At 45.8% G+C, this 72,089-nt stretch overlaps 1 protein-coding gene across 4 annotated transcripts; it reads left to right on the forward strand.

Annotated features, from left to right (window-relative positions):
• Nucleotides 1–6,986: 6,986 nt before the first annotated feature.
• Nucleotides 6,987–47,115, forward strand: LOC123169648 (chloroplast envelope membrane protein). Of its 4 annotated transcripts, none has more exons than XR_006484908.1 (8): nucleotides 6,987–7,962; nucleotides 8,154–8,239; nucleotides 8,338–8,511; nucleotides 8,678–8,792; nucleotides 16,388–16,485; nucleotides 17,163–17,298; nucleotides 17,833–17,968; nucleotides 46,306–47,115. XR_006484908.1 is itself a non-coding variant. In XM_044587521.1 (8 exons), the coding sequence occupies exons 2-8, from the start codon at nucleotides 7,465–7,467 to the stop codon at nucleotides 17,899–17,901; spliced, it is 1,176 nt and encodes a 391-aa protein (XP_044443456.1). In that variant the 5' UTR covers nucleotides 6,988–7,317; nucleotides 7,395–7,464; the 3' UTR covers nucleotides 17,902–18,124. The 4 variants fall into 4 exon arrangements, 2 of the variants coding, with proteins under 2 accessions (XP_044443455.1, XP_044443456.1); XM_044587521.1 differs by lacking the exon at nucleotides 46,306–47,115 and having other exon boundaries at nucleotides 6,988–7,317; nucleotides 7,395–7,962; nucleotides 17,833–18,124; XR_006484909.1 differs by lacking the exon at nucleotides 46,306–47,115 and having other exon boundaries at nucleotides 17,142–17,298; nucleotides 17,833–18,124.
• Nucleotides 47,116–72,089: the final 24,974 nt, after the last annotated feature.

Consider the following 72,089-nt stretch of genomic DNA (forward strand, 5'->3'; position numbering starts at 1 on the left):
GACAGTTGAGCTAACAGTATTTAAAACCGAGCACTTTTTGTTAGCAATCCAGAACCTGACTACAGATTCAAAGGAAGAGCCAATCTGAATAGAGAAAAAAATTCTCAACAGGGACCTAGAGGTGTTTAGCGACAATACATTCAAAAAAGGGGTGAGAGTAGGATTCTTGCTCCAAACTATAAACACACTCAAGGGGTTTGATGATATGTCTTTTCCTAAGATTATCTCTGGTCATCAATTTATTTTTTGAGAGGAGCTAGAGAAAAACATGAATTTTAGGAGGAACTCTTAATTTCCAGACTGCAGGGATAAACATAGGCTGAACCCCTCTAAAATTGATAATATGATAGAGGGAGCTGGAAGAGTACTGCCCCTTTTTGTCTAGTTGCCAGATCAGGGCATCTGGATCGGCAGTAAAGACAATGCTCTTGGCAATTCCCTCCAGCTGAAACCATTGTTCCATGAGACTGTCATTAAAGTTCCTCCTGAAAGAGAGTTTTAGGCATTGCCCATCTCAAATTTCATTCACACTTTTGTTTTGTTCATTCCAAATAGAGTAGACAGGCCAAAATTGGACTGCTAGGGGGGATGTGCCAAACCAAGTATCTTCCCAAAACCTGGTTCTGCTCCCATCCCCTATGCTCCATCTATAGCCAAATTTCATAGCATGAATAATAGATTTTAAACCTTTCCAGAATCTAGAAGTCTTAAGGTTGGAGAAGGGGGCAAAAATATTAGTTTTATTCGCCAAGTACTTATGATTAATGAGCAACTTCCAGGGTTTCTGGTCTACCTCATAGTATCTCTTGATCCAAGATCCTAGAAGGTAGATGTTAATTTCTTGGAGGTTAGGTATACCTAAGCCTCCAAAGTCTTTTTTCATAGAGACTAGGCCCCAGTTAGCAAGGTGAAGTTTCCTATGGCCTTCAAAATCATTCCACAAGAAGTGAGACATCTGAGAGTTGATGAGGTTCACTGCCCATTTAGGGAATTTGAAGAAGGAAAGGAGGTACACTGGGATGCTAGCCAAACAGGCTTGGATGAGGATCAATCTCCCTCTGTAAGAAAGGAGTTTACCCCTCCACCCTGCAATCCTTTTAATGATTTTATCTAGGACAGGTTGGCTATCCTCTCTTCTCAGCTTATCATAGTGAAGAGGAATGCCTAAGTACTTAATGGGGAAGTTACCTTTACTACAAACTAGAATAGAAAGAAAATCAGCTAGCTCCTGGTCATCCATGTTGATAGGGATGAGCTCACTCTTGGAGTAGTTAATTCTCATTCCTGAGACTTGCTCAAAACAAGTTAGCACGGTTTTCAGGTTGCTAGCATGGGTGGAGTCATTGTCTAGGAAAACGATGGTATCATCTGCATATTGCAGGCAGATGATGCCACCAGGACAAACCTCAGGGCAGAGCCCTGCGATCAAGCTATGATCAGCAGCTTTGCTTAACATTTTAGTGAGGACATCCACTACCAAGTTAAACAAAAGAGGGGATATAGGGTCACCTTGCCTAAGGCCTTTGCTAGCAAGGAAAAAATCACTCTCGCAGCTGTTTAGTTTGACCCCAACAGACCCTCCATGAGTTAGTTGCTGAATCCAGCTAGTCCATTTCCCCCACCCCCCAAACCCCTAAGCTCCAAGAGCTTCATAAGGAAATTGAGGTCTACTTTATCAAAGGCTTTCTCATAGTCCAGTTTAAGCACAAGCCCTTTATCCCCACCTAAATGAACAGAGTGGAGGACTTCATGAGCAGTAACCACACTTTCTAATATATACCTCCCCTTGAGAAATGCAGATTGGTTGCTGGCAATCAACCTTTGCAAAACTTTAGAGAGCCTAGTAGTGAGGACTTTAGAGAAAATCTTAAAACTACAGTTAATCAGGCTGATGGGCCTGAATTTCTTCATAGAAGTGGCCTCAGGCTCTTTAGGAATAAGGGAGAACATAGCAAAATTGAGCATGTATATATCTAACTCTCCTCTATGAAAGGCTTGGAAAAGATCCATGAGATCTTTTTTCACCAAGTCCCAAAAATGCTGGTAAAACAAGAAAGGAATTCTATCAGGGCCAGGGGACCCATCAGGATAGGAGCTGAAAATGGTTTCCTTCACCTCTGCCTCTGAAAAAGGTGCTTCAAGCATCTCATTTTCAGCAAGAGAGACTTTTTCAGAAGCAGAGAAGAAGTTGTTTTGCAGAGAGAAACCAGAAGGGTTTTCTTTCTTAAACAGGTCTTTGTAAAAGTCACTAGCCACTTTCAGCATAGCATCTACCTCAGTAACAGGGCCATTGGGGCCATCTAGGGAGTGAATGAGGGTTTACCTTCTCCTCTGATTAGCAACTGCATGAAAATAAGCAGTGTTCCTATCTCCCTCCTTAATATTCCTATCTCTAGATCTTTGTTTGGCTTTCATTTCTTCCTGGAGCCAGATTTTCTTAAGCTCCCCATGGACAAAGTTCAATCTACTAGTCTCAGCCTCAGAGAGGTCAGAAGTTTCTGCCTTAATATCTAGATAATCAAACTCAAGCAGAAGAATCCTTTTGTATCTCCTAAGATTGGCTTCTTCATTAGAGTTCCAACCTTTAGTAGTTTTCCTAAATCTCCTAATTTTGATCTGCCAGCTTTCCAGAGGGCAGCTGCTCCCAGTGGGTTCATTCCAGATTTTCCTAACTAACTCAGTGAAATCTTCTCTAAGTAGCCACCACTTTTCAAATTTAAAACTATTACTCTTAGGGGTTTGATTAAGACCAGAGTTCCAGAGCTGAGGGGTGTGGTCACTACGACATCTGGGTAGAGCTCTACAACTAGAAAGAGGGAAAAAAAACCATCTAGTTCTGTGTCACAGAAAATTCTGTGAATGGTGGACATAATCAAATCAACTTGATTATTGGCCCAAGTAAATTTCCTAGAAGAGAGCCTAATTTTAAGTAAACTCCAGATCTCAATCCAGGCATTGAAGTTGTCACTCCATTTATGATCGATAGATCCATTACTTTTATCTTCAGCATTCCTAACTAAATTGAAATCACCCCCAATCAGGGTGGGAGTGTGAATATCTAAAAATAAAGTATGAAGCTCAGAAATAAAGGCTTCTTTTCCTTCTTCATAAGGAGAGCCATAAACAATAATCACCCTAAAAGTGTGACCAGTAGATTTCAACTTAACTAGACAACTAATAGAAAAATCTAGGTGGGACCAAGCAACAACATAAAAAATGCTTAAATCTACTCCCATCAGGATGCCTCCAGCAGATCCTTTGGATGGTAGGGTATGCCAGTCAAAATCCCTGTTGCCAGTAAGGGATTTAAGATAAGAAGGAGAGAAATCCTCCTTCTTGGTTTCCTGGAACCCTAGAATGGTGGCATGAGTCTTGTTAATGGTGTCAATGATGAGGGTTTTCCTACCAGGGGCTGCAATACCTCTAATGTTCCAGAACAGAGCATTCATGGAGAAATGTTGTTCCTAGGGTGCTTGCCCCGTTTATGCTTGCAAATAAGAGACCAGAGACCCTCACTAGGCTCAGTAGGGGGATCTACACAATCTAAGCTAGAATTGCTAACTAGGAAAACAACCTCACAAGCAGAACCTCCAGTTCTGTTTTGGAGGGCATGATTAAAAGAAGAGCATTCAATGTCATCATTAAGAGAGGTAATATCTACACCGATCTTAGTAGCAATGGCATTGAAGGAAGGATCATTAAAACTGGAAAAGGAATTGTGTTTCATACCCAGGGGTTTTTGTACTTCCAGATTCTGAACCTCTTTAAGCTGCTTGGCCTTTTCAATAATAGTTCTCTTGTCACCAGCCACCCTAGCACAGGTTCTGGTGGCATGAACTGGGCCTCATTTGGGAGGGCGCAGGTCTTTTGGGAGGGCAGGGAAGTCATTGTTGTATTGAGAGTCCAAGTTATCTAGGAGGTCAGCAACTTGAGTCAGAGTGTCTTGATCCTCTTGGAGATCTACAGAACCTTCTAAATCCATCAGATCATCATCTTCCAGAAGCTCCATTTCTCTGAGGAGGTTAAACCCATCAGCCTCACCATGCACAGAATTCCTGATCTTTTCAAGGTTACTGAACCGGGGGGAGTACGGAGAGTCAGGGAGATGTGTTTTAAGGACTGAAGTAGGGGTAGACTCTCCAAGCATCTGGTTGTGGCCAAAGGACTGTCCTCTATTGGGTGGTGCCCCTGAATTAGCTGCATGACCTTTGTCTGAATCAGCCCGGGAACTCCTGTTGGATTCAGCATCTTTAGATAGGTTATTGCCAGGCTCAACAGCGGAGACAAAAGTCCCAGAGGAAGGGTTGGTGGAGGTGCCAGTCTCAGTGGCAGTCAAGGATTCCACTTCAATTAGCAACCTTTAGATTTTACCACCAACACCAAAAAGCCTTTCAGCAGGGATTTTGGAGGGATCTTTGCAGGAGATTTTGACCATGACAGTTTCATAGAGCGATTTGAAGTTATGCTGCCAATCCACGTCCAGCAAGACCCCTAAAGTGGAAGTGATTTGATCTAGCATAGTCCAGTCACAACATTTTGGGTTCATTTTCCTAATTTTGATCCAAGTTTCTTGGAGATCCTCTTCAGCCTCAATCCTGCCTTTCCAGACTTCAACATTGACTACAACATTGTCTTTCTTGAGGCCAAAGCATGGGTATCCAGCAACTTGAACTACATCTATTTCAGGTGGGAATTTGACCAGAAATGTCCATTCATCCAGGGCATTGATTGGCCAGGGCCAGTTGGTTTTATAGATGTCTGCAAACTCAGTGGCAAGCTCTTGTTTGGTCACTTCACCAGCCTCAACTAGAACAATCCCCACATTCTTTAAGGAACCATGATACTGAGCATTTTCATCGGGTGGGTCTATGTGATAGAACCTAACCCTGGTGCAGCACTTCCCACATATCTAGCAGAGCTATGCGGCTTCCTTCTCACAGGGCAGTTATCAACCTTGTGGGTAACCATTTTGCAGATAAAACAGCTCTTAGGTTTGGTGCACTTATCCAAATGATGCCCTGGTTCCCCACAGTTGTAGCAAATCACATGAGAGTAAGCCATAAGACCTGATGTAGGGACAGGAGCAGGCTTCTGAGTGTCTTGCTTCTTTTTTTGCTAATTTTTGCCTTGAGATTTGCCGCTAGTCTGAGATTCAGATCCTCCAGCAGATTGATCTTGAGCAATGATAGGAGCTTGCCCAGATTGTTGCCCCAGTTGAGGTGGGGGCGGGCCATACCATTGCCCAATCGGACCTCCTCCCCATTGCTGTTGATGAAATTGTGGAGGAAATTGCCCAGGGAAGCCCCAAGGAGGGAGGCCACCCTGAAATCCATAGTCGAAGAACGGCGGGGGAGCACCCATCTGAGGTTGCATGGACTGTTCCTGCCTCCAATTGGTGCCACCATCAGATCTTCCTCCTTTGTTTTTGCCTCTGCCCTGCCCACCCCCATTGTCCGCCATGATTGAGAGCTCTTGGGAGGTGGCGGCGGCGGAGGGAGGGAGGGTGGAGGAATCCTTAGGGTTTTCGGGTGGGGGGGAATTTATAGGAGCCCAGAGTTGGCTGTAGAAACCCTCAGCCAAGTCACCATGGCAGCTAGGCAGCGAGGATGCATCGGTGGCGCCTCTGTCAGCACCTTTATCCCACTTTTACAGCCCTCCGCGCTTTCTGAAGGAATTTGAATCCTCCTCCTTGCTGCAGAACCAACAAGGCAGGACTGGAGACAGAGGTAGGGCCCTCCCTAGTTTTTGATCCGCGGTTCTCCATGGTCTCAGAGCAGCATTGATCACACACACAGGATGATCGCCCGGATCAAACGGGAGAGAAGGCCTCGGAAGAAAAGCTAGCCTTTGCTCCACACCAGAAACATCAGAGTCGCTGAGAACCCGAGTCATACAGCCATACACGCGGTGATAGGGGAATTTCTTAGGAGGTGCCGGTTTCTTTTCATCCATCAACCAGATATTGTCTCTCAGGAAGCAAAAATGACCACCAGAAAGCTCAGCTGACGCAGATTGCAGGCCTAAATTCAATCCTCTGCAGGTTTGGGGGAGAGGTAAGGCAGAGGATCCACCTGCTCCGGCTCCGGTGGCGTGCTGGAGGGCATGAGGCCAGTCAAGCATTCCCATCTCGCAGCACGGTGTGGATCTCCTGATTTCACTTCCCCTTTCGCCCACTGGACAAACGCTATCGGCGGCTCCCGGGGATGAGGCATCCTGCGCTTCTCTGAGAAATCTCTTTCGAAGTAGATCCGCAAGGCCAGATTCAACAATTCCCAATCCACATGATCTTTCCACATCCGAGCATACCTGCGGGAGTACGGATTTGGGCCCCGCTCCGCTTCCTCCCTCACAGCTTCCTCCTCTGCTTCCTTCCACTCGCGGGTGCACTGAGTCCAGGAGAGGGCGTCATCGCGGATCCGCATCGCCCGCTCCCTCCATCGTCTTCCTCGAGTCTCCCTCACCACCGCCGGCGAGACGGAGTTGAGCGGCTGGAGCATCCGCGGGAACGCTTGGTAGACATGTGGGAGATGCATCTTGTACATCTGCATGTCTTCCAGCCATTCCCCCGTAGATCTGGCTGTGGATTCCATGGGACGCGCGAGCGAGCTCGAGGAGGGGTGCGGGCGCGCCCGGCGCCGGGAGGCGGGGGGTGGGCGGGCCTGAGGCGAGGAGGGCGGCGGCGAGATCTACGGCGGCGGTGGAGGTGGAGGTAGGGGGGGGAGGGGATCGCGGGAGCGGTCATGCGGTCGTTTTGCTCGACACGGGGATTGTGTTCAGGTGCTCCAGATTTGCTGCAAACTAATGCTGGTCGGGCTGGGCTAGGCTAATTTCGGGCTGAAAATTGAAGCCCGAGCCCGATCCAAATATGACACCAAGCAGCAAATCAAAGCCCGATCCCGGCCCGGCTGCCCATGCCCAGGTACTGTGCGCTAGAAAAAAAAAGGAAAAAACAAACGACGAGAAGGAGCATATTGGCGTTGCTTCGCGGCGCCACCGTTACCCTTGAGTCGTGTTCCTCCCTTATCCATCCCAACCCAAAGATATATGTGGACGCCACTCTGGAGCGCGTGTCCAAATTAATACTCCCAGCAAGAGCATCATCCTCCCTGGTCACCGCAGCGCGGTCTGGGGCTATACAATTCTCTGGCTCCTGGTTGTTGCGATTCGCAGATTCTGCAAAGAAGAGGGGTTGACTGTATTCCGGCCTTCCGGGAGTTCGAAAATTCTTGGTTTCTTGATGTGGATACTGCTACCTTGCAATGACAACGGGTGGCAAGAAGGGAATTCTGTGAGGCTGTGAGCACATGGTTGCCAGAGGTGCGTCCGCCCCCGTTCTGTAGCCCGGAAGATGTGGTCTTCGTTGCATGACCTTTAATGAGTTGCTACGTGGTCAGCTCTAGCGGCGTTGCGGTCTGGTTCGCCGTAGAGGAGAGGATCGGGCACCGGAGGGTTTGCGCATGCAAGATGTTCGATGTCGGTCCCCAGAGGAGGAGGGTGGGGAGGCGCCTGGTGGGTTTTGCCAAGAAGAGGAGGCGTTCCAAGAGGCAGCAGCCATGGTGGAAGGCGTGGTTCTCTGATTGGAACGATGAGGAAGAGAGCCTCGCCGGCTGGAGGGAGGATGATGAATTGCTCCAGCAGGTTGTTAGCAACGAAGACCTGTCGGAGGATGACAAGTTTCAGACGTGGAAGAGCAAGGCCGAGGCGATTGTCGACCTGCGGGAAGCCCAGCAGGATGCCGAAAATGCAGAAGGGCGGTCATGGGAGGATTGGATAGGTTGGGGCAGCACGTCCGGCGATGGTGATTGGGGCGGGGGTGGGAGCTTGTCGGACCAGATAACGGATGATCCGACGGAGATAGTGAGGGACAAGGGCATCGCTGAAGCTTTTAGGGACTCTATTGATGAAGATTACAACGACATGTTGTTTGAGGACCGGGTTTTTCTATACGCTTCGACGAAATCGGTACTTCTAGCACTAATTATAAGATATAATTTTCTCATCATCTTTACTACCAAACGTGCACCGCTTTCCAATGCGGTCTACTATAACAATAACTCAAACCTTATTACTGTGCAACATTGCTCTAGATCCTTTTCGATGAAGTCATACAGATGTTGGGGAACTGGATCTAACAAGTAAATTGTACTCTGCAGGCCAAATTCCTAGCATTGTTGATCGTTGTTCCATGGGTGTTGGATCTTCTAGTACATGACTATGTTATGATGCCATTTCTAGACAGGTAATTCATCTTGCTGCTATGGCGTTCCATATCTTCCCTTCCCTCTGTTTTCTTTTTTGTTGAAAGAATCGATTACGTTGGTCATTGTACAATAACAGGTATGTCGAGAAGGTACCACTCGCCGCTGAAATGCTTGATGTAAGACGCAGCCAGAAGATTCAGATGATAAAGGACCTAAATATTGAGAAAGCAAGATTCCGTTTTGAAGTAGAGATTGGTAAATCTCCTCCACTTTCCGATGAGGAGTTCTGGTCAGAGTTGCGGGAAAAAGCGTGAGACTATTATTCTTTCTTGCCAAGTTGTTGCTTATATTAGTGCCCTTGCAATTTTGACATGAACATTCATCTTCTCTGTGAAAATGATAGTCAGGAACATCGTTTTGCGGCCCGATAAATTTATCTGGTTAACTGTAATGGGTCTGCTCTGTTACTTTAACAGGGTAGAGCTGAGGGATGAATGGAGATTAGAAAACCGACAAGCATTTGCAAATATCTGGTCTGATATGGTTTATGGGGTTGCCCTATTCCTTCTTATGTACTTCAACCAGAGTAAAGTAAGTACATACATCATATAAGCAGCTTCTTATTATTTTTTATGGTATTCAATTGTAAAAGTGTGCCATTAAGTTCGTATAGCATTCCTCTTGATGGCGTGTACCATGTGGATCTGTGTGTTTTTTCTCTGTAAAGTAAATCAGAAGTCATCAAAATTGCTGTGCTATTAGGCCTAGCGAATAACTAATTAACTTTGGCGGTTAAGACTAATGTTGTGTCAAATATTCGAAGAGGTGAACTGATCTAAAGTTTTCCCTGATCTGTTCATACTTGATAATGTTTTGTTTTAAGGTAGTGTCATATTAACATCACCTCAATTTCATTGATACCTTTAATTTTACTATCATCAGTAAAAGTGTGCGGGTGTCTGTAAAACATGATGGAAGCGTCTCAACCCCCAACAGGGAGCCCACGTTGTGTTATATTGATCGAGCGAGAGAGAGCCTCTCAGAGAGATACATGAGGGTTCGGTTGGCAAACAACCGTACAGAGATCTTACAGAGAGAAATAGAGATAAGAAGTTAAAACAGAAAAGACTATCTCTATGGTGCAAGACAAGTCCTTGGCGCCTGCTACATCTCTACAATATCTCATGATTAACACCCTCCCTTGATCTGAACTTCGTAAGTTTAGATTACGTTTAAACTCTTCAAAGGGCCGTGTTGTTATGTGGCCGCTAGAAGGAGGGCACGAGAGGGCATGCCCATGGCCGAGCAAGAGGGAAGGGATTTCCTTCTTAATTCTTGCTTGATTAGATTGATACATCTCCTCCCCTTATATGGAGAGGTTTACTTGACTCCCCAACAAGGCTTACTTGACCCCTAAGCAAGCGACCCTTATCTCTAATTAACCCTAAGACTAACGGGCTATACCGCCAGCCCAGACCCATTAGGCCCATTACGTACTCTAACACTACACCCCACCTGGACATGCAGCTTGTCCTCGAGCTGCAACCTAAACAACTTATAACCATGACTCGACGCAACACAAACCTAACACCTAAAAACAAGCCTTTTACATCTCGGCTTGTTTTATTACTCTCAACCTGAAATGGACTAGGACGCTTTATTTTGGACCCCTGAACATAAAGTGGACACCATCCGCACGTCGGACGTGCACGTGTACAGCCACCTGGATCCCATGGACACCATCTGGACAAAAGGAGTGCATGTGTATGGCCACCTGGAAGTGGTCGCAAGAGCGACCAGCAGAGGCGCCCTCGCGGCGGCCGGCGGCAGAATGCAGTGGTGCTACGCGGTGCGCTCCTGTCGGTGACACCATGCCTTCTCCTCGTCGGACGGCTGTTGGTCTGCACCGCAGAGAGAAGAGTGGAGGGCTTCCGATGGAGAATGGCGAGGAGGGGTGCGCCCCCCAACCGCCGATGTTGCAGACTTTGAGGTCGCTATCCATGGGGAAAACAGCATGCCCGCCGCCCGTGGGGAAAACCGCATGCCCAAGATCCCCGACGCAGCGGACGAGATCGAGGTCCTTTGCGCAGTGAAGCGCAACTGGGAGGAGCGACAGCTGCAGACCACGCATCTCCCGCACACGCCGACGCGCTAGGAGGCCGCGCGCAACAGCCTGCAGCCTCACCGCCGCCGACACGTGGCGGATAGCGATCCAAGCCGGAAGCGGTGACGGCGACATAGGGAACTTGATCTGTTGGATGGGGACGCCCTGGGACGGCGGCGGCGCTAATGGGAACGAGGTCGTCGCAGTCCCGTCGTAGGGCATCCCATACTGGTACGAGATGACCGGCGCCGTGGTCGCGTCCAAGGGCGGCGTCGGCGGGGGTAGCTGCTGTTGGTGTGGCGGCGGAGGAGGTGGCTGCTGGGGATGCGGCTGGGGCGCATAGGGCCCGACGAGGAAGGCCCTGATGCCCGCCACGGCCTGCCGTAATTCCAGGATTGCGATTGTCATCTGCTCCGGGGTGAGGACGAGGGCGGACGGCGCCGGGGCAGAGGGTGCAATCGCCCTTGAGAACGCCAGCACGCCCAATGCCGGCGCGCCTGCTGTGTGGGGCAGCAGCGCCGATGAAGACGCTGGTGGCGGCGGGTAGGTGTGCGGCGGCGGCGGGTGGGAAGAACTCGGTGAAGGGCTGGACAGGATCGAATCCGGGAAAGCTGATACCAGATTGTTATGTGGCCGCTAGAAGGAGGGCGCGAGAGGGCATGCCCACGGCCGGGCAAGAGGGAAGGGATTTCCTTCTTAATTGTTGCTTGGTTAGATTGATACATCTCCTTCCCTTATATAGAGAGGTTTACTTGACTCCCCAGCAAGGCTTACTTGACCCCTAAGCAAGCGACCCTTATCTCTAATTAACCCTAAGACTAACGGGCTATACCGCCAGCCCAGGCCCATTAGGCCCATTACGTACTCTAACACGTGTAGCTAGTGCCTTTGTGAAGCCATCCGCAATTTGGTCCTTGGAGTGAACAAACCGAATATCCAATTCTTTATTTGCTACTCGTTCCCTCACAAAATGATAATCAATCTCAATATGCTTGGTACGAGCATGAAAGATAGGATTAGCTGACAAATATGTAGCACCAAGGTTGTCACACCAAAGACATGGTGTTTGAGTGTGATATGTTCCAAGTTCCTTGAGCATGGACTTTACCCAGATAATTTCTATTGTTGCATTCGCTAGTGCCTTGTATTCTGCCTCAGTACTGGATCTAGAAACTGTGGCATGTTTCTTTGCACACAAGGAGATCAAGTTAGGACCAAAGAAAACTGCAAAACCACCAGTTGACCTTCTATCATCTAAGCAACCTGCCCAGCCAGAATCAGAAAAAGCACTAACAAGTGTAGATGATGACTTGCTAAAAGTTAACCCAACACTCAATGTGTGTCTCACATATCTCAATATGCGTTTTGCGGCAGTCCAATGAGCAGTGGTTGGTGCATGAAGGTATTGACAAACTTTATTTACTGCAAAGGAAATATCAGGCCTGGTGAGAGTCAAGTACTGAAGTGCACCTACCAAACTTCTGTACTTAGTACCATCCTCTTGATTCAAGAGTTCTCCTTCAGCAAGTGAGAGCTTCTCTGAACTGGACAAGGGTATTGGAGAGGGTTTACAACCCTGTAAGCCAAATCTACTCAAAAGGTCAGTGGCATATTTTTCCTGAGAGAGATGAAGATCACCTTCTCTATTTCTCTTAACCTCGGTACCAAGAAAGAAATGCAAGTCACCTAGATCCTTGAGAGCAAATTCTGAATTCAAATCTGATAAGAGAGCTTTGACTGCTTCATTTGACGAGCTTGTGACAATGATATCATCAACATAGATATGTACAAAAATTGAAGTATTTGACTTATTGTAAATGAACAGAGATGTATCAGATTTTGGAGGAGTGAAGCCAAGGTGTTGCAACTTTGCACTTAGGCGAGAATACCATGCTCTGGGAGCTTGTTTCAGTCCATGAAGAGATCTGTCAAGCCTGCATATGTGAGACAGTTTGTTTTTATCTACAAACTCAGGAGGTTGCTTCATATATACTTTCTCTTCCAGAACACCATGAAGGAGCACATTCTGCACATCTAGCTGTCTGAGACTCCATCCTCTGGACACAACAATAGATAGAACAAGACGAATAGTAGCAGCCTTAACAACAGGACTCAAAGTATCTTCATAATCTATGCCATACCTCTGTTTAAAACCTTTAGCCACAAGCCTGGCTTTATATCGATCTATCGTACCATCAGACCTTCTTTTTTTCCTGAAAACCCACTTGCAATCAATCACATTTTTACCTTGCCGTGAGGGAACTAAACGCCACGTGTTATTTCTCTGAAGAGCCTGATACTCATCCTCCATAGCTTGCTTCCAATTTGGACCAGCGAGGGCCTCCTGATATGTATGGGGTTCTCCCGTGAAAGCAGCCAAACCATATTTAATTTTGTAATTTGTAGGCTGAATAACACCTGCTCGAAGACGTGTGTATGGTGGTGTAGCAGCGCATGGCTGCATAGAAGATCCAAGCCCTGCTGCGGAAGAATCAATGGCAACAGCTTCCTCGGACGAAGCTGCCGATCCCGAAGAAACATCGCCCACACCCGTCGGATCCTCTGCAGCCGAGGACAACACAGGGGATCCAAGAGACGGCGCAGATGATCTAGGCACTGCAGGCGAAGCCGGCTCGGATCGGGCACCCACACATGATAGGGACAGGCCCGCCGGGTGTGAACCGGTGGCTCAGGCGGGAAGCGCGTGGTCGAGGGGCCCGTGGGACCGGTTGGTGGAGCGCACCCGCAGGATCGGTGCCAGCCGTGGAGCGACACGTGGCCGGTGGCGGTTGGTGCGGCGCAGACGTCCCCATGCGCCCAGTGGCGGGCGACCGCGTGCTGGCGGGCGAGTGGCGCGGGTCGGAGGAGGGCGCCGGACTGGACGGCACCTGTTGGGAAGTGGATCCCAAAGCAGATCCTGTCGGCTCTGACGCGGTCAGGGGCGTGGATCCCGAGAGCGATCGCGGCAGCTCTAGTGTGACAGCTAGAGGATGCGGTACAACACCGTTTTTGTCCCAAATTGCACCATTATGACCATCATTTTCAGCGGTGTTTGCACCTGTATCATCAGACTCAAAAGGCGGATTAGAAGCATTAGTCAATATTTGGATCATTACAATCATCACTACCCACATGATCAACTCCGGAGAGATGAGAAGGAAGGAGAAGAATCTCCTTGTGAAGGAGAGCACCGGCATTGGGATGAAGTTTGGAAAAAGGAAACTGAGTTTCATCGAACACAACATCACGAGAGATATACACACCGCCAGAGGAAACATCAAGGCACTTAACACCCTTGTGTTGTGCACTGTAACCAAGGAAGACACATTGTTGAGATTGAAACATAAGCTTGCGAGAATTGTAAGGATGAAGGTTTGGCCAACAAGCACAACCAAAAACACGAAGTGTAGTATAATCAGGTGTGACCTGTAGAAGGCGTTCAGTGGGAGTTTCATTGGCTATGGTGCGACTAGGCCACATATTGATAAGATGAGCGGCCGTAAGAAATGCTTCGTCCCAAAATTTTAAAGGCATGGAAGCTGAAGCTAGAACCTAGAAGGGTAAGACCTACTTCAACAATGTGACGATGTTTCCTCTCTGCAGAACCATTTTGTTGATGAGCATGGAGGCAAGACACGTGATGAGAAATACCTATCTTTTGAGAAAAAGAATTTAGCTTCTCATATTCACCACCCCAGTCGGATTGCGGCAATGATTTTGCTATCAAACTTACGTTCAACAAGAGCTTGAAAGTTATGAAAGACTTGGAACACATCAGAACGTTTTTTAAGAAGGTATATCCACGTGTACTTGCTATAATCATCAACAAAACTTACAAAATAAGAATGCCCACCAACAGAGTGGGCGCTGGACCCCAAACATTAGAAAAAATAAGTTGCAATGGTTTGGTAGACACACTAGTAGAAATAGGATATGCCAATTGATGACTTTTTGCTCTTTGGCATGAATCACAAATAGTTTTTGAATTTCTCTCACCAACAACTGGGAGTTTATTTTTGCTAAGAATTTGATGAACGGTAGCAAACGAGGGATGGCCTAAAGGACTATGCCACCTTTTAGCAGAAAGCTTGATGGCACCATAGACTTGTTTACTGAGTTGACAATACCGAGGAAGCAATGCATAGAGCCCTTAAACACATATGCCCCTATGGAGAACTTTCTTCGTGACCTGATCCTTGATCAAAAAGAAAAAGGGGTGAAACTCAAGAAAGACATTGTTATCAAGGGCAATGCGATGAACGGAAAGAAGTGTTTTTGAAGCAGTAGGAACATGCAAGATTCCGTTAAGAACTAGACTTCTATGTGGGGTTTCGATAATTGATTGACCAATATGACTAATCTCCATACCTGCACCATTGGCTGCGATGTAGATCTGATCATGGCCACGGTATTTTTCAGGCATAGTCACCTTCTCGAGTTCACCGGTGATATGATTTGTAGCGCCCGTGTCTAAATACCAATTGGCATCGACACCATAAGAAGCATCAGCTGTAGCTGCGGTTTTTTTCTTTTGGGAATTGTCATCGGCATAACGCCAATCACAATCTTTGGCAAGGTGGTTAGTTCTTTTTACCAATTTGGCCCCTGCCTTCGTAGCCTTCGTACCCCTGAAAGTTATTGCACCCCCTGGTGTTGTTGTAGGAGGGGCGCCTAGGGTTGTAGCTGCTGCCGGAGTTACCCTGGGGATGGTATAGCCGCCGCCACCCCCATTGTGATGACCACCACCACTGTTGTGGTGATAGTCGCCACAGTGACCACCATTGGGGCCGCCCCCACCAGAGTAGCCACCATTAGGGTTGTTGTAGCCGCCACCGTCGTGGCCGCCACCAGATCGTGATCCGCCGCCACCGCCTCCCTTCTGCTGGCCGCAAAAGCCCTTAGGAGTTCCTTGGCGGCCGCCGCTGGAAATTGCGTTTTCTGAAGATTTGAAGCCGGCAACACCTGTCTCGTGGAACATCTGGACTCTCTGATTGAAGTTGGCCACCATGGAGAACAAGATCTCGACGGTGATCGGCTCGGTGCGGATGTCCAAGGTAGAGATGATGGGTTGATACTCCATATCAAGCCCTGCCACGATGAAGGAAACGAGCTCGTCCTCCTGGATCGGCTTGCCCGCCGCCGCGAGTTCGTCGGAGGGAGCACGCATGGCGCCGAAGTATGCTGCTGCCGACTGGTTGCCCTTCTGTGCGTTGGTGAGGGAGGCACAGATGTTGTTGATGCGTGAGAGGGAGACGGCTGAGAACATGGTGCTCAACGCCGTCCAGATGGCACGCGAGGTTTCCATCGACGCGACCTGAACGAGCGCCTCTTTGGATAGATTGCGAAGGAGGCACACGACGATTTGCTGATCTTGGACGAGCCATGGGGCATAGGCAGGGTTCGGGATCACCTAGTCCTTGCCCTCTTTATCTTTTGTGGTGATGGTTTTGGGAGGCTCCTCTAGGGTTTGATCTATATAGCCATACAAGCCAGTGCCCATTATCTGGGATCCCGCTTGAGCTCGCCAGAGAACATAATTCGTCCGGGAGAGTGGCTCGGAGGTGTTGTAGTTGAGGACGGAGGTGATGGGGGCGGCAGAGGTTGACGGCGGAAGGTGGTTGGAGGGAGATCGAAGGAGGCTAGCTAGATGTGATGGAAGGGCCTGATCTGAATACCATGTTGAATTCATGCTCCAGCCAACTCATCCAGAAGTCCGAACTGATGAAGGGAGACAGGCAATATATTTCAACAAGACGTTTCCATCACGTTTTACATGGTATCAGAGCCAAGATGTCTTAAGTTCAAGATCGTGCCAATGCAGTATTAAAAACAAATATTCTGCGGCCTACATAAAACCCACGTCTAAGGACTAAATAAGCCTATACGTGAGGGGGGTGTTGAAATATATTGCCCGTCTCCCTCCATCAGTTCGGACTTTTGGATGAGTTGGCTGGAGCATAAATTCAACAGTGTCCACGTTTTCTGTGCATGATAATGGCTTTTTTTCTCCCCCTAATAATAGGCAAGTTATCTTGTTATCAATTGTCATGCATCTTGCTCTTACTGTCGCCTATGCTTCCAGGTTGCAATGATAAAGTTCACAGGATATAAGTTGCTAAACAATATCTCGGACAGTGGGAAGGCTTTTCTTATCATTTTAGTGTCAGATATCCTTCTAGGGTAAGTTATATCAATTCATTTCTGAAATGTGTCTGTATTTGTCTTTTGGTGTCATGATATATTTATCTCTCTAGTTCTCTGAATTTTCCATTTAGAACAATGCATTTATAGTTACAAGTGATCCTAGAAATAGAACTGAGTAAACAACATGTTGTCTTAGTGTTCTTGTTATTTCTCTCGGTGATGAAGTAAATTGTTCATTTAAAAAAAATAGAAGTGACCAAAGTGCGCATAAGATTTTTTTTCGTTCTTTCCTGCCTTCTATGAGACGTTTATAACTTATTTTATGTGTTAGAATCTTAATAAACCAACGAGTTAGGATATTTAATCTTCTTTACAATCTGGTTAGGAAATATTGAATTTACATACCTTTTAGTTTCATGTAACTGCAGAACTAGGTTATTTTGCGCCTTAGAAGCTGATTAACACAGAGGTATCTGAACTGCTGTGAGAAAAACGGGAACCCTACCTGTCCGAGTTTGTATTTATACTTCATGTGACATATTTCCACATTTAACAGCTAACATGCAGTTCTGTAACTCTGCTTATGTTCTGTTATTTTTGTCATGTGCATGTAAGCGAAGGCTACTATTATTTTGTTTTACCATCTGTCCTTGTTTAATTACCGCCTGTGATCTTGTCGACTATATGAACAGCATCTAGCTGCAATATCACAGGTACCATTCAGAGGCAGGTTGGCATTCATTGGTGGAAATTATTCTTGACCACTATGGACTGGAAACCGATCAAGCTGCAGTCACCTTTTTCGTTTGTCTGGTTCCAGTTGCCCTGGACGTATTTATAAAGTTTTGGGTAGGTCTACTCTCTACCTTAAAGTCAAGCTACAAGGGACATCACACTATATTTATTAATATAAAGAAAACCATATTTGCTGTTAGAACTCATAATAATTTTGAAAGTTCTTTTCATAATAAAACGTGTACGAGATGTTTGAACGAATATGCTTCAGACTTCCCTTCATTCCACATTTCAGCAACTCCGGCACTAACACATCAAATTGCATTAAATTTAATATTTTTGTTAAACCCTAAACCCTAAACCCTAAACCCTAAACTATATTTAATATTATGTTAGAACTCATAATAATTTAATATGACGTATTTATAAAATTGCAGTAAATTTAATATTTTTGTTAAGCTCCAACATTTAGCAGCTATATCTTTTGCATGATGCAATGCAACTTCATTTTCCTGAAACTACTCTGTATAAGTGTCACTAACAATTCACATTGTAATGTACAAGTACCAATGGCTCACAAGTCATAATTAGGAGTACCTGTTCGCTGGATTAGATTGGCATACTTAGTTTAGTTTCCATATTTTGCAGGTGTACAAATACCTTCCAAGATTATCACCTAGTGTGGGAAACATCTTGGATGAAATAAGGCGTCACTAGGAATTCTTTCCATCAGGAATTTTAGTTCCTTCCTTTAGGAAATTGCTAGTAGAATTTCACAATCCAGGTATGTATTGACTTGCATGTACTGTTGGCTCCTACTTGTGTTGCTGCCAATGTTTGATAAACAGTGAAAAAACTACCTGTGACTGATACGGTTATTCATTCACCCTTCAAATATATTTTTTGGTGAAAGCCCTTAAATTATATTGAAGTTGGTTTCTGCAGTATGCCGTTACCAATTATTCTGATGAGAAAATTAATAATAGCTGGTAAATTGCAAGTGTAATTTAAGGCAACTCTTTGTGATGGTGTATTCAAGCTATTTATACTATTTCTTGATTCTTGTTCAGGTGATTGAAACTTCAAATGTTCCAATCTTTTTATAAATGAAGTAAAATGCCTAAATTCAAACAATTGTAAACAAGTCTAATACGTGGCAAATAGTAGGGGTGGCCCGATCTTAATGAATTGGAAGTGAATTTGAGAAAGAACATGAGATGTATGCCAGCCCAAAGATCTCATCCTCTAACATACATTCACTTGAACACAAGAATACCAAACCAACTCTTTATTCCTGATGTTACAATAATAGGGAGGTGGCTGAAAAGGCGGACTTAGTGCATCAGCATCTATACATTATTTAGGCGTAACAGGCCTCTATCAGGGTAATAGACTAAGCGGAAGCTTAATCGTAGCCATTGGTGGGGCTCATAACACACTGGGAAATAGTCCTGGGACACATCCTAGTCGGCGAACTCAACGGCATCTCCACAACATAGGGGTGATCCTCGGGATCTGGCCAAAATCAACAAGCCAGATGAGTACATTGAATGTACTCGCAAGCAATCAAAACCAAGAATAAGATGCCAGCTGAATCCAAATCTCAAACTACATCACCCATAAAACAACAACTCCAAGTCCAAGAAAGACATAAAAAGCAGCGAGTATAGCCAGCCATATACGAAGATAAGGGATGTAACTCAGCACATAATTTAACCGGAGGCACTTGTTGTAGAATTAGTTTCAATGTAGGTCCGCTAACTACGCAGTAGACGGACGGGGCGATCTCAAGCCGCCGCCGCCTAGCCGCGCACCCTCCCCTTTCCTTCCTCGCCGCCGCCGGAGGTTGCTGTCGGGCAAGCCCGGGCTACAACCGAGGAAGGTGGCGGCGGGGCACCTGCTGATGCGCTCGGTGCTCATGGGCACTTGGATCATGTAAAGCTTAGGGTTGTGGGAAACTGCTCGACTCCCTAATACGGGTGTGGCTCTTTATGTATATAGGGGTACACCATGTGTACAAATACAATATACAGTTACATACAGAAGCTCTATGTAAATATACAGTCTAACACCCTCCCTCAATCTTAACTGTGACCTGAAGTACAAGGCAAGTTAAGATTGCGTCTACAACCTTCGAACTGAGGCTGTGGAAGTGGCTTTGTGAAGATGTCAGCAAGTTGATCTTTGGAGGAGATAAACTTGATATGTGCAACACGTTCCCTCATAAAATGATAGTCAATTTCGATATGCTTGATTCGAGCATGGAAAACTGGATTGGACGAAAGATATGTCGCACCAATATTGTCACACCAAAGGACCGGTAGCTGATCTTGAGAGACTCCCAACTCTCTCAACAGAGACTGTACCTAGATAAGCTCAGCTGTGGCATTGGCAACTGCCTTATACTCTGCTTCAGTGCTACTCCGAGAGACTGTGGCCTACTTGCGCGCACGCAGGCGATCAAGTTGGGACCAAAGAAGACAATATAGCCCCCCCGTTGATTGCCTGTCATCCAGGCTCCCAGCCCAATCCGCATCAGAGAACGCCGAGAGAGCACTCGACGAGGCAGACCGGAGATGCAAGCCATATGAGACAGTATGGTAGAGATAACGCAGTATACGCTTAACAGCTGACCAGTGTGAAGTCCGAGGAGCATGAAGATACTGTAGGATCGAAAGTATGTCTAGAGGGGGGTGATTAGACTACTTGACCAAATAAAAATCTAGCATTTTCCCAATTTTAAGTCTTGGCAGATTTTAGCAACTTATCACAAGTCAAGCAATCAACCTACACATGCAATTCTAAGAGTATAGCAGCGGAATGTAAATCATTGCATATGAAGGTAAATTGGAGGAGTTTGAAGGGAGCAAACACAATGTAGACACGAGGATTTTTCCCGTTGTTCCGATAGGTGGTGCTATCGTACATCCACGTTGATAGAGACTTCAACCCACGTAGGGTAACGGCTGCGCGAGTCCACAGAGGGCTCCACCCACAAAGGGTCCACGAAGAAGCAACCTTGTCTATCCCACCATGGCCATTGTCCACGAAGGACTTGCCTCACTTGGGTAGATCTTCACGAAGTAGGCGATCTCCTTGCCCTTACAAACTCCTTGGTTCAACTCCACAATCTTGACGGAGGCTCCCAAGTGACACCTAACCAATCTAGGAAACATCACTCTTGAAAAGGTAATAGATGCTGTGTTGATGATGAACTCCTTACTCTTGTGCTTCAAATGATAGTCTCCCCAACACTCAACTCTCTCACACAGATTTGGATTTGGTGGGAAGATGATTTGAGTGGAAAGCAACTTGGGGAAGGCTAGAGATCAAGATTCTTGTGGTTGGATTGGAATATCTTGGTCTCAACACATGAGTAGGTGGTTCTTTCTCAGAAAATGAATGCTGGAAGTGTAGGCACGTTCTGATAGCTCTCTCCAGGAATGGAGGATGGGTGGAGGGTATATATAGCCTCCACACAAAATCTAACCGTTACACACAATTTACCGAACTCGGGGGACCGAATACTCAAACTCGGTCAGACCGATTTAGTTCAAAATGTGAATGTTAGGATTTTTGATGGGACCGACATGTCAACTCGGTGGAACCGATTTCATTAGGTTTAGGGCATAACATAATCTCGGTGAGACCGATCACATGAACTCGGTGAGACCGATTTCTGTAATATGCAAACAGAGAGTTGGTCAGGCAAACTCGGTAGGACCGACCGCTCATTTCGGTGAGACCGAAACGTTACGAAAAGGAAACAGAGAGTTTGCATTGCGAATTCGGTGGGACCGATCGCTCATCTCGGTTAGACCGAAACGTTATGTAGGGAAACAAAGAGTTTGCGATCCCATCTCGGTGAGACCGAGATCCCTATCGGTGAGACCAAACTAATTAGGGTTTCTGGCTATGGCTATGTCAAATGAACTCGGTGGCGCCGGATAGAACAAATCGGTGGGGCCGAGTTTGACTTTTGGTTTGGGACATATGTGGAAATGAGAAAGTGATTGAGGGCTCTGGAGCATATCACTAAGCATTTTGAGCAAGCAAGACATTAAGCAACACCTCATCCCCTTTTAATAATATTAGCTTTTCCTATGGACTCAATGTGATCTTGCATCACTAAGATGAAAGTGTAGAGTCTTGAGCTTGAGCCAATATGTGTCCTTAGCATTTTGAGGGGTCCACATCTCTAGTCCAGCCATGCCAATCATTAAACCTTCTGAAATGATCATCTTGAAAGAGTATTAGTTCAATGAGCTATATGTTGTTAAGAATTACCAAAACCACCCAGGGATTAGTTGCACTTTCAATCTCCCCATTTTTGGTAATTGATGACAACATAAAGATCAAAGCTTCGACAAATGATAATAAGAATGAAATATATCATCGCTTTGAGAAGTATGTGATAAGCAAGAACTCCCTCTAAATTTGTGCATTATTTAAAATTTGTTTTTGAATGCAAATGCATAATCGATAAGGATCATGGGTTACTCTTTCATGTCACATACATCTAGGTGGAGCACTCGAAATAATAGAATAAAAAATATGCACTCATCACCAAGGCAAAATGAATGATCGTACATTAGAGATAAATAATATCATCATCCAAACACAAGCATTAAAGTATGATATGATCAAACACATGACCATACAAGTATCTCACACACATAAAGTATCATCCAGGCAAGCAAACAAATAAGTATCAAACAAGTAGCAAAAGAGGTAGCAAAAATAAGCAAATCTCTCTCTCTGTCTGGAAGCCTATGATCTATACACTTTCTCCCCCTTTGGCAACAAGTTACCAAAAAGCTCGAAATGCATAGTGCTATGCGTCTCTCTAAGCTTGATCTTCGGGAGGTGGCGTGGAGAGGACTCTTAGGACGAATGCATCTGTTGAGGTTGTTGGAGCTGGTGGAGTTGCAACCGGAGGAACAACTGAAGTTGTGGCTGCAGGTGCTGGCGTAGTAGCTCTTGTGTCTGTCACAGGCATTGCTGCAGATCTCTGTGCCCTAGGCACTCTCTAAAAAGTTTCAGTGGTAGCTTTTCCTTTCCTCTCTTCAGCTTCTTCCTGGAGCTGCTCAACAGCTGTTTGCATTTCTGTCACCTTCAAGTCAAGATCATAAATTTTTGTTTTAATGATCCTCTCAAGACTCTTGATTCTGAGTCAGGGTGGCCAATCCTTTCTCAATCCTCAAAGTGGCTTGAATAAGATATCCAAGTTGATCTTGTTTTGACTTGAGAAAAACTTGTGAAGCCTCTTCAGCACTTGGCATCTTGGCTGCCTTCTCAGCTTTTGCTTTCTTCATCTTCTCTTGAGCCTCTACTGATGTAGGATCTTCAGCATCCATGACAACTGAGTTGTCCTCAAAGTCAGGCCTCAAGGGAAGGTGTTCTTTATCCAACAAGTATGTGCCTGTGCCCATCTCGGAGTTGATGATGTGTGGAGCATACCCACATGATCTCTTCTGGTCTGGAGCTGTCCTCTTGATTGTCTCAACAGTCAAACTCATCACCTTGAATTTCTGGGGCACATCAAACAACTGAAGCAAATTGATGGAGTGGCCTCTGATCATCCTGTGATCTCCTGATTTGGGCAACAACGTGTGCCTCAAGATGGTGTTAATAGTGGCCAGTCCAGACAACAAATAATATACAGAGTCGAGCTTGTGTGTCTCCAAGGCCTTGTCAAGTATCTTCTTGTACATGTTGGTCATAAAGTTGTGATCTTTCTTTCTCTTGGCATAGACATCTATGTCATCCTCAAGCTCTGCAGGGGCATTGGTCAGCTTGGCCCACTCAGCAACTGTTGATTGGTACCTTGTACCTTCAGACATCCATACAATCCTTCCATCTGGATAAAAATGAGCTCTAGAATAGAATTGCATAATGAGCTCATCATTCCACTTGGTCAGTTTTCGACCCACAAAAGTGTCTACTCCATTGAGTCTGAAACTTTCATGCACTCCTGGGAAGTGGTCTTCATTGTTGTCGATGTATTTCCAGTCTACCCACTTCATGTCACACACTATGGGCTTCTTATCCAAAAGAATTGTCTCATAGAAGTCCTGCTGCTCCTTGGAGTGAAATCTATAGTCCACAACAGTCCTTCTCCTTACAGCATAAGGGTCTGATTGTCTCCACAATCTGAGACCTGCATCCTTTCTGATTTTCATGTTTTCTGCCACTGGATGATTGTCATCATGATCAGAGATCTTTGGCTTTAACTTTCTGAGCACTTGGGCTTCATCATCTTCTTCTTCCATTTCAGGCATTGGGGCCTTGTTCTTCTCAGCAGCTGGTATATTTCTTGTACTTCTCTTTGGTGCAGTTTTGGTGGCTGGAGCAGTAGCTTTGGGGCAGTCTTGGACTTTGAAGGAGCAGCCCCAGACTTGATGGCATCCCCATCAGCTTTTGTGCTTTAGGTGCTGGTGCAACATCCTCTTCTTGCTCATCAGATGAGTGCTTCTCAAATTCTGCCATGGGATCTACTTTCTTGGACCATCTCCCTCTCTTTCTTTCCTTCATTTTCTTGTCCTCACCAGCAACCTCTCCAACAGTTGATTTGGAGGTTTCAAGAGTGGAGGCTCTGGCCTTTGACATGGGCACTCTCTTTGCAGGAGCCTTCTTGTTCAAACCAGGCTTTGTTGAAGCAGCTGTGCCAAATTCCTTCTTGACAACCTTATCCTTGAAGCTGACCTCCTCCTCAGCAGCAACATAGTCTTCATCCTCTGAATCAGAATTTCTCTTTCTCCTCTATCTAGTAGCAGCCTTAGGCAGGTTGCTAGGAGTACTTCTGCTGCCTTCATCATAACTGTCAGAGGGACTAGTGCCCTCACTCAGATTTACCTGCTCCTCAGACTTGTTCTGGCTATCACTTTGATCTGACATGTCTGACACTGCAAACTGAAAGCTGACCCTGTGAATAGTTATAGATGAGATAGAGTGGATGAGCATCACAAAGTGCAGAGATTTTGCAAAATAATTGAGTCAAAAACTTAGTTTTAGTTGTCAACAGAAAGCATTTCGGAGCTACCGATTTGTTAAACTCGTTGACACCGAAGCAACTTTGGAGTCTAAACTAGTGAAATCGGTCAGACCGAGACACAGTTCGGTGACTCTGAGATTGCTAGGGTTTCACTGAGTGTTGAACTCGGTCACACCGATTTGCAAGTTTCGATCAGACCGAAAGTTACAAGTGCAATGGCCTAAGCCAAATCGGTGAGACCGATTTCCACAACTCGGTCGGTCCGAGATGAATTCGGCAGAAACCTAACCCTAAATTTTCGAATCAAAACTATTTTGAAGGAAGTTTTTGCTGGATAGGATGATCTCATACGTGGTAAGAATCATAGCATTGACTTTGTGCTAAGAATCAGAGGTAAAGATTGCACAAAGGATCGAACTCATACCCTAACTTGGCGATGAGCTCGCTACGGCGGCAACGGCAGTGAAGATTTTCGTTGACGGCGACGGAGACCAGCGCCGGGAGGTTGCTGGCGACGAGAGGATGATCCGGAGACCCGAGTCGGCAGAGCAGGACACGCGCGGGCGAAAAGGTTTCGGAGAAATTGCCAAAATTTGACCCGTCGGTATATATATCCTGACCCTGTCGGTATGACCGAGTGGAACAACTCGGTGGCACTGAGATGCAGAATCGCAAGCGGTTACTGCAACTCGGTGTGACCGAACGGTTCTAATCGGTTGCACCGAGATTGAAAACCTAGATCAACTCAGTGAACTCGGTACGACCGAAAAGGATGAATCGATCAGACCGAAATGCACAGAGAGGTTTTGGAGGTTTAAGTCTATGACGAATCGGTGACTCCGAGTGCTCCTCACCCAGAGGGTTCGAATATGACTTGATTAAACTTTGTGATGTAGCATGAATAGAGTTTGAGACGAGAAAAGCATAGATAGCTAGAGGAAGTTCTTAGGCATTCTTGTCCATCCGTTTGACAAAAGAAGAAGAGCCAAACAATCAAAGCAACAAATGGATGTCCTCGAATGAGAAAAATATGCAATCAACATGCTCACACAATAAAATGGCAAATAAAATATGTGGCAAAGCATGCACAAACACTCTAGCATCTATCAAGCAATTGGCGATGACTAGGTCATCTATATATGAGTATATTGACTTAGGAGTCAAATGAGAACATTTGATCATAGGTCATACTCATCGTTTAACCGCAAGTGGGGTTATCACTTTTACATAAAGCATTGTTGTGTTCACACCATTAGAGTTGCTTTAGCTCAATTCTTAGAGTAAAGCTCCCCCTAGATGTGATATCCCCCTAAGAGGGATGAACTAACCTTGGGTTTTGTCGATGATGTCTTCATGTAGATGTTGAAGATGTGGATGCTCAATGTTGATGTAGATCATTTAGAGCAATCCATTGGAGTGAGTTGCACTTTCAATACCTACACGGGTTAGTCCCACAAGGAACAAACAAGGATATCCATAGACATAGAGTGAAGTTCACACAAGATGATGTCCACGAAAGCATTAGGTTACCTTGTCTTACCAACAAGAGGGTTTGTGACTCCTTGAACTAGTGCAAGATGTGGAAGTTGTTTGCACTTGTTCTCGCCAAAATGATATGAGTGAAGTATGTTGGCGGAGTCATCCTCAAGAACTCTCTAGTTCTTCTTCTTTGGGATGCACATCAACTTGATGGGAATCCTTGGAGTTGTAGTCGTACTTGATGAAGTGGAACTTGATGTAGTCTTGGGAACCCACTTGACCAAGGCCTTGGGAGCTTCTTCAAATGCATCAATCTCCTCTTGAAGCTTGTCCTTGCCTTTTTGCTTGTGGTCTTGTGGTGGAAGATCATCTTGAGCTTGTGTTCCCTTGAAAGAAGTAGGATCATACTTCTCTTGTTGAGGAACAAACTTCGTCTTGGGGTATTGATCTTCTTCCCACTCAACTCCATTGGCATTGAACTTTCGTTCAAAACCAACACCTTGATTCTTCCGGTTCCTTCCTTCCTTGCGTATAATTTTCTCAAATTGCTTACTTCCGGCAAGGCTCTTGTAAACACCTTTCTCTATAATTCCCTTCAATAAGCTATTTTCTTGCTCAAGTGTAACTTGGCTAAGAGAATGATTAGTGGAATTAAGAGAACTACTAGAAGCAACAACATTGGATTTAGCATGATCATTGTTGCTACTAGAGGAAGAATCTTTCTTACTCTTGTTGCTAGATTTTACTTGTGACATGTAAGTAGACAAGAGTAAACGCTTGGCGATGTAAGAACTTTTGTTACGAAGATCATCGTTGATTGCTTTTAAGAACCCATGCTCTTACTCAAGGTTGAGCTTTTCAAAGCGTAGCTTCTCATGAGTCTTTAAAAACTCTCGATGATATTTCAAGGTAGTTTCATGAGCTAACTTGAGAGTGTTTAGTTCTTTAGTTAGACGCTCAATCTCCTTCTTATCATCGTCATTCGCTTTATCTTGATTAGCATGATTAATAGCAGGTTCATCGTAATCTTCATCACTAGAGTTGTCAACAAGTAAATCATCATCACCTAGCAAAACATCTTCATCACTATTGAAATCAACATACTCGGCGTGTGATACCTTTGGGCCTTTAGCCATGAAGCATCTTCCAACTCCTTCATTTGGTGAGTCAAATATGTCATAGGAGTTGGTCGACACAAGTGCTAAAAATTATACCATTGACTTCCGTTGGCTTGAGATCTTTGTAATTGGGCATCATTTGGATCAATGTGCACACGGTATCATATTTTCCATCCAAGGCTCTTAGGATTTTCTTGATGATGAATCTGTCGGTCATCTCTTCACTTCCTAAGCCGGCAATCTCATTTGTGATGAGAGCAAGCCTAGAGTACATTTCAGCGACACCTTTACCATCCTTCATTTTGAACTTGTCAAGCTGACTTTGAAGCACATCCAATTTGGATTCCTTGACGGAGTCGGTACCTTCGTGCATATCAAAGTATCCCAAATTTCCTTTGCATTCTCAAGACGGCTGATTTTGTTCAATTCTTCGGGGTACAATCCGTTGAAGAGGATATCGCAAGCTTGAGCATTGTATTGCAACATCTTCAATTCTTCCGCGGTAGTTTCATGATTCGGTTCTCTCCCATCAAAGAATTCACTTTGCAAGCCAATACACTTAATAGCCCAAACGGCGAGGTTATGTCCAAGAATATGCATTTTCATCTTATGCTTCCAACTAGCAAAATTAGTACCGTCAAAGTAAGGACCTCTACGGTGGTAATTTCCCTCGCTAGACACCATACTCTCCTAGGTTATGAAACCAAGGCTATGATCACCAAAGCTACGGAAATCAAGGCAAATGGAGACCAAAGCTCTGATACCACTTGTAGGATCGAAAGTATGTCTAGAGGGGGGGTGATTAGACTACTTGACCAAATAAAAATCTAGCCTTTTCCAATTTTAAGTCTTGGCAGATTTTAGCAACTTATCACAAGTCAAGCAATATACCTACACATGCAAATCTAAGAGTATAGCAGCGGAATGTAAATCATTGCATATGAAGGTAAAGGGGAGGAGTTTGGAGGGAGCAAACGCAATGTAGACACGGAGATTTTTGGCGTGGTTCCGATAGGTGGTGCTATCGTACATCAACGTTGATGGAGACTTCAACCCACGAAGGGTAACGGCTGCACGAGTCCATGGAGGGCTCCACCCACGAAGGGTCCGCGAAGAAGCAACCTTGTCTATCCCACCATGGCCATCGCCCACGAAGGACTTGCCTCACTTGGGTAGATCTTCACGAAGTAGGCAATCTCCTTGCCCTTACAAACTCCTTGGTTCAACTCCACAATCTTGACGGAGGCTCCCAAGTGATTCCTAACCAATCTAGGAGACACCACTCTTCAAAAGATAATAGATGGTGTGTTGATGATGAATTCCTTACTCTTGTGCTTCAAATGATAGTCTCCCCAACACTCAACTCTCTCTCACAGATTTGGATTTGGTGGGAAGATGATTTGAGTGGAAAGCAACTTGGGAAAGGCTAGAGATCAAGATTCTTGTGGTTGGATTGGAATATCTTGGTCTCAACACATGAGAAGGTGGTTCTTTCTCACAAAAATGAATGTTGGAAGTGTAGGCACGTTCTGATAGCTCTCTCCACGAATGGAGGATGGGTGGAGGGGTATATATAGCCTCCACACAAAATTTAACCGTTACACACAATTTACCAAACTCGGTGGGACCGAATACTCAAACTCGGTTAGACCGATTTAGTTCAAAATGTGAATGTTAGGATTTTCGGTGGGACCGACATGTCAACTCGGTGGGACCGATTTCATTAGGGTTAGGGCATAACGTAATCTCGGTGAGACCGATCACATGAACTCGGTGAGACCTATTTCTGTAATAGGCAAACAGAGAGTTGGTCAGGCAAACTCGGTGGGACCGATCGCTCATTTCGGTGAGACCGAAACGTTACGAAAAGGAAACAGAGAGTTTGCATTGCGAACTCGGTGGGACCGATCGCTCATCTCGGTTAGACCGAAACGTTACGAAGGAAAACAGAGAGTTTGCAATCCCATCTCGGTGAGACCGAGATCCCTATCGGTGAGACCGAACTGATTAGGGTTTCTGACTATGGCTATGTCAAATGAACTCGGTGGCGCCGGATAGATCAAATCGGTGGGGCCGAGTTTGACTTTTGGTTTGGGGCATATGTGGAAATGAGAAAGTGATTGAGGGCTTTGGAGCATATCACTAAGCATTTTGAGCAAGCAAGCCATTAAGCAACACCTCATCCCCTTTTAATAGTATTGGCTTTTCCTATAGACTCAATGTGATCTTGGATCACTAAAATGAAAGTGTAGAGTCTTGAGCTTGAGCCAATATGTGTCCTTAGCATTTTGAGGGGTCCACATCTCTAGTCCATGCCATGCCAATCATTGAACTTTCTGAAATGATCATCTTGAAAGAGTATTAGTTCAATGAGCTATATGTTGTTAAGAATTACCAAAACCATCCAGAGATTAGTTGCACTTTCAGATACTGGCACACATGATTTACCGCATAAGAGATGTTCGGCCGTGTGATAGTCAAGTACTGCAAGCCGCCAACGATGCTGCGGTACTTAGTAGCATCATTCGAAGGAAGCAAAGCACCATCCAGGGCCGATAACCGATCAGTTGCAGACATAGGAGTGGTAGCATGCTTGCATTGCAACATACCAGCACGTCGCAGCAAGTCTAGGGAATACTTATGCTGAGTGAGAGTCAGGCCAGCAGATGACCGTGAGACCTCCAGGCCAAGGAAGTAATGCAGAGCACCCAGATCCTTGACAGCAAAATGACCACTCAGAGCAGACAACAGACGATCAGTGACAGTCACCGAGGAGCTGATAAGAATAATGTCATCAACATAAACCAGCAGATACATAGTAACCTCAGGAAGTGGAACAAGAACAGAGACGTACCAACAGTGGACGGAGCAAATCCATGACTTTGAAGAACCGAGCCAAGTCGTGCATGCCAGGCACGAGGAGCCTGCTTAAGTCCATAGAGTGCCTTAACAAGACGACACAAATGATGTGGACGAGCAGGATCAACAAAACCTGGAGGTTGCCGCATGTAAACCTCTTCCTCCAAGACCCCCCATGAAGAAAAGCATTCTGAACATCAAGCTGACGCAGAGACCACCCTTTGGCAACAGCTAAGGGCAGAAGCTGACGAATAGTGGTAGGTTTGACAACTGGACTGAAGGTATCCTCATAATTAAGACCATACCTTTGCTTGAAACCTTTTGCCACAAGTCGTGCCTTGTATCGCTCAATAGAACCGTCAGCATGCTTCTTGACCTTGAACACCTAGTTGGAGTCAATAATGTTGACACCGGACACAGGAGGAACCAGGCGCCAAGTATCGTTCCTCTGGAGGGCCTGAAACTCCTGCTCCATGGCACTATGCCAGTGGGGAATCCGAAGAGCTGCCTGAAAATGTCGAGGCTCAGTAGTGGGGTCGACATCTGCCTGTGCCACACGCCACAATCCACGCAACCGTGCCGTCAGTGCGCTCCTTTGGCCGAAAAATACCGCTCTGACTGCGCGTACGAGCACGCAGAACAACGGTAGGTGGCAAAGGTGGTGGCGGAGACGAGGTCGATGAAGATGATGACGACGACGTAGACTGCTCCCCAGGCTCCGAAGCCCATGCACCGGTGACAACGACACGTTCTGCACGGGAGACGGCGCAAGCGTCGAGTGAGAGGCGACCGATGCGGGCGATGGAGGCAAGCGGGGTGAACCGGCCGGGCCAGGCGATCGGCCTGGTGAGGACGGCCAAGGCGGGGCCGAAGGAGCGCCTGGCAAGGACAGCCCAGGCGGGGCCGAAGAGGCGGAGGCCGGCTCGGCCGACACTGGCGTCGGGCCAGGCCCACGCGGGGCCGAAGAGGTGGAGGCCGGGTTGGCCGGCTCCGTCGTCGGGCCAGGTGGCGAGGAGACATCAAGATCGAGGTTGCATGCCCCATGCAACTGATCGACGTCCTGTGCGCACCCATCATCCAGAAGCTCGAGGCGCGCTCCTCACCCAGTACGAGCACCATGGTTAGGTAGCAACAAGGGGGTATATGCAGCATCTACAAATTGACCAGGCAAAGGTAAAACAGATTTCTCAGGTGCAATGGGGAGTGCCCGGGAATGCGAAAAAGGGAAAAACATTCTCATCAAACACCACTTCACGAGAAATGTAGACGCGGTTAGAGGGAACATGAAGACACTTGTACCCTTTGTGAAGAGAACTATAACCAAGAAACACACACTGTTTAGACCGAAACTCCAACTTGCGTTTGTTATATGGACGAAGATGTGGCCAACACGCACACCCAAAAACCTTGAGAAACGTGTAATCAGGAACCTCATTCAGCAAGAGTTCAAGTGGTGTTTTCATCTGACGGAGTCGTGTAGGAAGCCTGTTAATGAGGAAACATGCGGTCGAAAAAGCATCACTCCAAAACCAAAAAGGAACGGAGGCATGAGCAAGCAAGGTGAGACCAGTCTCAACTATATGACGATGCTTACGCTCAGCTACACCGTTTTGCTGATGTGTATGAGGACAAGACATACGATGCGAAATTCCAAGCTTATTAAAGAATGCATTGAGGTTGTGGTACTCACCCCCCCCCCCCAATCAGATTGCACATGAATGATTTTGTGACTGAGCAGACGCTCAACATGCGCTTGGAATTGCAAGAAAACATTAAACACGTCAGACTTGCACTTGAGAAGATAAAGCCAAGTGAACCGACTGTAAGCATCAATGAAACTGACATAGTAATTATGACCACTAACACAGGTTTGGGCATGGCCCCATACATCCGAAAACACAAGTTCAAGCGGTTTGTTGACTATACGACTCAACTCAAAAATAGGAAGCCGATGACTCTTGCCTTGCTGCAGGCATTCCAGATTGTAGCAGCATTTTTATTGGACACAACTGGAAGCTGATGACGATGAAGAACATGGCTAACAATGGGAGTAGCAGGATGACCAAGGCGCACATGCCAATGCGACGAAGACACATGAACACCGCTGAAAGCACAAGGAGCTGGTGGCACATCAAGTGCATAAAGATCATGGTGTAGTCGACCTCTAAGAAGTACGTCCCTCGTGTCCCGGTCCTTAAAAAAAATGAAACGGGTGAAACTCACCAAAAACATCATTATCACGAGTAAGTTTAAGAACTGACAACAAACTACGTGAAACAAAGGGAACTCGAAGGACATTAAGGAGACGTAGTTGTTTGGATCGACGAGTAAGAAGTGATGCCTGAGCAATATGTGAGATGTGCATACCTTCCCCATTAGCAGTGCGAACCTGATCATGTCCATGGTACGGCTCCTATGTAGAGAGCTTGCCCATCTCACTTGTCAGGTGATTGGTAGCTTCTGTATCCATGTACCACGATGCATCAACTGGATAGGAATCAGTATGTCTCTGCTCATGACTCGCCAGAGCAGCCTGCTTCTCATTACCCTTGCCATTGTTCCCGATCCCCAAAAAATCCTGCTTGAAGCGACGCTGGCAATGGGAAGCAAGGTGGCCATCAAGACCACATAGCTGGCAGGGGACCTGAGCACCACATGAAGGACATCAGGCACGGACTCGGCCGCCCGCGGAGGTAGTGGAGTTCCGCAGGTTGGGCACGGCCGGCGGAGGTTTGGCACCAGTTGGTGGCTTGTAGGGCTTGCCCTTGCCACACATTGCAGCGTTGGCGGAAGGGAAACTCGGCATAGAGTGGCGAGCCTGGATGCGCTGTTCTGTGGCAAGAAGACACGCGTACAGCTCACGCAGCTGGATGAGAGTGTCACGACCATTGATATTCTCCACCAAATTATCATAGTCGCTACCCAGTCCATTAAGCACATAAGAGGTGAACTCCTCCGGACCAAGAGCCTTGCGAATGGAGGCAAGTGTGTCAGCCATACCCATCACCTTGTTGAAGTAGTCAGTGACGATGAGGTCATTAAGCTTCACCTCCCCAAGCGCAGTGCGAATAGCATGAGCACGTGCCTGGGACTGCGAAGCAAAACTAACTGATATGAAGGGTCGTCCACGTGTCCCGAGACGTAGCGGCGAAGATGACAAGTGACGAGACTCCCTCCGTGAGAGAGGACTGGATAGCAGAGAGGATGGCTTGATCCTGGGCCACCCAAGCATGATACGCCGGATGATACGGCAGACGGCACGACAATGTGCCATCAACATAACCCTCCAAATAGCGACTGCGAAGAAGCGGCAATACTTGAGCACGCCACGACAGGTAGTTATCCGTCGTGAGCTTCATCGAGATGAGGTGCGCAAAGTAAAACGGCGCAGGAGGCACAACATGATGCGAAGGCGGCGGCGGTGCGTAAAAACCCGGGGGTGAGGTAACACCCGGCACCACGGAAGAAGCCACCAACTCCGTCGATGGACCACCGTAGGGCGCCCCGTATGAAGAAGGCGCGCCATGAGGAGGCGCGGACGCCGCGGCCGTTGGGTAGGCCGCGTACGCCGATGGGGCGGAGGCGTACGGCGGGTAGGCCGTGTACGCCGACGGGGCAGAGGCGCCATGGGCCGGTGGCGGTGCTGGAGCGCCATAGGGCGCCAGCGGCGCGAGTGGAAACCCTAGCCGGGGGTTGGCCGCGGGAGCCGCGTAGGCCAGCGGTGGTCCCGAGGCGTAGCCGGTAGGTGGGAACGGAGCCGCGGCGTCGTAGGAGATTGGCGACGGCGGGCCATGCAGGGGAGCGGCGGCGGTGGCCATGGAGGCGCCAACCACGGAGGCCAGCGGGCGAGACGATAAAAACGGAGAGGCGCCGGCGGCCGGGGCAGCGACAGCCGGGAATGGGGCGGAAGACATTGATCGTAAACCTAAACTGATACCATGTAAAGCTTAGGGTTGTGGGAAACTGCTCGACACCCTAATACGGGTGTGGCTCTTTATATATACTAGATGATACCCCGCGTGTTGCCGCGGGACATTGGTGAGCCAAATAGTAGATGATACCCTGCTCGTTGCCGCGGGACATTGGTGAGCCAAATGGTATTTCTTTAGATGTGGGTCACCCAGCTTTAAGAGAGATTATGTGCTCTCTAGACTATAGAGGTTCTCTAACATTCCATTCTTAGATGCAAGCACCCTTATAATATTTGAGACGAAGCGCTAGCTTGTATTTCTGCAGCAAATTGTAAAACCAATTTCCTGAGACTGGAAAGAAAAGAACATAGTGATTGTGCATTAGCTTAGCAAGTACATGTGTCAATTCGGACCAGCATCATTATAGTCTAATGTGCTTATCGAAATATTTTGCCACACAATAAGTCATGGAACAATTTCACATGAGTAAGAGTAGGTCTGACAACAAATTTATATTGTACTTCTATAATTAAGAAGCATAGTTATATTATGCCTTTCATCTACTAAGACTGCAAGATCTCCCCAAAGTCGTTTTCTCTGTAGATGAAACCAATAATGGCATCTTATGTTAGTCACTCGGATAAGTATGCAAGCCCATTATATTCATCCATTACAATGGAAAAGTAAAGACCGCTCATTATTAACACAACAAAGCGAAATTACTTCTTGGTAAGTAGAAGTTATGCAACATTATTTCTAGCAAAAAAATGCTTTACCTTTTCCAAAAAAAGGCAACATATAAGAGATATGCAATTGCTTGCTTACACTAAAATCAAAGAAAGAGAGCATCCCGCTAATACATCAATTATTTAGATCTACAAACAACAAATGGTGTTAATTCCAAAGTATACAACAAAGATGATAAAATAAATTATTAATCAAGATACATACAGAATATTTTGTTTATTAGGGCCATGGTGCGGTCCTCAGTATATTTTGCTTCTCCACTATATTTTCTGTAAATGTAGATGCTAAACCATATCCATGAATCGAGCCCGTTAAACTTCCAAGCCCCATTAACTATCTGCCAACATTATAGTTTATTAAGATAATTAAATCACCATAAGTATTAAGAAGCACATGAATATATATAAATGGAAGATATGACACCCAAAAAAGGTTCAGTAGTAACATGAGAGACAGAGAGATGAACTGCAGACCAAGAAAGAACACCCTGTTCAGTATTAACTGCAGACCAAAAAAGCTCCTAAAGGATATAGGAGTCCGTCAGGATGCATCAGAGATCAGACCATGGGGACTACCTTGTGCAGCAGCGGCCAGCGGGGATCCTCACGGGCAGAGGATGGTTTGGAAACCAACTTCGCAGAGCGAGCAACTTCAATCCTGAACGGCGGCGGCGGCAGCGAGTACGACATGGTGCGGTCGTGTCAGTCCTACTTGGAGATGGATGGTGAGTACAACCTCTGTAAAGGGAGAGCTGGAAAAATAGATGATGCTTCACGTTGAAGGAGATCAAGCAGAGGGGCGCGAGAATGGAACGGAGAAAATGGTGGAGGCGGAGAGTCTGGGAGAGCCAGATCGATCGAGAGAGTCTTCGCGGCTGTGTCTTATATAATGGCGGCATACCAACCCGTAGTCCTTCAATGGAGGTCAGGGGAAGAAGCAGGAGATGAAGAGGATGTAGATTTGGTGGAGGTGAAGAGATCAGCGGAAATCAATAGACATGGAAGTAATTGAGGGGGCATTAGGGCTGCTCTGGGGATCGAGGGAAACAAAACGCTCGCGTCTCAAGGAAGAAAGAGGCCAGCCAGTGGTTCCCCATAAATTAACAAAGCGACTTTTAAATCACGTGATTAGTTTCGCGGATTTTTTGCTGATGTGGCAGATTTGCTAAAGGTGAATGGCTGCATGTCTATTGCTAATGTGGATAGCTTGCATGTCAGGAGAAATAACATAGTGGGATAAACTATTTAGGTATTATAGATAGGGGTACACCATGTGTACAAATACAATATACAGTTACGTACAGAAGCTCTATGTAAATATACCGTCTAACAGATCTGGGGTGGCCGATCCATCCGGCGTTTCCACTTGGCTCCGCGGTAGATCGGCGGCTGCCCGGTGGTCGTGTTTGCCCGGTGGTGCCTGATTTGGATCCGGCGCCTTCACTCCTCCCCGCTCGGTGTGCTCCTCCATACGGATGTGGGTCGCATGACTTGTCGTTCCTCGATGCAGTTGGGCTGGAGGTGGGGGTTCAAATCGAGAGAAATCCCTAGCCGAGACTGGTCGGCCGCGAGTTCGCGACGCCCGAGGGCGCCATTTTTTCTCCATGAGACGTTCATCAGATCTACTTCCACCTCCATCATGCCATTTGTCTCCCGTGTAAAAACCCTAACTGCAGTGGGCGGCGACGGCGCCTTCTGCATCGTTCATTTCTTGAAGGCGTCTTGGGAGATAGTTGGCTGGTGGACACCGTTGGGTTGGCTTTGGTGGCGATCTGGATCAGGAGGTGATGCAGTGTGGCATCTACTGCGTCGGCGACGGTGGATCTCGATGGCGTGGCGTAGCGGAGTCTTGGCGATGAACATGTATTGATGGGCGCGCATAGGGTGGTGGCGATGTTTGGCTTTGTGGTGGCGTCGACAATTGGGCCTGGCAAGGTCAATGCGTGGATCTCTCCTGAAGTTGGGACGACGGAAGATGGCAGCGGCGGATTCTGGAGATTGCGCATGTGGTGCGCCACATTGAGGGTCTGCTAGACCGGCTGGTTATCTCGGCTTGCCGCGGGGCTGCTTGGTGAGGTCACCGGATTAGATGGTGTGTGGTCAGGGCACATCATCAAGCTAGTAGGTGTAGCGACATAGATCGCCCGGAAGGTGACTTTGGGTTGATCCATGTATTTTTTTTAGACTGTTGAATAATATTATAAAGATAGTTGTGTGCATCGCTCGATGCAGAGGCCGATGGTTGTCCTTCTTTTCGAAAAAAACATAATTTAACCAGAAAGCCAGGATCAGTGTAAAGTAAAGATCGCCATGAGTGTGTACCGATGAGGTGCCACTACTCCGGGACTGTGCATATTGATAAATGATCACCAAGAATAGGGTCTGAATCAGGGGCCGTCATTCTGGTATTGGGACAGTATTTAACTGGAAGTCCGGGATCAACATATGGTAACTGGCAAGCCAGGTTCTACGTATATAACCATTGAAACGGGAATCGTGAGGTTAACCACAGAATCAGTGGGAGCAACGTATCATTAATTCATAAGTGTAACCACCGAGACGCGTCGTGAGACCCTCAGAATTAGTGGGATCAACCGAAGAATTATAACTACACAAGATTGGACCCACACCATCACTAACTCAGATCAGTGAGATGTAAATCCATCCGGTAGGCTTAACATCCGTCAAAACTCTAATTCATGTATAGCCAACTGTGTCCCTCTCTGAACAAGAAGCAAACGTAGCGGCAGATGGGCAGAGCCACTTTTCGGTATTACTTAAAGTTAAATCTTTTACTTTCAGGTCTTGTTTACAACGTCCAGTTTGGCTTAGATCGAAAAGTGTGACCTTATTCCGACTCCGTCCATTCCGTGGACACGGCTATTCGAATAGTTTTAACTTCCCAGAGGTCATACACTGCACCTATGCAATGAAACATCTCAACAAAGATATCTTGCCAAGCTCATAGGTGGTATTCTGATAGAAAGTATGAGCTTGGCAAGATATCTTTGTTGAGATGTTTCATTGCATAGGTGGTTATCAATAGCACTTACCCTGAGAGATAAGACTTGGTCCTTTCCACTTTGCAAAAGTGGTTATCAAATATCCCCTTGACTCGAGACTCTATTAAGTTCCCAGGTTGACGAGGCCAAGCCTAATCCACAAGTTCTATCAATGCCTTCCCTGCACCCAGCCACATTAATAAACCCGCTCATAGTGGTCTACCTTTAGTAAGAGAACATGACTTAAGTGTTAGACTGTATATACGTAGTTTTGTATAGGCCTTGTATTGTACCTCTTGGTACGTCTATATAATGAGATAGCCACACTCCGTTTTAGGGTGTCGAGCCAGTTTCCCAAACCCTATGTTTCACATGGTATCAGTTTAGGTTACGATGTCTTCCGCTGCATCACCTCCCGCCGCTGCCGCGCCGATCTCGACCGCCGCCGCCGCGCCGGCCCTAGCCCCGATGTCGCCCTTCCTGGCCTCCCGGCCCCTCGCGGCGACATACGGTGCCTTGCCGCCGCCGCCCGCTTCCCCGCAGGCCTCGGGGGCTCAGGGCGATCTGATCGCCCCGCCCGAGCCCGCGGCGCTGCCGGCCCATGGCGGCCCTCCTCCGCCGAGTTCGCACCTTGGTGCTGGGTTGCCATGGTACAGCGCTCCCGCGCCATCCTATGGTGCGCCCCCGCCGCCGTCGTCCTTATGGCCGGGGTCGGCCTATGCTGCGCCGCCGCCGCAACCCTACACGGCGGTGCCGCATCCGCCGCCACCGCACCACTACTACCCGGCGCCGCCCCAGCCAACCTATGGGGGCGCGGCCACCTCGCCGTATGGCGCCCCTGCAGCGCCCGGCCAAGGTGTTTCGGCTGCTGCGGGTGCTGGCCCCTACGCCGCGCCCGGCACCTATGGTCTTCCTGCAGCGCCCGGCCACGGCGCTTTGGCAGGCGCCTCTCCCGGATCCTACTCCTCACCTGGCGCCTACGCGATGGTCCCTCGTCCAGAGATGGCCCTGTCCATGGATCCATATGCACCACTGGCGCAGGCGTACACTGCTCAAACCGCGGCGCCTCCGTCGTTTTATTTCTCGCACCTGCTGCCGGTGAAGCTCGCGCCGGACAACTACCTGTCATGGCGTGCTCAGGTCTTGCCTATACTCCGCAGCCGCTACTTGGAGGGCTATGTCGACGGGTCCAGCCCGTGCCCACCCCCTCACCATCCGGCATATCACACGTGGGTGGCGCAGGATCAGGCCATTCTCTCCGTCATCCAGTCTTCGCTCACGCCGAGTGTTTCGTCGATGGTCATCTTTGCCGCTACGTCCAGGGAGGCGTGGGCGGCCCTCCACACTAGTTTCGCCTCTCAGTCTCAAGCGCGTGCACACTATACGCACCGAGCTGGGTGAGACCAAGCTTGGAGATATCAGCATCACGGAGTACTTCAACAAGATGATGAGCCTCGCCGACACCTTGGCCTCTGTTGGTCAGCCGCTTCAGGACGAGGACTTCACCACCTTTGTGCTTAACGGGCTCGATGATGATTATGACAATCTCATTGAGAACGTCCATGGTCGAGAGGATACGCTCCCGCGTCGTGAGCTCTATGCGCGCCTCCTTGGGCATGTGCAGCGCATCAAGGCGTGCCGTGTTTCCCCCAGCTTCGTCTCCGCCAACGCCGCCACACGCGGCAAACCTCAGAAGCCGGCCCCATCAGGTGGCAAACCACCGGCTTCCTCGTCGCAGGCCTCGCGGGGCAACGCGCCGACCATCACTGGCGGGAGCCGCCCAGTTGCTTGCTGTTCTAGTTCGGTGCTCCTCAGGCTTGTCAGCTTTGTGGCATAGATCGTCACCTCACCTCTCGCTGCCATAGACGCTACAAGCAAGACTTCCTTGGCCTTGGTAACAATGGAAAAGGGAATGATAAGCAGGCTGCAGCTGCTGTGACGGGGCACGAGCACAGACGCACCCAGTCCTACTCTCTTGATCCGGCGTGGTATATGGATACAGGAGCGACGAATCATCTCACCAGTGAGATGGGCAAGCTCTCCACTCGGGAACCATATCGTGGACATGATCAGTGCACACCGCCAACGGAGCAGGTATGCGCATCTCCCATGTTGGTCAAGCATCACTTCTTGCACACAATTTTCGCAAACTGCATCTTTCTAGTGTCCTTCGAGTTCCCTCTGCTACACGTAGTTTGTTGTCTATTCCTCAACTTACTCGTGATAATAATGTCCTTGCTGAGTTTCACCCTTTTCGTTTCTTTATCAAGGATGGGGACACGAGGGTCGTTCTGCTTAGTGGTCGTCTTCGCCATGGCTTGTATGCACTTGACGCACCGCCTGCATCTCCTACGCCGTCTTCTCCTCAGGTGTTCAGTGGCGTTCGTGTGTCGCCTACGCACTGGCATGCACGCCTTGGTCATCCTGCTGCTCCTATAGTTAGTCATGTGCTGCATCGCCATGAACTACCAGTTGTGTCAAATAAAAGTGCTGAAACTATCTGTGATGCCTGTCAGCAGGGCAAGAGTCACCAACTACCTTTTTCAGAGTCTAGTCGTGTTGTGAAACATCTTCTTGAGCTTGTGTTTTCTGATGTATGGGGTCATGCCCAAACGTCTGTTAGTGGTCACAACTATTATGTCAGTTTCATTGATGCTTACAGTCGGTTTACTTGGCTATATCTTATCAAGCGTAAATCTGATGTGTTTGATGTTTTTGTTCAGTTCCAAGCACACGTTGAGCGTCTCCTTAAGCACAAAATTATTCATGTTCAATCCGACTGGGGGGGGGGGGATATCACAACCTCAACTCGTTTTTTAACAAGCTTGGGATCTCGCATCGCGTATCTTGTCCTCATACACATCAGCAAAAGGCACCGCTGAACGTAAGCATCGTCATCTTGTAGAGACTGGACTTACTTTACTAGCTCATGCCTCCGTCCCGTTTCGGTTCTGGAGTGATGCTTTCTCCACCGCCTGTTTCTTGATAAATAGGTTTCCCTCGCGACTACTGAAAATGAAAACCCCTCTTGAACTCTTGCTCAATGATATCCCAGACTACACGTTTCTCAAAGTGTTTGGGTGTGCATGTTGGCCGCACTTGCGGCTGTACAACAAACGTAAGTTAGAGTTTCGGTCTAAGAAGTGTGTCTTTCTTGGGTACAGTTCTCTCCACAAAGGGTACAAGTGTCTTCATGTTCCCACCAATCGTGTCTACATTTTCCGTGACGTCGTGTTTGATGAGAATGTGTTCCCGTTTCGTGCTCTTCCGAACCACTCTACCATTAGTTTACCACCTGTGCACTCAGCTACACCTTCGCCTGATCAATTTGTGGATGTTGCAAATGCTCCTGTGTTGCTTCCTAACCATGTTGCAGGTATTGGACGTGGTGCCCATCTTGAACTCCTGGATGATGAGGCTATGGACAACACTCACGATGGTCACGTCGATCCGGTGCATGGCCCATGCATGGCGGGTCGTGCTCGCCAGCCCGATGCATCCACAGCCGCCCCGCGGGCGTCGGCAGCGCCCGCAGCTGCGCCCGGCTCGCCCACCCCGTCGCCCGGCTCGCCTGGCTCGCCCGCCCCGTTGGCCGCGTCACCTGGGCCTGCTGACGAGTCAACGCCGCCAGCGTCGCCCTTGCCTGGCCCAGCGGCAGGCAACCCAGCAGCCACTGGCCCAGCGGCAGGTGGCCCAGCGGCCACGTCAGCTGCACCGGCCAGCCCCGCCTCGGCCCCCTCGGCTCCTCGCGAGCCGGCCTTGTCGTCGGCTGGGCTCGGCAGCCCCGTCTCGGCCACGTCGTCCGGTGCTGAGCCTGATGACCCTGGCTCCTCCAGCTCAGGATCGGTCTCGCCTTCGTCTCCTGTGGCAAGCCTCGTGTTGCCGGCGCCGCCTGCTGTGGTCGCTCATCGTCCACACACACGCAGCCAGTCTGGTGTTTTTCGGCCCAAGGAACGCACAGACGACACTGTGGCGTGGCTTGCCGCATGTGTGGCTCATGTTGCTACGGATCCGACGGCTGAGCCGCGTCATTTTCAGCCCGCATTGGGTATTCCTCACTGGCGTGCTGCGATGGAGCAGGAATTTCAGGCTTTGCTGAAAAATGGCACTTGGCAACTTGTTCCTCCGGTCTCTGGCATCAACATCATTGACTCCAAATGGGTGTTTAAGGTAAAACGACATGCAGATGGTTCTATTGAGTGCTACAAGGCACGGCTGGTTGCCAAGGGTTTCAAGCAGAGGTATGGTCTTGATTATGAAGACACGTTCAGTCCAGTTATCAAGCCTACTACTATTCGTATACTGCTGTCTCTTGCTGTTACTCCTGGTTGGTCTCTTCGTCAGCTTGACGTGCAGAATGCCTTCCTCCATGGAGTTCTTGAGGAAGAGGTTTATATGCGTCAACCACCAGGTTTTGTTGATCCTACACGTCCGCATCATCTCTGTCGTCTGGTCAAGGCATTGTATGGACTTAAACAGGCGCCTCGTGCGTGGCATGCGCGCCTTGGTTCTGTTCTCCGGACTCTTGGGTTTATTCCCTCCACTGCTGACACATCACTGTTCCTCCTTCAGCGTCCTGAGGTGACGATGTATCTATTAGTTTATGTTGATGATATCATCCTTGTCGGTTCCTCTGATGCTGCTGCTGATCGCCTTATGTCTGCGTTGAGTGAGGAGTTTGCTGTCAAGGATTTGGGTGCCCTGCATTACTTCCTTGGTTTGGAGGTGTCACGGTCTTCTGCTGGGTTGACTCTGACTCAGAAGAAGTATTCTTTGGATTTGTTGCGTCGTGCTGGGATGCTCAAATGCAAACATGCTATCACTCCGATGTCTGCGACTGATCGGTTGTCTGCTCTTGATGGAGATCTTCTTTCCACTGATGACGCCACTGAGTATCACAGTCTTGTTGGCGGTCTACAATATCTCACTATCACCAGGCCTGATGTCTCTTATGCAGTCAACCGTGTGTGCCAGTACCTTCATGCACCTCGTACCACTCATTTCTCGGCAGTTAAGCGCATTCTGTGGTATGTCTCTTCCACTGCCTCGTATGGTCTGCTCCTTCAGTCTGCACCGTCTTGTGAACTTTCGGCTTTCTCTGATGCAGATTGGGCTGGAAGTCCTGATGATCGGCGATCCACGGGGGGATATGCAGTGTTCTTTGGTCCTAACTTGATCGCCTGGAATGCTCGCAAGCAAGCCACCGTGTCTCGTAGCAGTACTGAAGCTGAGTATAAAGCAGTTGCTGATGCCACCGCTGAGATCATATGGGTACAGTCCTTGTTGCGGGAGTTGAGAATCTCTCTAGGTCATCCTCCAGTTCTGTGGTGTGACAACATCGGTGCTACATACCTTTCATCTAATCCGGTGTTTCATGCTAGGACGAAACACATTGAGGTTGACTATCACTTTGTTCGGGAATGTGTTGCATAGAGACTACTTTGTATCAAGTTCATCTCCTCAAAGGATCAACTTGCTGACATCTTCACGAAGCCTCTTCCACAACCACAGTTTGTAGGCTGTAGGCGCAATCTTAACTTACTTTGTACTTCAGGCTATAGTTAAGATTGAGGGAGGGTGTTAGACTGTATATACGTAGTCTTGTATAGGCCTTGTATTGTACCTCTTGGTACGTCTATATAATGAGATAGCCACACCCCGTTTTAGGGTGTCGAGCCAGTTTCCCAAACCCTATGTTTTACATTAAGCCCCTACCAGGATCTCCCACAAGATTACACGGTCACACTATATTAAGCTAGTTTACCGGCAATTTGGACTCATCAAGCCAGTAATTTTTATTAGAGTTACTGTAATAACCATTCCTAACAGAAGTTACCAGCATCGTCTTTTCATAGATCAAGTCTAAAGTCTCATCCATGGATCATGCTTCACTCACAAAAGTAAAGCATCAAAACCATCATATTTCAAAAGCATCCATATGCTCACAGTACTTCATATCAAGCCATCATATGAAACACTTCAGTTTTATCATAACAAGTTCTCCAAAACTTCTATTTCAGAAGTATAACCATGTGCTGCAAGCCTCAACCTTTTTTTATTTTAGATTTTTCAAATAAACAATTTGAAGGCATTTTCCTTTAAACCAAAATTCATATCAAAATGAAATGACCATCAAATGGCCTTTCAAGCATAAGTTAGAAAGTGGGTAGCCTTGCTCACCACCACCAAGCTCAAAGCCCTCTAAAAATAATTATAATGAATTTTCTTTAATAAGCATAAAGCTTAAAATAGATAGAACAAAAATATGCTTTCTAGAAAAAATACAACAAACATATCAGTGCGTGAAGAATTCAAATACAAACCATCTCCAAAAAGAATCAATTCATTTGGACTTAAAATGAGCATTCTAGAGCCAGTCAAAGTTTCGTCGGGTTTATTGGATTTAAATTAAACAGAAAACAGACTGGAGTGGGAATGATGTCGATGGCGTAAATCAGGAGTATGCCACCTTTGAACCAGTAAGCGTGGGCGGTTTGCGTTGTTATGTGAGACTGACAGTGGACACTACTTAAATTAAACCGAAGGGGTATCCTAAACAGAACAAACCGACAGCGGAGCTCACCGGCGCGGCGATAGCCGGAGCTGGAGGAAGCGGCGGTGCTCGGGGGTGGTGCAGATTGGTCGGGGGCGTCGATTACTTCTGGTCCGTGGGCTACACGGCGGCCGGAGTTGCAGGAACGCGTCGTCTTCTTCAACTCCGGTGGCGGCACAAGGGCTCCTCGTCCAGGAGCTCTGTGTAGGAGAGCGCGCACGGAGGCGGGCATTAAGCTCCAGGCACAGGGTATGACTTCAGCTCTCGCTTTTTTGACCGGGGAAGGAGGGAGGGAGCTACCAGAGTTGAGAGTCGCGGCGGCTCGGAGCTCGAATGGCTGGTACCGCAGAGCTTCTCCTGGTGCAGAGCCTCAATTAGGAGATAGGAGAGGAGACGGGTGCTCTAAGCTGAGGGGGAGGGGCTCTTTTTATAGCTGACCAGGTGGTCGCCGTGACTGGCCGCTCGGGTTACTACTTAGCAATTTTTGGCAATTATGCGAAATAAGAAAATGAGCCTAACAATTGCAAAGGTGATTCTAGAGCTAGCAATATACTCAACAACAACTAGAAGGACAAGCAACCACAATAGATATAAAAAGTAAAAACAAGGAGACAAGTAAACCACAAGGAGTTAAGGTTAGGGATAACTGAAACTTCGGAGACGAGGATGTATCCCGATGTTCACTTCCTTGAAGGGATGGGTGTTACCATGAAGGCACACCTACACCAGGAAGGTTCACCCTATTCTCCTTGAGATATCACCACGAAGGCGATTCTCAACCACTAGTGGTAGACCTTGAGGCGGCTTCCAAACCTTCACAAACTTTCTGGGGGTAATCATAATGAACGATTCCTCTCTATAGAACTCCTACCATCTAGGGAGTATCCAACCTCCAAGAGTAATAAGACCAGAAAGAAATGCTCAAGACTTGCTCAAATCACAATTTGCTTTGGTCAAAAGAGGAAGGAGGGAGTGGATCTATCACTTAGTGGAATTTCTCAAGAACTCTCACAAATCTCTTCGGGATCTAAGATTGGGTGTGGACAAGAGTGAGAGGGAGCACTGGTGTTCTTGGGGATGAATTAGAGTGTAGTGGTCAACCCTCTACTGGAGTGGTAGAGGGGTATATATAGCTGCTCAAGAAAGGAGCAGTTTGAGCTGTGGGTTTAAGTGCCCGGACGTCCGGATAGGAACCCGGATGATCTGGCTTGGTATCAGGACAGTCAAGTTAGGTCAACTGCTGGGCAGTTGAGCTAATATAGCCAACCCGTGGTGCTCTCTGTGTGATTGTCCGGGCAAATCATCCGGGGAAGCCCAGACGCCCGGGAGGAAACCCAGAACATCCGGCAGTGCAAACCTGCTGGTGGTGGATCACAGGCTGGCCCGACATCTAGGACAGAGTCCGGAACATCCGGGCCAGCCCAGACTAAATATGCTCTTTGGATAGGCATCTGGGCAGAGCATCCGGGGAAGGGCCGGAAGATCCGGGCAATGGCCGGACGACCCGTCTACATCGAGCACCTTACAGGGTGTCCAAAGAGTTTCAGCCCCAACTGTGCACAGGGTGTCCATACATTAGTCATTGGCCCCGTGTGCACGGCCCTTGTACCATGTGTGCACGGGGTATGCAGTCAATGGACACATCCTGAAGAAGAGTTTGGCTTTTTTGTGGTGGATGAAATTGGGAGGGCTGGCCCACACTTTTCATCTGAGCATCTCGACCCTCTTAATAGTGCGGTGATCCTATGACTCAATAAACCAAAGCAAAACTTTGATTCGTTGGAGAACCACGTTTTGTCTTTTCTTTTTGAAGTGGGGATTCAACCATCTCCTTTAAAATAACCTCACAGGGACCAATGGCCTAAGATAAACTTAGTAATCGTCATTAGTCCCACTAAACACATTGTCATTACACAAAAACACCATTTAGGAACAAATGCACTTTCACCTCTGCTCTGGCTTATTTCTCTTATCATTTAAGATCACTATGATTTCATTTTTGTGTTGGTCTAAGGACAAATACATTATGCGATAGCAAAGGCTTGTTAGAAGTAACCTTGCCTAGCTTAATCACTTCCTAGATTCAATAAATCCTAGGTCTCTAGGGAAGAAGGCTATTACTACAATCCAAAACGGATCGAAGGTAGTTAGCAAAATTGTCCACTAAGAACTTGTGATTACTTTGCTCAATATATCTAGCACTTGCGGAATCAAGGCATCCCAAGGGAGAAGACTTCATTGGAGTGATCATGACCTCCAATTGGAGAAGATTCCAAGGAAATTCAAGACCTCCTCTTCCTTTAGATTTTGGGATGAACTATCATTTTGTTTTCCCTTTCCTTTGTTTTTTCTTGGATATATAAGAGGTACCTCTTATATTGACTTGTGATATGAGTGGATATTGGTGGTGAACCTTAGATTTATGTTTGTTTCCTATTGTGTTCCTCTTATTTTTCCAGTTTTCTCCGTGCTCATCATCTATGAATCCACCTCCAACTGTGAAGATTGGGCCACCCTAATGGCTTGCCCCGTTCAAAGGGCCTCAGGACTACAAGGAGTCTGAAGCATGTACGAACAAGGACACCAAGATGGAAATGACAGAGGCAACCAACCAAGGAACCAATAATAAGCGGCGGGGCCAACCAAAGGAGCAAGGCATTTTCGATCGGAACCACAAGCACTCGCAATCTTAGCATCCGTTCGATTAGCATATTAGACACGATTTAGACACCCATCTAGTATCCTTGAAAAGAAAGACACCCATCTAGATCGTCGACCCCCAACTCGACGAATACCTTGTGTGCTCCATCATTATAAATCCTTAGTGAAATGATTCCAGACAAGCATGATTGGAGTTGCTACTCACCACGCGAGGGCCTGGATCTGAGAAAAATATGTGCCCCATGTCCATCTGGTAACATGAGGTTACGTCCCATCAGACTAATAAACTGCACCCCCCACATCGTTGTTAGCTACTTGATGAAAAATACCTCGACGACGAGACTATCTGGTACTGCCAGTTTTGATGATGTATCTTGATGGTGGGTCAGCAATACCTCCCACAAAGTTTGCTTATTTCTATTCGTAGTGGGTGTTATGTGCCTATAAGGGGAGAGAGAAGAGTTGGACGGGTTGGTGGCATCATCTGTTTCTGTGTTGTGCCCTTACTTTTGGATGTTTGGTTCCAATGAAATGGAACCGGGGCAAGGGCCCCCTCCCTCTAAAGATAATTTTATTGAATTTATAGCAGTCCTGCTTGCTACATCAAATGTTTAAACATTCATCAGTCATACGATGCATTACAAGTGTTCTTGTTTATTGAGTTTATATAAATTGTCCAAGGCGTATGTATTTCCCTGTGTATGTACAGCGTATGTAGCACGACCTGCGGTCAGTGCACGCGCGTGAGTAAGTGGGCATGTCGCCAGCCCACGTTCCTGCAGGTAGTGACGATCATCTCTGTAAACTGTATATAGCTTCAGCCGCAGAGCTAATGGAAGCGTGTGTTGAATCCCATAGCAAACCTCTCGTCTTCATCGTATCAGATACCGCCGACCGGCTCAATCCTTTTGCTTCGGTCGCCGATCCCGCTTCCGCCGCTATGGGCGACAGCCCCGCCCCCCCCCCCCCCCCTTCTGCTCCCACTGATGGCTTCGGCACTCCTGAAGCCGTTGCGCCATCCCCACCACCACTTGCTCTTCTTACGGCCGGCCTCGTCCCTGCTGCCGCGGCCGGCTCTGTCGCTGCCCAACCTTCTGCCACGGCCGGTCCTCCGCCGCCCATGGTTACGGCCTCCTCGTCTGTACTGCAGACCATCGACATTTGCCGTCACGTGCCCATCACCCTCGACCTGCTCGCCGGCAACTACGTGCAGTGGCGGCGCCACTTCGACATGGCGATCGGGATGTTCGGCCTCCGCGATCATGTGGACGCCGAGGCCGTCCTGTGCTTCGACGACCCCGACTGGGCGATGGCGGACCACGCCGTTGTCCACCGGCTGAACAACACCGTCGCGCCTGACCCGCTAGACGCCGTGATGGCGCACGAGGACACCGCCCTCGCCGTCTGGACGGTCATCGACGGCATCTTCCGTGACAAAAACTCGCCCGGGCCGTCTACATCGACGCCGAGTACCACGCCGTGGTGCAGGGCGATCTGACGATCATGCAGTACTGCACCAAATTGAAGACGTATGCTGATAAGCTCCGTGACCTCGGCCAGCCGGTGACGGAGCCGCGACAAGTCTTCCACCTCCTGCGCAGGCTCAACCGTCAGTACCACGGCGCCATTCCCCACATCACGTCGCAGTCGTCGTTGCCCTCGCTTCTCTAGACACGCTCCTTCCTGCTTCTCGAGGAGCATCGTGCCGAGCAGACAGCGCGCCTCCAGGTTGTGCACGCGCTCTTCGGCGGGCGTGGCACCGCCCTCTTCCTCACCACCTGCCGCGCCCCTGCTGTGCTGTCACGCGCAATATGCGATCCTATCCGAGAGGAACTCGAAGGTCCCACCAAGGATAGAGCCGCATATTGAAACGCTATTGCATGGTGGATATCATTACATCGTACCATTACATAATAGTTGGGGATAGATACAAAGGGCATACAGATGCCACAATAATACATCAAACATCATACATGAGACCAACATCCGACTACGGATGAATCACAAACAAAAACTCAAACGACATCCACCCTACTAGCCCAGGCTGCCGACCAGGAACCTAACCCAAGATCGACGAAGAAGAAGAAGAACTCCGAAACAAGTAAACATCGCTCTCACGTCATGAACATCGCGTAACCTGTACCTGCAACTGTTGTTGTAGTAATCCGTGAGCCACGAGGACTCAGCAATCCCATTATCATGGGTATCAAGACTAGCAAAGCTTAATGGGTATGGAAAGAATAAGTGGTGAGGTTGCAGCAAGCAACCAAGCATGTATGGTGGCTAACATATGAGTACAAGAGTAAGATGATAATCTACGCAAGCGGTCGGCAACTAATAATGATCAATAAGTGATCCTGAACTACCTACGTTCAAACATAACCCAACCGTGTTCCCCTCTCGAACTTTCCCGAAAAGAGACAATCACGGTTACGCAACGCGGTTGGTGTATTTTAATTGAGTTTACTTCAAGTCTTCTACAACCGGATATTAACAAATTCCCATCTACCACATAACCGCGGGCACGGCTTTCGAAATTTTAAACCCTGCAAGGGTGTCCCAACTTAGCCCATGACAAGCTCACGATCCGTGGAGACAATCCTCCATCGCGGGACCCTCCGATCAGACTCGGAATCCCGGTGCACAAGACATTTCGAGAATGATAAAACTAATCCAGCAAGACCTCCCGGCGTGCCGACACCCTGATAGTAGCCGCGCGTATCTCGTCTCAGGCCACGTCCGGATGAGCAGTCCGTACAACTAAAACCAGTCCTCGAGTTTCCCCGTGGCGGCGCTGCATGGGGCTCTAGTTTGGAACCAACACCATCAGCACTGACCCCCCATGCTATGTAGAAAATACCTCAGGTTCGCGACGCCCTATGCCAATTAATTATTAGGTTCAAGTATTATTATGGCAAATGTTAAAACCAATGTTGGGCTTTGCTGAAAGAGTTTTATTCAAAGCGAACTGACAAGAGGGCCCCATACCCCTCACCGTGTTAGGGACGCAAAATCAAGAAACATAACACCGGTATGACGGAAACTAGGGCGGCAAGAGTATAACAAAACACCAGGCATAAGGCCGAGCCTTCCACCCTTTACCAAGTATATAGATGCATTAATTAAATAAGAGATATTGTAATATCCCATGATATCCTTGACATCCATGTCCCAACATGGAACAACCTGCAACTGCACCTGCAACTAGCAACGCTATAAGAGGGGCTGAGCTAAGCGGTGACATAGCCAAACAACAGTTTGCTAGGAAGGGTAAAAAGGTTAGAGGCTATGATGGCAATTTGGGAGGCTTGATAAACAAGTGGTAGGTAGCGTGACATAGCGATAGCATCGAGACAACTAGCATAGCAAAGATAGTAATGAGATCCAAGGTGACGGTCATCTTGCCTGAAATCCCGCTAGGAAGAAGAACGAGTGCATGAAGAAGACGAACGGCGTAGATGAACAAGCGTAGACGAACGAATCCTCACGATCGCAACAAAACAGGAACTATCGAGAAGTAGCACAACCGGAAAGAAGAAAACAACATAGTAAACAAACAACACATAAACATGGCATGATGCTGAACCAAGTATGATGCATGTCCAGTTTAAAGAGGCATGGCATGGCAAAGTGCAACAAACGATTCTACAAATTAAGTGGAGCTCAATATGCAACGAGTTGCATATTGACGGAACTTCACAACAATTATTTAGTTCTCTCTCGTTTATGGACCCAACAACACTTAGGAGCGTATTAGTACTCGGTTATAAATACTACTATGCCAAGATGACTGCACATTCCTCCTCAACTCCTCATCCACAAAAACAAACAAGTCATTCAGCATCTTTCCCTTGCGTCTGGCATGGCCAGCGTGAGTTCTGGGTCGAGAGACTACCACCAGGGAGAGGCGAGCATGGAAGCGGAAGCACGAGAGATGTCCCGCCTCACCGCGAAAGCAGCCGACATGTCCCGCCGCGCGGAAGTAGCAGCACAGTGGTCCTGCCGCGCCGCCGAAGCAGCACGGAGGTCCCACCTCACCGTCGATGCAGCAGACTAGTCCGGCCGCGCCGCGGAAGCAGCAGAGATGTCCCGCCGCGCCGCGAATGCAGCAGAAATGTCCCACCGCGCCGCGGCGGCTTACATGTTGTTAAACATGGCAAGAGGTGAAGTATAACAAAACGACCTATCTAGGCAATTTAAATGTGGCCAAAAACAACAAACAACAATTTCGGAAAATCCTCATATACAATTTACGAATTTGGTACTGTTATGCACTAAACCATATTTTAAAGTTGTTAAACAGGGAAATAAAGTGCATCATGTTAATCTATGTATTTTTCTACCCCATTTATATGTAAAGTTTATTAAATTCGGAGCTACGGTTATTAAGTTATGAAATAAACCATTTTAACATGTCATTCATGCAAAATAATAAAAACAACAAATTTAAACATTTTAACATGAATGAAAGTTGCAGATTATGAAAGTACAGGAAAATATGAGCATTTTACATATATGACATGATGTATTTGGATGCATGGATATTCGGTTATTCACAATTCAAAAAGATGGCATTTCTGTGAATATGCAAAAAAAATTAAAACGACAGAGAACATAGGCTGGGCCAACAACTGTCAATGACAAGGGGGCCCGTGGTGCTGAGGTGGCAGGAGTGTGGGTGTGGAGAAGGGTGTGTGGACAGAGAAGATGACGAGTGGGGTCCTAATGTCATAGAGACCAAAATGGTAAAAATTGGGAAATAAAGTGCACCATGTTAATCTATGCATTTTTCTACCCCATTTATATGTAAAGTTTATTAAATTCGGAGCTACGGTTATTAAGTTATGAAATAAACCATTTTAACATGTCATTCATGCAAAATAATACAAACAACAAATTTAAACAATTTTTAACATGGATGAAAGTTGCAGATTATGAAAGTACAGGAAAATATGAGCATTTTACATATATGACATGATGTATTTGGATGCATGGATATTTAGTTATTCACAACGCAAAAAGATGGCATTTCTGTGAATATGCAAAAGAAATTAAAACGACAGGGAACACAGGCTGGGCCAACCACTGTCAATGACGAGGGGGCCCGTGGTGCTAAGGTGGCAGGAGTGTGGGTGTGGAGAAGTTTGTGAGGACAGAGAAGATGACGAGTGGGGTCCTAATGTCATAGAGACCAAAATGGTAAAAATTGGGAAATAAAGTGCACCATGTTAATCTATGCATTTTTCTACCCCATTTACATGTAAAGTTTATTAAATTCGGAGCTACGGTTATTAAGTTATGAAATAAACCATTTTAACATGTCATTCATGCAAAATAATACAAACAACAAATTTAAACAATTTTTAACATGGATGAAAGTTGCAGATTATGAAAGTACAGGAAAATATGAGCATTTTACATATATGACATGATGTATTTGGATGCATGGATATTTAGTTATTCACAACGCAAAAAGATGGCATTTCTGTGAATATGCAAAAGAAATTAAAACGACAGGGAACACAGGCTGGGCCAACCACTGTCAATGACGAGGGGGCCCGTGGTGCTAAGGTGGCAGGAGTGTGGGTGTGGAGAAGTGTGTGTGGACAGAGAAGATGACGAGTGGGGTCCTAATGTCATAGAGACCAAAATGGTAAAAATTGGGAAATAAAGTGCACCATGTTAATCTATGCATTTTTCTACCCCATTTACATGTAAAGTTTATTAAATTCGGAGCTACGGTTATTAAGTTATGAAATAAACCATTTTAACATGTCATTCATGCAAAATAATACAAACAACAAATTTAAACAATTTTTAACATGGATGAAAGTTGCAGATTATGAAAGTACAGGAAAATATGAGCATTTTACATATATGACATGATGTATTTGGATGCATGGATATTTAGTTATTCACAACGCAAAAAGATGGCATTTCTGTGAATATGCAAAAGAAATTAAAACGACAGGGAACGCAGGCTGGGCCAACCACTGTCAATGACGAGGGGGCCCGTGGTGCTAAGGTGGCAGGAGTGTGGGTGTGGAGAAGTGTGTGTGGACAGAGAAGATGACGAGTGGGGTCCTAATGTCATAGAGACCAAAATGGTAAAAATTGGGAAATAAAGTGCACCTGTTAATCTATGCATTTTTCTACCCCATTTACATGTAAAGTTTATTAAATTCGGAGCTACGGTTATTAAGTTATGAAATAAACCATTTTAACATGTCATTCATGCAAAATAATACAAACAACAAATTTAAACAATTTTTAACATGGATGAAAGTTGCAGATTATGAAAGTACAGGAAAATATGAGCATTTTACATATATGACATGATGTATTTGGATGCATGGATATTTAGTTATTCACAACGCAAAAAGATGGCATTTCTGTGAATATGCAAAAGAAATTAAAACGACAGGGAACGCAGGCTGGGCCAACCACTGTCAATGACGATGGGGCCCGTGGTGCTAAGGTGGCAGGAGTGTGGGTGTGGAGAAGTGTGTGTGGACAGAGAAGATGACGAGTGGGGTCCTAATGTCATAGAGACCAAAATGGTAAAAATTGGGAAATAAAGTGCACCTGTTAATCTATGCATTTTTCTACCCCATTTACATGTAAAGTTTATTAAATTCGGAGCTACGGTTATTAAGTTATGAAATAAACCATTTTAACATGTCATTCATGCAAAATAATACAAACAACAAATTTAAACAATTTTTAACATGGATGAAAGTTGCAGATTATGAAAGTACAGGAAAATATGAGCATTTTACATATATGACATGATGTATTTGGATGCATGGATATTTAGTTATTCACAACGCAAAAAGATGGCATTTCTGTGAATATGCAAAAGAAATTAAAACGACAGGGAACACAGGCTGGGCCAACCACTGTCAATGACGAGGGGGCCCGTGGTGCTAAGGTGGCAGGAGTGTGGGTGTGGAGAAGTGTGTGTGGACAGAGAAGATGACGAGTGGGGTCCTAATGTCATAGAGACCAAAATGGTAAAAATTGGGAAATAAAGTGCACCATGTTAATCTATGCATTTTTCTACCCCATTTACATGTAAAGTTTATTAAATTCGGAGCTACGGTTATTAAGTTATGAAATAAACCATTTTAACATGTCATTCATGCAAAATAATACAAACAACAAATTTAAACAATTTTTAACATGGATGAAAGTTGCAGATTATGAAAGTACAGGAAAATATGAGCATTTTACATATATGACATGATGTATTTGGATGCATGGATATTTAGTTATTCACAACGCAAAAAGATGGCATTTCTGTGAATATGCAAAAGAAATTAAAACGACAGGGAACACAGGCTGGGCCAACCACTGTCAATGACGAGGGGGCCCGTGGTGCTAAGGTGGCAGGAGTGTGGGTGTGGAGAAGTGTGTGTGGACAGAGAAGATGACGAGTGGGGTCCTAATGTCATAGAGACCAAAATGGTAAAAATTGGGAAATAAAGTGCACCATGTTAATCTATGCATTTTTCTACCCCATTTACATGTAAAGTTTATTAAATTCGGAGCTACGGTTATTAAGTTATGAAATAAACCATTTTAACATGTCATTCATGCAAAATAATACAAACAACAAATTTAAACAATTTTTAACATGGATGAAAGTTGCAGATTATGAAAGTACAGGAAAATATGAGCATTTTACATATATGACATGATGTATTTGGATGCATGGATATTTAGTTATTCACAACGCAAAAAGATGGCATTTCTGTGAATATGCAAAAGAAATTAAAACGACAGGGAACACAGGCTGGGCCAACCACTGTCAATGACGAGGGGGCCCGTGGTGCTAAGGTGGCAGGAGTGTGGGTGTGGAGAAGTTTGTGAGGACAGAGAAGATGACGAGTGGGGTCCTAATGTCATAGAGACCAAAATGGTAAAAATTGGGAAATAAAGTGCACCATGTTAATCTATGCATTTTTCTACCCCATTTACATGTAAAGTTTATTAAATTCGGAGCTACGGTTATTAAGTTATGAAATAAAGCATTTTAACATGTCATTCATGCAAAATAATACAAACAACAAATTTAAACAATTTTTAACATGGATGAAAGTTGCAGATTATGAAAGTACAGGAAAATATGAGCATTTTACATATATGACATGATGTATTTGGATGCATGGATATTTAGTTATTCACAACGCAAAAAGATGGCATTTCTGTGAATATGCAAAAGAAATTAAAACGACAGGGAACACAGGCTGGGCCAACCACTGTCAATGACGAGGGGGCCCGTGGTGCTAAGGTGGCAGGAGTGTGGGTGTGGAGAAGTGTGTGTGGACAGAGAAGATGACGAGTGGGGTCCTAATGTCATAGAGACCAAAATGGTAAAAATTGGGAAATAAAGTGCACCATGTTAATCTATGCATTTTTCTACCCCATTTACATGTAAAGTTTATTAAATTCGGAGCTACGGTTATTAAGTTATGAAATAAACCATTTTAACATGTCATTCATGCAAAATAATACAAACAACAAATTTAAACAATTTTTAACATGGATGAAAGTTGCAGATTATGAAAGTACAGGAAAATATGAGCATTTTACATATATGACATGATGTATTTGGATGCATGGATATTTAGTTATTCACAACGCAAAAAGATGGCATTTCTGTGAATATGCAAAAGAAATTAAAACGACAGGGAACGCAGGCTGGGCCAACCACTGTCAATGACGAGGGGGCCCGTGGTGCTAAGGTGGCAGGAGTGTGGGTGTGGAGAAGTGTGTGTGGACAGAGAAGATGACGAGTGGGGTCCTAATGTCATAGAGACCAAAATGGTAAAAATTGGGAAATAAAGTGCACCTGTTAATCTATGCATTTTTCTACCCCATTTACATGTAAAGTTTATTAAATTCGGAGCTACGGTTATTAAGTTATGAAATAAACCATTTTAACATGTCATTCATGCAAAATAATACAAACAACAAATTTAAACAATTTTTAACATGGATGAAAGTTGCGGATTATGAAAGTACAGGAAAATATGAGCATTTTACATATATGACATGATGTATTTGGATGCATGGATATTTAGTTATTCACAACGCAAAAAGATGGCATTTCTGTGAATATGCAAAAGAAATTAAAACGACAGGGAACGCAGGCTGGGCCAACCACTGTCAATGACGATGGGGCCCGTGGTGCTAAGGTGGCAGGAGTGTGGGTGTGGAGAAGTGTGTGTGGACAGAGAAGATGACGAATGGGGTCCTAATGTCATAGAGACCAAAATGGTAAAAATTGGGAAATAAAGTGCACCTGTTAATCTATGCATTTTTCTACCCCATTTACATGTAAAGTTTATTAAATTCGGAGCTACGGTTATTAAGTTATGAAATAAACCATTTTAACATGTCATTCATGCAAAATAATACAAACAACAAATTTAAACAATTTTTAACATGGATGAAAGTTGCAGATTATGAAAGTACAGGAAAATATGAGCATTTTACATATATGACATGATGTATTTGGATGCATGGATATTTAGTTATTCACAACGCAAAAAGATGGCATTTCTGTGAATATGCAAAAGAAATTAAAACGACAGGGAACACAGGCTGGGCCAACCACTGTCAATGACGAGGGGGCCCGTGGTGCTAAGGTGGCAGGAGTGTGGGTGTGGAGAAGTGTGTGTGGACAGAGAAGATGACGAGTGGGGTCCTAATGTCATAGAGACCAAAATGGTAAAAATTGGGAAATAAAGTGCACCATGTTAATCTATGCATTTTTCTACCCCATTTACATGTAAAGTTTATTAAATTCGGAGCTACGGTTATTAAGTTATGAAATAAACCATTTTAACATGTCATTCATGCAAAATAATACAAACAACAAATTTAAACAATTTTTAACATGGATGAAAGTTGCAGATTATGAAAGTACAGGAAAATATGAGCATTTTACATATATGACATGATGTATTTGGATGCATGGATATTTAGTTATTCACAACGCAAAAAGATGGCATTTCTGTGAATATGCAAAAGAAATTAAAACGACAGGGAACACAGGCTGGGCCAACCACTGTCAATGACGAGGGGGCCCGTGGTGCTAAGGTGGCAGGAGTGTGGGTGTGGAGAAGTGTGTGTGGACAGAGAAGATGACGAGTGGGGTCCTAATGTCATAGAGACCAAAATGGTAAAAATTGGGAAATAAAGTGCACCATGTTAATCTATGCATTTTTCTACCCCATTTACATGTAAAGTTTATTAAATTCGGAGCTACGGTTATTAAGTTATGAAATAAACCATTTTAACATGTCATTCATGCAAAATAATACAAACAACAAATTTAAACAATTTTTAACATGGATGAAAGTTGCAGATTATGAAAGTACAGGAAAATATGAGCATTTTACATATATGACATGATGTATTTGGATGCATGGATATTTAGTTATTCACAACGCAAAAAGATGGCATTTCTGTGAATATGCAAAAGAAATTAAAACGACAGGGAACGCAGGCTGGGCCAACCACTGTCAATGACGAGGGGGCCCGTGGTGCTAAGGTGGCAGGAGTGTGGGTGTGGAGAAGTGTGTGTGGACAGAGAAGATGACGAGTGGGGTCCTAATGTCATAGAGACCAAAATGGTAAAAATTGGGAAATAAAGTGCACCTGTTAATCTATGCATTTTTCTACCCCATTTACATGTAAAGTTTATTAAATTCGGAGCTACGGTTATTAAGTTATGAAATAAACCATTTTAACATGTCATTCATGCAAAATAATACAAACAACAAATTTAAACAATTTTTAACATGGATGAAAGTTGCAGATTATGAAAGTACAGGAAAATATGAGCATTTTACATATATGACATGATGTATTTGGATGCATGGATATTTAGTTATTCACAACGCAAAAAGATGGCATTTCTGTGAATATGCAAAAGAAATTAAAACGACAGGGAACGCAGGCTGGGCCAACCACTGTCAATGACGATGGGGCCCGTGGTGCTAAGGTGGCAGGAGTGTGGGTGTGGAGAAGTGTGTGTGGACAGAGAAGATGACGAGTGGGGTCCTAATGTCATAGAGACCAAAATGGTAAAAATTGGGAAATAAAGTGCACCTGTTAATCTATGCATTTTTCTACCCCATTTACATGTAAAGTTTATTAAATTCGGAGCTACGGTTATTAAGTTATGAAATAAACCATTTTAACATGTCATTCATGCAAAATAATACAAACAACAAATTTAAACAATTTTTAACATGGATGAAAGTTGCAGATTATGAAAGTACAGGAAAATATGAGCATTTTACATATATGACATGATGTATTTGGATGCATGGATATTTAGTTATTCACAACGCAAAAAGATGGCATTTCTGTGAATATGCAAAAGAAATTAAAACGACAGGGAACACAGGCTGGGCCAACCACTGTCAATGACGAGGGGGCCCGTGGTGCTAAGGTGGCAGGAGTGTGGGTGTGGAGAAGTGTGTGTGGACAGAGAAGATGACGAGTGGGGTCCTAATGTCATAGAGACCAAAATGGTAAAAATTGGGAAATAAAGTGCACCATGTTAATCTATGCATTTTTCTACCCCATTTACATGTAAAGTTTATTAAATTCGGAGCTACGGTTATTAAGTTATGAAATAAACCATTTTAACATGTCATTCATGCAAAATAATACAAACAACAAATTTAAACAATTTTTAACATGGATGAAAGTTGCAGATTATGAAAGTACAGGAAAATATGAGCATTTTACATATATGACATGATGTATTTGGATGCATGGATATTTAGTTATTCACAACGCAAAAAGATGGCATTTCTGTGAATATGCAAAAGAAATTAAAACGACAGGGAACACAGGCTGGGCCAACCACTGTCAATGACGAGGGGGCCCGTGGTGCTAAGGTGGCAGGAGTGTGGGTGTGGAGAAGTGTGTGTGGACAGAGAAGATGACGAGTGGGGTCCTAATGTCATAGAGACCAAAATGGTAAAAATTGGGAAATAAAGTGCACCATGTTAATCTATGCATTTTTCTACCCCATTTACATGTAAAGTTTATTAAATTCGGAGCTACGGTTATTAAGTTATGAAATAAACCATTTTAACATGTCATTCATGCAAAATAATACAAACAACAAATTTAAACAATTTTTAACATGGATGAAAGTTGCAGATTATGAAAGTACAGGAAAATATGAGCATTTTACATATATGACATGATGTATTTGGATGCATGGATATTTAGTTATTCACAACGCAAAAAGATGGCATTTCTGTGAATATGCAAAAGAAATTAAAACGACAGGGAACACAGGCTGGGCCAACCACTGTCAATGACGAGGGGGCCCGTGGTGCTAAGGTGGCAGGAGTGTGGGTGTGGAGAAGTTTGTGAGGACAGAGAAGATGACGAGTGGGGTCCTAATGTCATAGAGACCAAAATGGTAAAAATTGGGAAATAAAGTGCACCATGTTAATCTATGCATTTTTCTACCCCATTTACATGTAAAGTTTATTAAATTCGGAGCTACGGTTATTAAGTTATGAAATAAAGCATTTTAACATGTCATTCATGCAAAATAATACAAACAACAAATTTAAACAATTTTTAACATGGATGAAAGTTGCAGATTATGAAAGTACAGGAAAATATGAGCATTTTACATATATGACATGATGTATTTGGATGCATGGATATTTAGTTATTCACAACGCAAAAAGATGGCATTTCTGTGAATATGCAAAAGAAATTAAAACGACAGGGAACACAGGCTGGGCCAACCACTGTCAATGACGAGGGGGCCCGTGGTGCTAAGGTGGCAGGAGTGTGGGTGTGGAGAAGTGTGTGTGGACAGAGAAGATGACGAGTGGGGTCCTAATGTCATAGAGACCAAAATGGTAAAAATTGGGAAATAAAGTGCACCATGTTAATCTATGCATTTTTCTACCCCATTTACATGTAAAGTTTATTAAATTCGGAGCTACGGTTATTAAGTTATGAAATAAACCATTTTAACATGTCATTCATGCAAAATAATACAAACAACAAATTTAAACAATTTTTAACATGGATGAAAGTTGCAGATTATGAAAGTACAGGAAAATATGAGCATTTTACATATATGACATGATGTATTTGGATGCATGGATATTTAGTTATTCACAACGCAAAAAGATGGCATTTCTGTGAATATGCAAAAGAAATTAAAACGACAGGGAACACAGGCTGGGCCAACCATTGTCAATGACGAGGGGGCCCGTGGTGCTAAGGTGGCAGGAGTGTGGGTGTGGAGAAGTGTGTGTGGACAGAGAAGATGACGAGTGGGGTCCTAATGTCATAGAGACCAAAATGGTAAAAATTGGGAAATAAAGTGCACCATGTTAATCTATGCATTTTTCTACCCCATTTACATGTAAAGTTTATTAAATTCGGAGCTACGGTTATTAAGTTATGAAATAAACCATTTTAACATGTCATTCATGCAAAATAATACAAACAACAAATTTAAACATTTTTTAACATGATTGAAAGTTGCAGATTATGAAAGTATAGGAAAATATGAGCATTTTACATATATGACATGATGTATTTGGATGCATGGATATTTAGTTATTCACAATGCAAAAAGATGAGATTTCTGTGAATATGCAAAAGAAATTAAAACGACAGGGAACACAGGCTGGGCCAACCACTGTCAATGACGAGGGGGCCCGTGGTGCTGAGGTGGCAGGAGTGTGGTTGTGAAGAAGGGTGTGTGGACAGAGAAGATGACGAGTGGGGTCCTAATGTCATAGAGACCAAAATGGTAAAAAATTGGGAAATAAAGTGCACCATGTTAATCTATGCATTTTTCTACCCCATTTACATGTAAAGTTTATTAAATTCGGAGCTACGGTTATTAAGTTATGAAATAAATCATTTTAACATGTCATTCATGCAAAATAATACAAATAGTAAATTTAAACATTTTTTAACAAGAATGAAAGTTGAAGATTATGAAAGTACAAGAAAATATGAGCATTTTACACAAGGGGGCCCGTGGTGCTGAGGTGTTAGAAGTGTGGGTGTGGAGAAGGGTGTGTGGACAGAGAAGATGACGAGTGGGGTCCTAATGTCATAGCGACCAAAATGGTAAGCGGGAGAGGGTTGAGCCACTGGGCTTGGCTGTGATGGTTCATTAAAGGGTGAGCCCGAGCTGATTTTAACCAGTCCAAGGCCTTGGCTTGGCTTCTTCTAAGGAGACAGAAGAGATGGCATCGTCGCTGGCGATCAACGGCGGACGGCAGGGCTCCGTAGGCGGCAGCGGGCGTGCGGGAACAACATGTGAACGCAGGAGCATGCGGCTGCTGCTTGTTCATGCAAAACAAGGGCATGACTGAACTTGAAACGTATCAAAAGCCAGGCTTTCTTCTTCGTGGAACACAGAACTGGGCGACGACGCCGGCGAGCAAGACGGCGACCGTCGCGATCACAGGCCGACGACGGGGGTGCGGAAATAGGTGAGTGTGTGTGGCGTGACGGGCGCGAGCGTGGGACGTGAAGCGCTTCGAGAACGAGCTCGAGCAGGAGCTCGTCTCGGCCGCGGCAGCGAGGCACGGCGAGACACTGGTTGTGCTGGGTGGTGCGAAGGTGCGGGCGTGCTGCGCGGCGTTCAAGCTACAACTCGTCCCGAACATGGAGGAGAAGGCGACCAGAGCCGCGTGCGTGGTGCTCTGTAGCTACTCCGCGAACAGAGAGGTTCGAGTGCGTACAGGAGCATGTGTGGGTGCGGCAAGGCAGGCTCGGCAGGGCGAGGGCAGAAACCATGGTGAGGCACGGCTGGGCATGGCCATGACTACGGCCATGGATGCCCGTTGGAGCGGCGACGACGAGCTTGGATGCGTGCAGCGCGGAGCGAGCATGCAGGCTGTGTGTGTGATCAGCGAGCAGAACAGCGGGCGAGCTCGTCGGAGGAACACCGGCAACCAAAACTCGCAGAGGAGGGCACCAAAAGATGCTGCGCTACAAGGCGATCCTGAAGGTGCTACGGATGCATCGAAACGCGGACGGGAACCTCGCTGGCAATGAGGTCCCGCGGGTGCGCCCGGGAAACGGCAACGACGGCGACGGAGTATGACAGGGAAGGAGCAGCGGCTCACCATGGGGGTGCTGCTGGAGTCGGCGGACTCGTCGGGGAAGCAGAGGAGCCGGCGTGGGGCTGCGCTGATCGAGGCGGTGCTCTGCTCCGTGAAGAAGAGGAAGCAGGGGAAGAAGACGGCGACGTAGAGGAAGAAGAAGAAGACGCGCCCCAGGATGAAGAAGGCGTAGCCGATCCAGGGAACGTGTGGTCGCGGTCGGGGTCGAGGGAGGCAGAGGAGTCCTGCTGGGGTGCCTCTCACAGCCGGAGGAGGTAGAGGCGAAGCTGGGTCCAGCCCGAGCTCGAGCTCGCTCGGGCCATGGCGATGACGTGGTGTGGAAAGGTCTTGTCCGACGGCGGCAAGGGTTGGGGAGGAAGGAAATGGAGGGACTAGGATTAGGGCTAGCTCGGGGTAGGTCTTATAGGGGCTTTAGGGCAACCCCGACCGTCAAATCAAGCCGGCTGCCGACGTGGAGCCTCCTGATGGCCTGCCGTACAGGAGGTAGGAGAAGAACAGGAGGGATCGCCTCTGATAGGTTTAGTGGGCTGAAATCAAACATGTAAGTGGCAGGTGGGCTGCCACGCTGGGCTGCTACTGCGCTACTGCTTCTTCTTTCTTTTAGTTTTCTTCAGACAGAAAAATAAAGACCGAAAAGCACAGTAATATAGGAGAGGGTTGAGAGAGATATGAGAATATCCCGGGAGTGCTGAATTTGTGGAGGATTTGAATAAATTGATTTGGCAATTTTTGGAGGTAGAAAAATAATCCAAGTTTGAATTAAGTTCAAACTTGAGCCATTTTTTAACCCAACCAAAACAAGTCCAAATGGTATGAAATTTGGCAGAGAGGTCAAGGATGAGGTGCACTAGCATCAAGAAAAGAATGAACATTTATGAAGGAGGGGAAAAGGTCACTTGCCAAAATGAAAGAAAGAAGAAGGAAGGAGGAGGTGATGATGCATGATCATGCATGGAGCAATCAACAAACCTAATGTAGGGGCAATGCACATGATGGACTTGGAAACAACATGGATGACACAATGCTATAATATGATGCATCAGGCAAAGGATGGCACAAAGCAAAATGACAAGAGGCACAATGCAACAAAATGAAATGGCACAATGCAATATAATAAAAGATGAACATGATGCAATAAACAAAATATGGAAATGGCATTCATCATGATCATGGCATAAACACATAGGAATGAAACATGCGAAACAATTACGATAATGCCACAAACACACACAAAAACACGACAACAACTAAAATAAAGGAAGGCATCTGGAGCATTGGTCTCGGGGCGTTACATGTGCCTGATGCCACCGGTGGCAGGCGTGGGCGTCGCCGCGGACGCGGCAACGACACCAGCAACGCCCCGCCCCCGTCCCCCCCTCCCGCATTCCTGGCCTGCCTTCTCCCGCGCCTGGCACCAACTCGTGGACCGGGCTCGTCCAGGCTTGGCCCATGCCATGGCGCGCTCCGGGGTCTGGTGTTCTTGGCCCCCGCCCTAGGACGCCACCTCAACAGGACATGTATGCCGCGCTGTATCCTGCTGCTCCTGGTGCGTATGGCTACGGCTACGTGCCCCCCGTACGGCTACGGTCCACCACCCGCCTACACCACTCCTCCTGGAGCGCCGCACTTGTCGCAGCCGCAACAGCCTCTGGACATGGCTTCTCTTCAGGCTGCGATCCACAGCGCCACAGTGGGGCCGTCATCCTCCGGGAGCCCTTCCGAGTGGTACATGGTGAGGGAGTCCTGGACTAAGGGGTCCTCGGGCGTCCGGCCTGTTAACCATGGGCCGGACTGATGGGCTGTGAAGATAAGAAGACCGAAGACTGCACCCGTGTCCGGATAGGACTCTCCTAGGCGTGGAAGGCAAGCTTGGCGACCGGTTATGAAGATTCCTCCCTCTGTAACCGACCTCGTGTAACCCTAGATCTCTCTGGTGTCTATATAAACCGGGGAGCTTAGTCCGGATAGAGGGACTCATGACCATAGTCATACAGGCTAGACTTCTAGGGTTTAGCCATTACGATCTCGTGGTAGATCAACTCTTGTAATACTCATATTCATCAAGATCAATCAAGCAGGAAGTAGGGTATTACCTCCATAGAGAGGGCCCGAACCTGTGTAAACATCGTGTCCCCCGTCTCCTGCTACCATCGACCTTAGACGCACAGTTCGGGACCCCCTACCCGAGATCCGCCGGTTTTGACACCGACATTGGTGCTTTCATTGAGAGTTCCACTGTGCCGTCCTCAAAAGGCTCGATGGCCCCTTCAATCGTCAACAATGACGCTGTCCAAGGAGGAACCTTCCTCCCCGGACAGATCTCCGTGTTCGGCGGCTTCACACTGCAGGCTAACTCGCTTGGCCATCTGGAGCAGATCGATAGCTACGCCCCTGGCCATCAGGTCAGATTTGGGAGCTTGAACTACGTCGCGGACATCCATGGAGACTTCATCTTCGTCGGATTTGAGACCGCGGCGATCGCTCCTGGTCACTTTGACGAACATGACCTAAATCTGTCGTCGGACCACTTTCAGAAGATAGCTCTATAACTGCTCCGGCCTTAGATCCGGAGCATACTGCGCCATCCAAGGACGGGAAGCTCAACCCCGTCACGGAGGCCACAGATCCCGCGGCGTTGGAGCCGCACATGGACCTAAACTCATGGGACATATGAGTTACCGGAACTGCAGACTCGTCTCCGGTCATAAGTTCCGAACCATATGAGCCCGCGGACACCGAACTTGATCATTTATCGATCTTCGATTTCGGCGCCGCAGACATCTTTCAGCATTCACCTTTGGGCGATGTGCTAAACTCATTAAAAAACTGTCCTTGGCTGGGGACTCATAGCCGAACTATGTTCGGTTCGAGCTAGGGGCTGATGATGGAGAATCTTGCTTCCCACCCGCCACCCACTTTATAGCCACAGTCGAAGATTTAACCGACACGCTTGATTACGGCTCCGAAGACATCGATGGTATGGACGACGATGCCGGAGATGAGGAGGCCCAAAACCCGCCGTTCACTGGACGATGGATGGCCACCTCCTCATATGACGTATACATGGTAGATACGCCGAAAAATAACAGTGGCGACGACAAGGAAAGTCCGACAAAGGAGGACCCTCCTAAAACACAACCAAAGCACCGGCGTCAGCGGCACCGCTCTAAATCTCGCCACAGCAGGGACATTAACACTGGCACAGGAGACGACAACACTCCGGATGGTGCCGAAGACATAGAAGAACCCGATGAACAAACTATCGAACAAGACAATCGGGAATCAGGGCATGTCAGCCCTGACGAACAGGCCATAGAAGAAGACTCGGAGGACGGCAGTTACCGTCCGCCCTCTGAGGAGGTAAGCCTTGGCAATGAAGAGTTCATCATGCCTGAGGAGCCTCTGGAGCAGGAGCGCTTTAAGCTTCAGCTAATAGCCACTGCGAGGAGCCTGAAAAAGAAGAAGCAGCAGCTTCAAGCTGATCAAGACCTGCTCAATGACAGATGGACCGATGTCCTGGCAACAGAGGAATACAGCCTTAAACGCCCGACCAAAAGTTACCCGAAGCGCAAATTGCTACCTCAGTTCGATGATCAGGCGCCAGAGCCCGCACCAGCATCATGCAATGCGGTTGATCGGCCACCGCGCGGCCGGGATAAAATGGCAACCCGAGCCGAAAAACAGACTGTTCCACGTCACCGTAAAGGCAAGGATAAGACAGCTCGGGGCTATACATATGACCTTCGTCAAGACCTGGACAGTAGAGCAGGACATACAAGATCAATCTACGGATCGCGAGCACGTGCCTTGACATGCGATGACGGCTACCTATTCGGACGTGACAAACTTAGTCACGCCTGGGCCGATAACCATAGACGGCTCCATCGGAGCTTCGTCGCGACGCGACTCGATATAGAGGCGTCGCACACCCTCTGTGCATCACTGATGAAGTAATGGACCATGAATTCCCTGAAGGGTTCAAACCCGTCAATATTGAATCATACGACGGAACAACCGATCCCGCGTATGGATCGAGGATTTTATTCTCCACATTCACATGGCCCGCGGAGATGACCTCCATGCTATCAAATACCTCCCACTAAAGCTCAAAGGGCCAGCTCAGCACTGGTTAAACAGCCTGCCTGAAAATTCCATCGGCAGCTGGGAGGACTTGGAGGAAGCCTTTCTTGACAACTCCCAAGGAACATATGTCTGGCCACCAGACGCCGATGACTTAAGTCACTGATACGTCTCCAACGTATCTATAATTTATGAAGTATTCATGCTATTATATTATCCATCTTGGATGTTTAATGGGATTTACTGTACACTTTTATATTATTTTTGGGATTAACCTATTAACCCAGAGCCCAGTGCCAAATCCTGTTTTTTCCCTTGTTTCAGTGTTTCGCAGAAAAGGAATATCAAACGGAGTCCAAACGGAATGAAACCTTCGGGAGCGTGATTTTTGGAACGAAAGCAATCCAGGGGACTTGGAGTACACATCAGGGAATCAACAAGGGAGGCACGAGGCAGGGGGTGCGCCCACCCCCTGGGCGCGCCCTCCACCCTCGTGGGCCCCTCGTGGCTCCCCTGACCGACTTCTTTTGCCTATATATATATCCATATACCCTAAAACCATCAGGGAGCAGAATAGATCGGGAGTTCCACCGCCGCAAGCCTCTGTAGCCACCAAAAACCAATCGAGACCCTATTCCGGCACCCTGCCGGAGGGGGGAACCCTCACCGGTGGCCATCTTCATCATCCCGGCGCTCTCCATGACGAGGAGGGAGTAGTTCACCCTCGGGGCTGAGGGTATGTACCAGTAGCTATGTGTTTGATCTCTCTCTCTCTCGTGTTCTTGAGGTGGCACGATCTTGATGTATCGCGAGCTTTGCTATTATAGTTGGATCTTATGATGTTTCTCCCCCTCTACTCTCTTGTAATGGATTGAGTTTTCCCTTTGAAGTTATCTTATCGGATTGAGTCTTTAAGGATTTGAGAACACTTGATGTATGTCTTGCCGTGCTTATCTATGGTGACAATGGGATATCACATGATCCACTTGATGTATGTTTTGGTGATCAACTTGCGGGTTCCGCCCATGAACCTATGCATAGGGGTTGGCACACGTTTTCGTCTTGACTCTCCGGTAGAAACTTTGGGGCACTCTTTGAAGTACTCTGTGTTGGTTGAATAGATGAATATGAGATTGTGTGATGCATATCGTATAATCATACCCACGGATACTTGAGGTGACATTGGAGTATCTAGGCGACATTAGGGTTTGGGTTGATTTGTGTCTTAAGGTGTTATTCTAGTATGAACTCTATGATAGATCGAACGGAAAGAATAGTTTCATGTTATTTTACTACGGACTCTTGAATAGATCGAGCAGAAAGAATAACTTTGAGGTGGTTTCGTACCCTACAATAATCTCTTCATTTGTTCTCCTCTATTAGTGACTTTGGAGTGACTCTTTATTGCATGTTGAGGGATAGTTATATGATCCAATTAAGTTATTATTGTTGAGAGAATTTGCACTAGTGAAAGTATGAACCCTAGGCCTTGTTTCCTAGTATTGCAATACCGTTTGTGCTCACTTTTATCATTAGTTACCTTGCTGTTTTTATATTTTCAGATTACAAAAACTTATATCTACCATCCATATTGCACTTGTATCACCATCTCTTCGCCGAACTAGTGCACCTATACAATTTACCATTGTATTGGGTGTGTTGGGGACACAAGAGACTCTTTGTTATTTGGTTGCAGGGTTGTTTGAGAGAGACCATCTTCATCCTACACCTCCCACGGATTGATAAACCTTAGGTCATCCACTTGAGGGAAATTTGCTACTGTCCTACAAACCTCTGCACTTGGAGGCCCAACAACGTCTACAAGAAGAAGGTTGTGTAGTAGTCATCAAGCTCTTTTCTCGCGCCGTTGCCGGGGAGGTGAGTGCTTGAAGGTATATCTTTAAATCTTGCAATCGAATCTTTTAGTTTCTTGTTTTATCACTAGTTTAGTCTATAAAAGAAAACTAAAAAAATGGAATTGTGTTTGTCTCATACGCTTCATCTTTTTAATATCTTTCGTGAGAATGATGGAAAGGAAAATTGTGCCAAAGTGTTAGAAGAAGAATGCATTAAAATGTTTGGCACTAAATCTTTGAATGATGAGCATGATTGCAATGTTGTTAGTATGAACTCCTTGAATATCCATGGTACTAATGATGATTGCACTAGTCATGATGAAAATATCTCTTATAAGCATGTCGGTTTTTGTGGTGTGCATAGAGTTTGCAAATACATACCAAAAAGGGAAGATAGATTTTGTAAGATGCATAAGTATTTAGAAACCAAATGGTTGCAAGAAAGGCTAGATGTTTGTGCTGAAAATTTAAATTTTCTTAGCTGTACTTGTGAACTTTGCAATGAACGTGGTCATTTAACTACCCGATGCAAATTGTTTCATAAGCTAATCGTTTCCAAAAATTGTGATGACTTGATTTTCCTTGCACATCATAATGAACTTGTTTTTCTTATGGGTTATGAAGAAATGAAACGCATAACTAACCATCTTCCAGTATTTGCCCGTGATAAACTTCTTGATTTTGATCTAGAAGAAATTTATATGTATTGTGAAGTGAATTGCATTGAAAATCCTTATATTGCCAATTACATAAAGAAAAGAAAGCAAATAGAAGATGAAGAGAACACTAATGAAAGGGAAGAGACTTCCCAATATTCTCCTATTATTTCTTATGATTAATCAGGTAACGAGGAGGAGCCTTCTATTCAACCAATCTCATCAATAAGGATCTCAAAAGGGAGAGTTAAACCCACACATGATGTGAAGAAGAAAAAATGGAGAAGCAAAGGTAAAAAGGTATCCCTCCCAAATGATGTTGCTCCTACTACTCATTGTGATGATGATAATTGCTATACTATTGGTGCTATCCATACTATTAATGATGAGAGTGATTATGCTTATGATATGAAAAGGCCCAAGCTTGGGGATGCTATGTTTGATGAGGATGACATATTTGAGAATATATTTGCTGAAATTAATGTTTTTTCCAAGCTTGGGGATGCTACGTTTAATGAAGATGATATTTTTAGCCTCCCAAGTTTTGATATGCAAAGCTGTTATGATGATAGCATGCCTTCTACCTATGATGATTATATTGATGAAAGTGGGTTTGAAAGAGTGTCAACTTTAGGAAGTAATGATCCCACTATTTTGGAGGATGTTGAATCTTATAATATTTATGAAAGTGGATTTGGAGAGGTCATGACTTTATTTAGTGATGAATCCACTATTTCGGAAAAGGTTTCAATTGATTATGATGAGAACAAAGTCGCTACTTATGATGATTATTGTGATCAAACTTATGCTATAAAAAGTAGTGATGATTATATTTATAAAACTTGTCATGACTTTGATTACCCTTTTTTGAACATTACTCCTTTAATCTGGAAACAATTTATAGTATTCAAGTCTCTTATGATACTCCCACTATTCCGAATGAGAAGAATTTTGCTTATGTGGAGAGTAGTAAAAATTATACGCATGTAGATCATGAAAAGAATGCTTTATGTGATGGTTATATTGTTGAATTCATTCATGATGCTACTGAAAATTATTATGAGGGAGGAACATATGCTTGTAGGAATTGCAATAATATCAAGTTTCCTCTCTATGTGCTTAAAGTTTTGAAGTTATGCTTGTTTTGCCTTCCTATGCTAGTGTATTATTGTTCCCATAAGCTGTTTGCTCACAAAATCCCTATGCATAGGAAGTGGGTTAGACTTAAATGTGCTAGTCATATTCTTCATGATGCTCGCTTTATGTTTCAATTCTTATCTTTTATGTGAGCATCATTGAAATCATCATGCCTAGCTAGGGGCGTTAAACGTTAGCGCTTGTTGGGAGGCAACCCAATTTTATTTTAGTTTCTTGCTTTTTGGTTCTTTTTAGGAATAAATAATCCATCTAGCTTCTGTTTAGATGTGGTTTGGTGTTTTAATTAGTCTTTGTGCCAAGTAGAACCTTTGGGAAGACTTGGGTGAAGTCTTTATGATCATGCTGTAAAAAACAAAAACTTTAGCACTCACGAGATTAGCTAAAACTTTTTACTGGAAAGTGCTATTTAGTTGATTCTTTTTGAAGATGATTACTAGACAAATTCCTCAGGTCCACTAATTTATGTTAGAATTTTTGGTGTTCCAGAAGTATAGGTTTGATATATATTACTACAGACTGTTCTGTTTTTGACATATTCTGTTTTCTATGTGTTGTTTGCTTATTTTGATGAATCTATGAGTAATATCGGAGGGTATGAACCATAGAGAAGTTGGAATACAGTAGATATTACACCAACATGAATTTAGAATGAGTTCACAACAGTACCTAAGTGGTGATTTATTTTCTTATACTAACGGAGCTCACGAGATTTTCTGTTAAGTTTTGTGTTGTGAAGTTTTCAAGTTTTGGGTAAAGATTCGATGGACTATGGAATAAGGAGTGGCAAGAGCCTAAGCTTGGGGATGCCCAAGGCACCCCAAGGTAATATTCAAGGACAACCAAGAGCCTAAGCTTGGGGATGCCCCGGATGGCATCCCCTCTTTCGTCTTCGTTCATCGGTAACTTTACTTGGAGCTATATTTTTATTCACCACATGATATGTGTTTTGCTTGGAGCGTCATTTTATTTTCTTTAGCTTTGCTTGCTGTTTGAATAAAATACCAAGACCTGAAATTCGTAACTGAGAGAGAGTCTTCACATAGCTACATAATTATTTAACTACTCATTGATCTTCACTTATATCTTTTTGGAGTAGTTTGTCATTTACTCGTGTGCTTCACTTATATCCTATGAGTAAATGGTTGAATGATTTGAATGTCATAAATCTGAAATTATATATGTTTCATATGCCTTTCCCATGGGGAGTAATGCCTTCACATATAAGAAGTAGAGGTAGTAATTTTTTTGAAGGTTAGCAAACATTGTATTGGTCACTTGAACAATTCATGAAAGAATATTGAAGGAAGAGAGATTTCACATACAAATATACTATCTTGGACATCTTCTATGGTTGTGAGCCCCATTAATTATTTTCAAACTTGATCAAATTGGTTGAAGTTGGACAAGGAAGACAACATAATGAGTTATGCTTGGGTATATTTGTATAGAAATTATATTGTTATGGATCCTCTAACATGTGGTGCTTGCTATTTAGAATCCTTTGCTAGCCAAAATATCTGTACTAAGCGGGAATACTGCTTGTGCATCCAAAATCCTTGAACCAAGTTTCTTCCACGAGTGTCCACCATATCTACCTATATGCGGTATTTACCTGCCGTTCCAAGTAAATTTGCATGTGCCAAACTCTAAACCTTCAAATAATAATCTGTTTTGTATGCCCGAATCGCTCATGTAGCGACTAGGGGCTGTCAGTATCTTCCATGCTAGGTGGATTATTCTCACGATGAATGGACTCCGCTCATCATTCACGAGAAAATGGCTGGTAACTGGGATGCCCAGTCCTATGATCAAAAGATCAAAAACAAATTCGCAAATAATTTAAACAAAACTCCCCCAGGAATGTTGATAGCTGGACGGCACCCGTTTCTTTGGACAAGCCGTGGAGTGTGAATGTTGGTGGAGGGGGAGTAAAAACTTTTACCTTTCTGTGTGGGAACCGCCTATAATGTATCTAGTATGGAAGATATTGGGAACTCTTGGTCGTTATGTTGACAATCAAAGCATACCTCTCAAAATTATTTTCATCTCTGTTTTAGCTTCGAGCTCTGGCACCTCTGCAAATCCCTGCTTCCCTCTGTGAAGGGCCTATCTTTTACTTTTATGCAAGAGTCAGTAGTATTCCTTCTCATTCCAACCCACTCTTTAGTTGGCAAGCATCATGTGATGGAAAGATCTGAGCATATATGGCCATTCAAATATATTTGAGCATGAATTATTATTGTTGACATTACCCTTGAGGTAAAAGGTTGGGAGGCGAAACATTAAGCCCCTATCTTTCTCTGTGTTCGATGAATACTATTTGTTCTAAACATATGCCTTGAGTGGTAGCAATCATGGAAGACTAAATGATAGTTGATTATGTGTAGTTTGTTGAATCAAAGCTCTTACATAGACCCTTCCTGAAAATAAGATGAATTGCAATTGTTTGATGACTAAGAACATAGTTTGTTAGTTTTCAAGAAAGTTTATGATCTATACTTTAACATGTGAATAGTTTGTTACTTGATCATGCAAAGTTTTATGATATGAGCTACTGTTATGACATATAATGATGCTAGAAAAGGTGATTGAAATTATCATTGACCAAACTTGTGCACCTGCTAGCATTCACACTTCATAAATTCTTTCTTTTATCATTTACCTACTCGAGGACGAGCAGGAA

This window comes from Triticum aestivum, chromosome 7D (assembly GCF_018294505.1).
Source record: "Triticum aestivum cultivar Chinese Spring chromosome 7D, IWGSC CS RefSeq v2.1, whole genome shotgun sequence".
In the NCBI taxonomy this organism is placed as follows: domain Eukaryota; kingdom Viridiplantae; phylum Streptophyta; class Magnoliopsida; order Poales; family Poaceae; genus Triticum; species Triticum aestivum.

Bases quoted from the DNA above. Each gene is read 5' to 3' on its own strand.
- LOC123169648 (XM_044587520.1), top strand. From the start codon at position 7,375: ATGAGTTGCTACGTGGTCAGCTCTAGCGGCGTTGCGGTCTGGTTCGCC. The intron at 8,512-8,677 runs GTGAGACTATTA...TTACTTTAACAG, and splicing joins TCAGAGTTGCGGGAAAAAGC to GGTAGAGCTGAGGGATGAAT. The intron at 17,299-17,832 runs GTAGGTCTACTC...CATATTTTGCAG, and splicing joins ACGTATTTATAAAGTTTTGG to GTGTACAAATACCTTCCAAG.